At 38.1% G+C, this 72,089-nt stretch overlaps 1 protein-coding gene across 1 annotated transcript; it reads right to left on the bottom strand.

The window, feature by feature from the left end:
- Positions 1–44,444: 44,444 nt before the first annotated feature.
- Positions 44,445–66,315, bottom strand: tmem38b (transmembrane protein 38B). Its single transcript, XM_038294996.1, has 6 exons — positions 65,850–66,315; positions 52,628–52,784; positions 51,153–51,337; positions 50,922–51,009; positions 46,784–46,901; positions 44,445–45,069 (listed from the first exon to the last, which is right to left on the bottom strand). Exons 1-6 carry the CDS (start codon positions 65,971–65,973, stop codon positions 44,776–44,778), a joined length of 966 nt encoding a protein of 321 aa, XP_038150924.1. The 5' UTR covers positions 65,974–66,315; the 3' UTR covers positions 44,445–44,775.
- Positions 66,316–72,089: the final 5,774 nt, after the last annotated feature.

Below are 72,089 nucleotides of genomic sequence, written 5' to 3'. Positions count from 1 at the left end.
ACTGCTCCTGGAATGAAGCACCAACAGACAACTGAGGAATGTGGACAGATGTTTAGCATGATTAAATATAGGCCTACTTTTGCTCAGCAGCATGCTGGGAGCCATCATGGATGATCTAATCTGCATGTGCAGCCAAACAGGTCCACATAGATGGAATCCATTCTTTGTTGCTTTCTTCCTGCGACATTTCTGTGGAATGAAGGTCTGGGCTTTTATGTACCCATCCATCACAACCATTTTCCAGTTCAACAGTAGAGTGTTACTGTGCAGAAGGTCTTTAGCTGCTAAGTTTCAACTTAGCAAAAGCTTTTAAGTACGACTCCTTCTTCTGAAAAAAATTCCAAAAAATGTTACACATATTAAAATGTTTAAACTACATATAAAGTTGTTCAGTTGATACCCTTTTTATATTGCGTTGTTTGTCAATTCTTAGCAAAAAGCAAATTTAGTGGTTCAACAAAAATCTGAATTCTCCAGCAATATAAATAGTTGGGGCTTACATTTAGGAAATAAGGTATTTTAATAATCTTGTTTCAAAACAGCTAATATGTAGCGTCATTTTATTCCTACAGTTTCAAGTTCTTTAAAGAATTATTAAGAGCCATTTCCTGGTGTCCTAGGATTCAATGATTCCTTTAAACATTTAAGAAATACGAATATCACTGGAAGAACGCAATGTGCATATTTTGAAAAGCAAAGAAGTGATCTAAGGGAGGAGGGGCAAGAAGCCTTCAATGTACAGGATGAAACACTAACACCTCAGGATATGTCACCATAGCAACCAACACGTTGGCCTTTGTAGATGACATCTTTGGATCATCAATTAACATTGGACCTTATGCAACAACATTTTCGTATTCTTGTAAATATCTCTTACCTTTTCTCCTAATTTGGGCTCTTACGAAGTTGGCATTTCAGATTCAATAAATGTTCTTCGGTAAATGATCATAAATTATACGTGATGCCATCCACTTGTGCGTAAGTGAGCACGCATCCATGAGACTTGCAAATCTTCATAAATACTGTCTTAAAATTTCACATAAAGCTACTACTTTCAACGCTTGTCAGATTGTGTTCATTCACAAAAACGGCAGATAAAGAAGGGAAACTTTACTAGTTTAAAGACTGAGGTTGTGCTGACTGAGAGCTGAGCAGAATAAAATGGTAAATGACCTGTACTTATCTAGTGCTTTGGTCAAATCAGGAGACTTAACCAAAGCTCTTTACACTACTTTCAGTTATTCCCCCACTCAAGAACACACTCACACACTGATGGTGGCAAACTACATTGTAGCCATAGCTGCCCTGGGGCTCACTGACAGAAGCGAGGCTGCCCTACACTGGTAGCACCAGCCCCTCTGAGCACCATCAGTAGACAATGCAGGTGAAGTGTCTTGCTCAAGGACACAACGACTCTGAAAGCTGGAGCTGGGGCTTGAACCGTCAACCCTTCCATTTCAAGGCAAACTCCTGTCTCCTGCCGCCCCTAAAAGGTCCAGTAAAAGCCACGCAGTGAGGAATAAATCACAACAGTTGTAAATGACGTGGTAGCACTGTTACATAGTTATAAATAAATAAAATAAAAATAACAATAGAGAAGCAGGACAACACAACATTCAGTCAAATCTCCTTTTAATATACCGTCACACTGTACATCTCCAGACCAGATCAAGCATCCCTGCATCTCTGTATTTCTCTCATACAACTCATAAACATAAAAACGATGACAATCTAATTTGACAAATTCAGACACACCCATGCTCAAATGTTCAACATTTCATGTAGTAATAAAGCCAATGCAGTGCTATGAACTGAACTGAATGCATGTCTTACCATCAGAAGAGTTTTAAGCAGGAACATGTTAATGAACCTTTCTGAATATTTATCCATTTCCTGTTCCAGATGTTATTTCACTGGTAGCTTGATCCCACATTGAGCACACTGACTGTTCTTTTTTTTCTTTTTTTTTGGACGAAATAAAAACAAATAAAATCAGTTTCCCTGGATACTGACATGTCAGCTGCAAGTGCAGTGATCGACAGTTCTATCATCAGTTAATCAAAATGTCATTTTCAATTGCAGAGTTGCATAATATATAATGTTTCTGTCTAATAAAAAAGACAATTGCTTCTAAATAACAACAAATATTGTCATTTAGAGAAAAATCAGGATTGTATAACACCTGACTGATTTAGCAAGACTCCTATGTCAAGTCTGGAGCAATAGAAAAATGTGTTTGTCCCTAAGGCAAGATTAGAAACCGAGAAAGATGGTGAATGCGGAATTTCTTTGTACGAACACTTCTTGCACAAGGCCCAGTGATCCAAACACTGCACAGAAGAAGGTAGGGCTAGGATAGTGACTCATTTGATCTTGATGGCCCAGTGAGTGATTTTAATTGCCCAATAAACTTATACATTTGCTACAACTAATAAACCAACTATTTCCTATCATGCTCAAAAGAAGCCATTTGGATGCGAGTTAAAACATAAGAAGATTAATAAGAAATCTGAGTACCATGCTATACTGAGCAAATTTGCTTTGCCAAGGTAGGCTTTGTTGGTGAGAAGCCCCCCTTCATGACCCCAAACTACTTTATTTATCAAGTTGTTACCAAATTTGCATGTGACAGATAATGCAGAACCTGACAGAGACAGAAGAAAGAAAAGCAGTGGAAAGGAAAGAGATCCTTTGGACAGAAACAGATAGAGAAAAAAGACAACAAAACCATACAACCGGCTACTATACCCATGAGCCAGAGCACCATAGACCCTGCCCCCCTAGAAGGGGCCCACTTCCCCCGCACCAAAAGCATTGGGCCAGAAGGGACCCCAACACCTCCGACCACCAGAGGCTATGTTGTGCCCATTGGCCAGCACAGCAGTGGGGAAAGACAGGGCGGCGTCCACCCCAACGCTGCCCAGAGGACAGCAGGCGCAGAGCCAGCCCCCACCTAAGCCACAGTTACTCCAAGTAGTCCTGTGCATGGCAGACCCCTCCATTGTCAGTACTGACCCACTGCCAGGGACCCAGACCCAGGACCAGCAGGGGCACCCAAGAGCCCAGGAGTCCCCCAGGGAGCAGGGGTACAAATAGCTCCCTCCCGCCACTCCACGTCCCTGTTGGAAGTGACTTGAGGACAATTCTGTCCTTAACTGGCAGAAGTCCTCCATGTCTACTAAGGTGGGCTTGCAAAGCCCCAGAGCAGGGTCCCTCAAGCAGTCCCAACCACCTCCCAACCACCTCAGTGGACCCGCTCCCCCGACGCCTCTCAGCACACCAACCCACTCTGCGCCTAGTACTACCTGTGTTGGTAAATGGGTAATAGTGTCTAAAGTGCTCATAAAACAGGTCGGATGAGGGGAACACAGGGAGCAGAAAAGAGGACCACCTAGTGTGATCTGTGTTCTGGAACCTTAGGGGAGAAGGTTAGGGGAATGCAAGCTATGGGGGACATATTACCTACAGTGAAGGCAGTCATGCTATACGGTGCACCTGTCACCCAGAGCCCACCATGAGCCAATGGGGCCCAATAGCCCCTGCCCCCCATAGCCTCAGGGGAGCCCCCATTCCCTGAAGGGCAATGAAACTTTTTCTATGATTGCCTCATGAACATTTCATATTAACTTATTACAATATTATTGTTATTTTTAGACACCTACAAGGGTCTGCTGTTTCTAAGTGAGTAATGGGGGCTCTTCAAGCCAAATTTAGATTTAATGCTTTCTTTAACCTCCATGATTTTCAAACAGACATAATTTCCGACAACTGGATTTCTAAACCTAGTCATTGGAGGGGAACTTTCAGATATCCAGATAGTTACAACAAGCACAAAAGAAGGAAAAAAATAAAACTAAAACATATTACCAAAAATATACATCCAAACACCAATTTTCCATTTGCATTTGATGGCTTTACTTTTAAACTCCTGAAATACCACCTTTCATGGTTTTGGTTCTTTTCAATTCTCTTTTTGAGTTTTAATTGGTTTTATTTCAATTTTGTGCTATTCTAGTTGTTTTTGGTTTTATTCGAGTTCTTCTGTACACCTTGCTGACCCTCTGTTGCTCTCTCGTATCAGTCTCCCTCTCCCAGCTCCCTTCTAGATTCTTCTTCCAACACCTGCTGCTTGTCTGTCAGTTAGTTCTCCCATGTTTCTGTCTCCCTTATATACACCTCCTGTGCTGTCACTGTTTGCTGGTTCTTCATCGTTTCTCTGCCCCTCTTGTGTGTTTTCCCTGACATCCCCTGGATTTTGGCATTTTATAATTTTTCTTTTTGCCTCAGTAGCCACCTTTTTGTTATTAAAGTTATAAGAAACCACCTTATCTTCCATCTCTGCATTTGGGTCCTTCAAACATCCATCCAACCTGACACTACCTTGAAATATCAAGAATAAATTATCAGATGTAATGCATCTCATTCTTTCTAATCATTCTCACACTTGATAACCAGTTGCCCATTACTAATATTCTTCCCATTTTTCATCTCTTCTTTCCTCAGTTGCTTGCAGTAAGTATTGAAATCTGATCAGCAAACACATTTCCTATATGCACAGACCAAACAATACAAGACAGCATGCACTACTTTAATATAAAGTTATTACTCATGTGCCTTAAAATCCATAACTCATATTTATCACTGAATGGTACAACCTTTTGGCATGACTATTGCATCACTCTCGGAAGATCAAAAAAACAGACTGCGAGTGACAAATCCAATACATTTCTCTCTTTTACTATGAGTCAAAGTCTCATCCTGCATGCAGCAGAGACTCATTCCAGCTGATGCAAACTAAGAAATATTATTTCCTCCACAGCCTTGGCAGGACATGGTTCCTCCATCATAACACACCTTTAAATAGGCAGCGGAGGCTATGAATTTTGATTCAACACTCTATAGGAAATAGACTTTAATAGAAGCCAATTATTGGTTTATTTATACTGTATTTTAACCTGGAGAGACACATGGTGGAAAAAAAACAGCAGTTAGAATTTTATTGACAGGAAGACATATAATTTGGCAATAAGGCTATGACAGAAGACGTCTATGCTGAATGACATAGATCTATGTTAGGGGGTAGATGTAGTTTGGAGAGGTCTTACCCCCCTGGAGTCTGACAGTGGTGGTGGAATGGAGGTTGGAGAGTGAGGGGAACCATAGGCTGGCCATTGGAATGGAAGTGGTGAAGGACAGAGGAGGGTTGTAGTTCCACCGGAAACTGTAGGCGGTCTTAGATTTGGAGCTTTAAATGCAGAGTTTTTGAACAAAGATTGGCTGAGCGAAGAGTTGCACCAATAGGTTGGAGCAGGAGGCAAACAAGGAGGAAAGGTAAGAGTCTTACAGTTAAATTACACCATGGCTTTATATACGCTAAGGCAGGCATCCCCAACCTCGGTCCTCAAGGCCCACTATCCTGCAGGTTTTAGAGGTTTCCCTGCTGGGGACATGGAGCCTGAGTGGACAATGTTCTATGCCTGTATTGTCAATGCAACTGCCTGCTTGTTGTGGTGGCAACCCCTGAACCTGGAGTTAGACTACTGGCAGCAAACGATGCTGCCAAGGTGAAAAAGGACTCAAATCAAGCCTGGCCCTGGTCCTAAAAAAGGCTCAAAAGAGTTTGGAGAGACCATGGAGAAAGACTATTGGTCAGCCTAATAGGGATTCTCTTAAACTGTCCAACACTTTCATAAGGGGGAAGTAGTGCTTATTGGTATTACAGCATTCAAACCTTCCTATAGAAACGCTGACCAGGTTTCTGTATGTTTCGCCTTGTATTTATCAAACATTAAATTTTTTTATGGAGTTTTGAGGTTAAAAAGCTCTCCGTGTTATAAACCAAATCTGTCTGGACTCTACACTACCGTTCAAAAGTTTTGGGTCACCCAAACAATTTTGTGTTTTCCTGAAAAGTCACACTTATTCACCACCATACATTGTGAAATTAATAGAAAATAGAGTCAAGACATTGACAAGGTTAGAAATGATGATTTGTATTTGAAATAAGATTTTTTTTACATCAAACTTTGCTTTCGTAAAATAATCCTCAATTTGCAGCAACTACAGCATTGCAGCACTTTGGCATTCTAGCTGTTAATTTGTTGAGGTAATCTGGAGAAATTGCACCCAACGCTTCCAGAAGCAGCTCCCACAAGTTGGATTGGTTGGATGGGCACTTCTTGCGTACCATACGGTCAAGCTGCTCCCACAACAGCTCAATGGGGTTTAAATCTAGTGACTGTGCTGGCCACTCCATTACCGATAGAATACCATCTGCCTGCTTCTGCTCTTAATAGTTCTTGCACAATTTGGAGCTGGTTTAGGGTCATTGTCCTGTTGTTGGATGAAATTGGCTCCAATCAAGTGCTGTCCACTGGGTATGGCATGGCGTTGCAAAATGGAGTGATAGCCTTGCTTATTCAGAATCCCTTTTACCCTGTACAAATCTCCCACCTTACCAGCACCAAAGCAACCCCAGACCATCACATTACCTCCACCATGCTTAACAGATGGCATCAGGCATTCTTCCAGCATCTTTTCATTTTATCTGCGTCTCACGAACATTCTTCTTTGTGATCCAAACACCTCAAACTTGGATTCATCCGTCCACAACACTTTTTTCCAGTCTTCCTCTGTCCAATGTCTGTGTTCTTTTCCCCATCTTAATCTTTTTCTTTTATTGGCCAGTCTCAGATATGGCTTCTTTTTTTTTTGCCACTCTGCCCTGAAGCCCAGAATCCCACAGCCGCCTCTTCACTGTAGATGTTGACACTGGTGTTTTGCGGGTACTATTTAATGAAGATGCCAGTTGGGGACCTGTGAGGCATCTGTTTCTCAAACTAGAGACTCTAATGTACTTATCTTCTTGCTCAGTTGTGCAACACAGCATCCCACTTCTTTTTCTATTCTGGTTAGAGCCTGTTTTTGCTGTCCTCTGAAGGGAGTAGTACACACAGTTGTAGGAAATCTTCAATTTCTTAGCAATTTCTCGCATGGAAAAGCCTTCATTTCTGCGAACAAGTATAGACTGTCAAGTTTCAGGTGAACGTTCTCTGGCCATTTTGAGCGTTTGACCCCACAAATGTGATGCTCCAGAAACTCAATCTGCTCAAAGGAAGGTCAGTTTTGTAGCTTCTGTAATGAGCTAAACTGTTTTCAGATGTGTGAACATGATTGCACAAGGGTTTTATAATAATCAATTAGCCTTCTGAGCCAATGAGCAAACACATTGTACCATTAGAACACTGGAGTGATAGTTGCTGGAAATGGGCCTCTATACACCTATGTAGATATTCCTTCAAAAATAAGGACATCTTAATGTGACCCCAAACTTTGGAATGGTAGTGTATGTCGGTCCCTCCAAAACAACATTAATACCACTGCCAATGAGAAGAAACGTGTTAATTAAACACTGACTCCTTATTCTAACACAGGGTGGTACTCTTGACACATATTCATCCTCCCAAAATACATGGCATCAGACAGTAAATACAAATTTGGTCCAGAAATAATACATTTACTGTACAGTCAGAGAAAGTGCACCAAGCAAAAACTAAAAATACAACTGTTTAAATGGGAACATGTAAAATGTATGATATCATTTGATATGATGCAGCAGTCTGACTATCCAGCAGAGCAGTTTTGTTCCTATAGGATACTACATATTTGTTTAAATATAAGTTAGCTACCAGGCCATTGAGAAACAATGTCCTGTACACAGAAGTAGTAGGATAGAAAACCAACAGGAAAAGCTGAATGGCTGACAGATGCTAAACGGCCACAGAGAGTGTGTTCCAAACTGTACAAAACAATGTACAAAAAAAGCTTGTGACAGGAAGAGAGAAAAAAAAAAACATACACAGAAATGCCATTCTCTTTTATCTGCCTTCTTCAGGATTAGGCTGCTTATTTTCTTCATCACTACAAATGATTTCATCTGAAAAGACACCCTGCAAATAAAAATGCTGGTAGTGTTTGATTAATCTATTGCAGTATTTAGCTGAGTCTTCGCTACAGCTGGTATTAATAGCATCATGACAGGACATGTGGTTATGAGGCTGATGATCATAGACTTTCCACTTTCACACATTTTGCCTACACTTGCCTACCAACACTACCTGCTGCTTGTCTTAGGTCTTCTCTTACCCTTGACCTGCTCTTCCTCTTACCACAAAGATTATTTGTCTTCTCTGATATTCGGGTATTACATAAAGCTAAATCAGTCCTCAAACTCCTACTTTTAGTAAAGCAAATATCATTAAATTGACTTTAAAAGGGGTCATAGAATGATTATTTAGGGTATTTGGTGCTGGTCCTTAAGGTCTCTGAATAGGGTGTGTAACATTGGTTGGGCGGAAAATGGCACATTTGCTGTTCTATGTGCCCTAATGCAAGTCTGGTTATAGCCTCAGAATGAAAAGAAAGGTTTTCTTCCTTTTATGGTATGCTCATGAATATTTAGATGAGCTGTGCACTGATTAGTTGGTTTACAACGAGCGAAGCTGTTGAGCAAAGAGTCATCATAGCAACAAGCACTCACTCACTGAAACATCAAATTGTTGATGTGACCAGATGTCCTCTTTTTTCCCTGTTGGGAGCTGGAGAAGTACCACCTTCCTCCAGCAGAGTCCGCCGTGGATCCTCCTGAGCCGAGCCTCCTGCACAGCTGAGGCTCATTCCATCATCAGAGGATCCACAGTATTTAAGCTGTCTTCAGACCTTGCCTCGACGCCGCAGTGTTTATTCCAGTTGGTTAGCACCTAAGCCTAGTATCTCTGAGAACCTTCGTTGACTTTTGAATCCAGACTGGATTCTAACCTTTGTCTCTGTTTTCCAGGAAACCTGTTTTTCTCCTGTGAAGCTCAGGAAGAGCTTAACCTGCCGAGCCTGCCCTCTGAGCCAAACCCGAAGTCTCTCTCTGGATTTTCCATGCAGCTCTGGACCAAGAGCTGGAAACTCAAAGCCAAGGTCAGCTCTCTCTCAAGAAGTAAGACACTGAAGCAGTTAACGGACTCTGCTGAACAAACTATCTCCGGACCCAACAGTTTCCCTCTCAAGGCTTTAACCAAGAACCCTCAAGGTACAAATCTGAAACTGTCTGAATCAAACTCTTCTGAGCAAACGCTAACTGAACTGTCTCCCACGCAGACTCCAGTGAACCAGTTCCCCAGGCCTGAACCAGAACCAATGATTTATACAGTGCTTGTGACAATAAACATTGTTAAACCTTTTACTTCTGTTTCCGTCTCCGTGGTGTTCTGCATTAACTGGGTCTCACTAGTGAACCCATCATGACATTCCCGGACATGTCCTACTTTTCATACATAAAAAGTAGCCGTACTGCTGCACTTGTGAAAGCAAAATCTGTTGGGCTCTCTTTTTTGTTATGAAGACGATTATTCTTATTGCCACATAAACCAGGAAGGACACCGTTAAAAAAAACAAAAAAAAACAAATCTGGTCACCATAGAAATACTAGCATTGCTATCAACAGCTTAGCCACAAAATAATAACTACAACTTGGGGCTGTGATGGCCTTACGGTCAGAACAGCCTCTCATATCAGTTAAAGAAGATTAGCAAATCCTGTTTTGAACTGTCCAAGATTTTGAAACCTGTCTTCCGTAAAATGCTTAGAGCAAATAAACAGCTGAGCATCAAACTTTGCAGGGATCTTCTGATACACAAAAATAATCCATGCCTGCCCAGTCTTTGGATCCTTGGGAAGACTGTGAATATGTTCCCCTTTCTCTGTGCAGCCTGGAACACTGCATTTACACCTGTGGTTCTGGCTCATTTTCAATAAAGAATCTGACTGCTCTGTAATTCTCGTAGAGGTAAACCCAACTGTAGGCTAAACAACTAAACTGGTGTCTTACATCTGCCTCTATTTGTGTTTTTGGGCCAGTGAACCACTGGGCTAGTCTCTATGTCAATTGTGGTGTGTAAAAAAAGTACAGGCCTGAACCAAATAAGGCAACATCCCCGAATTGACGTCAATTCGGTGCTTCGTTTGAATTCGGCCGTTTTATGGTGGAACTTTAGAATTCTTAGATTTGGAGAGAAAGGAGGTGTCAATGGGGTTTGAACTTCTCTGTACGTCCATTTCACCCACTGAACTATCGTTCTTCATCTATGACAATGTAAAATCGGTTTTGCATTCTATGACCCCTTTAACTTCAGTTTTTCAGAATCAGAATCAAGTTTATTGCCAAGTAGGTTTGCACTTACAAGGAATTTGACTTGGTGTTGTTGGTGCAGACAAAAAACAAAATACGATAGAATATATATATATATATATATATATATATATATATATATATATATATATATATATATATATATATATATATATATATATATATATATATATATATATATATATATATATATATATATATATATATATATATATATATATATACACAGAAGCTATATACAAACAGTAGACTGTGTGTTAATGTAACGCAGAAATCCTGAATGGGGGAGAGAAACATTGTCCAGTGTCACGGGCGGCTCTTGGCCTTGTTGATAAGGCCTGTAGCAGATGGGAAAAAAACTGTTTTTGTGACTTTGATCAGCTGTATTTAGCTAAATTCCCTTCAACATAAAAATCTGATTTATGTCAGTGACAGACCAATCAGCTTTACTGTAATTATTATTATTGTAATAATAGAAGGAACTGTTTTTTATCCTCTGAGACAGTGGTAGGCCGCTTATACTGAGACCGGTTCTACTGGAGGTTTTCTGAGATGCAAAAGGTGTTTTTTTTATTTCCTCTAACCACATGCTTGCTCATTAGAAGGATGGTAGACATGAGTCCATTCAAATGTCATCCAAATTTTGAGCAAACTTTGTCAGAGAAAAGACAATGCAAATTAGACGTGTTTCCATCAGTTGGAGCTAATTTACCAGGCGCTGCAAATCATAATGTCATCATATGTTTAGGTCACCCTTGGCTGTATTAAAAAGGAAGTAGAGGTATCAAACTAGCAGGACCCACAGATCAGTAATGGAGCAAGGTTTTAAAGAATGTGTCGCAGTTGGGCAAGTTTTACTTACTTTATCACGTCAGATAGTATTAGGGATGGTAAATGCCATCTGGAGACATCGGGAGAGAAATGCGATTCTAACGCTGGCATTCAGGATGCTGGGAACAAAAAGAACCAAACAGTCATGTAAGATAAATGTCCACTACTGTATATCAGAACCTGTTCTGACAAATGTGCTTTCATTTCCTCTTGTGCTCGTTCACTTTATTTTTTAAAGAGTCAGAACCCGCTCAAGCAAGCTTAATTTTCTTTTGGCGAAATTTACTTAGTTGATTTGAATTTTGCGGTTTACAACATTTTTTTCTCATTCTATACTTACTGATGATCCAATACAACTGATAGAACTCTATAAAAACTGGAATTAAAATTGATTTGATGGCATTTGACTTAGTGTAGTTTGAAGGAAGGACTTTTGCATCCTAGAGAGGCTTCAAAATTGGTGTTTTAAACCTCAGACTGTCTATTTCCTGTGCAAGACCCTTTACCATAAAATGCTCCGCAAGTGCTTCTCACTTTTCCCTATAAGGAAGGGGTTAAATGTGAAGACAAAATACAATACATTTTAAAGTACAATTAAAATGAAAAAAATCAAAGTGATTATTGCATACTGTATAACTCAGATATAATTGTAACGTGTGTGTAAATCGGTTTATCTGATTGGACTACTTTGTCTAAATATCTGGAACCACAAAAATAAGCCCCATTTCTGGGTTTGAGGCATTGACTTATCTGTTGAGTAAAAGTAACCATTTTAGAATCCTGTTCTCTGTATGCAAATTTTGTGGAAACAACATGAAACGAATCAACGGTATGACCACAACTGACAAGCGTTGTGCTGCAGGCAGACAGTTACTAGGCTTTGCTGTAAATGAAAACAATTTGCAGTTCTTCTTTGCATGATAAAATATCCAAAGTTACCCCTAAAACGGCTGATTAGACCTTTGCAATGTAATAGAGCTTCAGTTGTGTCATGTAAAAACCAATACTGTTAAAAAAATTGCAAAACAGTGAACACTGAAAAGTGTGCACTGTATATTTACATAAAACCAGCAAATAAGCTTATCGTATCAATTTTATTTTTACAACAGCTACATTTCTAAACTTGAAATTCTGCAGCAAAAGTTATCCCCAGTTATTTATTGGATTTTTAATTCCACACAAACAGTGGATCTCCGTTTTTCCTTGACAATTCAATGAGTAACAGTAGGACTAATTGATTGTTTCTTTACAGTAGAAACAGCAATATAAAGAGGTTTCAACAATTGAGACCTTGAGTGTGTTCTGCAAAACGTCACTAAGTTAAACCTATAAATGGAACCTCATGCATGAACCTACAGGACTTACATGTTGAATTAGGAATAAATAGTTTTATACTAATTTGGGAAAATATGAATTAAGGAATATGTGATTGCCATTTTAATATTTTATAGTTCATTATAAAAAGATAATTTCTTATTAAACCATTCAATGATATTGCAAACCCTCTTTAGGCATAAAGATATAAAGCAATAGCTTCTTTAATAATGTGGTTCATTTAAACCTCAACAAAATGCTGCTGAAATACAGCAATAATTCAAAATTTTCTATCAAAGAATCATCAACAAATGATAATCCACTGTTTAGGATCTGGAGTTTCAGCTGTTTCTTTCGTCTTTAGGTTATTGATCCTCTTAAACTATTTCGTGTGGAGGGGGCCCCAACAGTCCACCTCTTTTTGCAGAGTATCAGTCTCCATCACATCTAAGTGAATAAGCTTAACACCGCTGACCTCCCAGAGCTAATGACCCCTGTCATCACGACGGCTCCACAGCAGCCCTTTACACCAGGGGGACAGTATAAACATCCGCTTCGCTTGAGCGGCCCTCAATCACTGCTCCATAATGGCAGTTACCTTGGCACACTCATATCCGTCATCATCAGTTGGCATTAATTTATCATAAGGGAAGAAGCATTAGAATGTGCAGAGGGACAAAGCAGAGCACAGCAGTGACAGGAGCTCCCTCTGGTGTGATGATAAAAAGCAGGCAGTGCATCATGCTGGGATGGACCAAGCAGATTTCTTGCAATTTGTTTAGAATTATAAGATTGTTTTCAGTATTTTCAGTTGACCTTTATTTTACTTTGCATGTTTCTATGTGTTGCCCGTCTGCTGGAGTCTAAACATTAATATACAATTCATGGAAACAGCTCATCACTCTCCCTGCAGATGGTTTTCTCTTGATAAGCAGAAGCTCAAAAGTAAACACTTTTTAGATTTTTAAATTGTTCAGGTAAGCAGTGATTTCTTTAGGGCAGATGGTTGCCCTGGTGTTCAAGCTTGATGGCATAACCTCTTACCCCCCTCCTTTTTTTTTTTTTGCATCTATCACGTTGGCATCATGCAGCTCCTTGGCTGAGGGCAGCTGACAGCCATTCATCCACTCATCAGCGCACACATCATGTCGCAGCTTGTCCTTGGTGTGGAGGGGGGACGGATTAGACCAAGCTTCTGCTGGAGGATTTTCAGATGTTTTCCATCAATGACTTGAAAAGAAAACATAGAGATATTGGTTAGGGATAAAAGCAGGGCTTCTAAGTGTATACAGTGATAATATCTTTGGTTGGTTTATACTGAATCTGAATAGGTTTACACAATACTCTGTTTACTGGAAAAGATGCAGACATTGTGCAGTAAATTAAGAGATTAGCAATAGGTGTATTGATCAATTATATAAAAAAAAAGATTCACTTTTATTATTAGGATTACACAGTTAGCAAAGCTAATCTATGTGTTTATGTTCTTAAAAAGCTCAAAGTGTTCAGTATAGCTACTGTAAAAAACTTTAAATCTTAGCAAGAATTTCTCCTACAGCTGCTGCTTTTCTTTTTTTAATCCTGGTTCCTATCAGAAAAGTCCACTTTAAGTTAACATTCTAAGCTGCTCAGTGCGCATACATACATAGCTGTCTCAATAAAAAGTTTTCAGTGCATTGGAAGAGCTGAACATTACATTAAATCAATTATAAGGCTTTAACATAAATGCAAGACTTTTAAAAACTATGTTCATCTCTATGCATTCAGTAATTCTTGGGCTTCCTCTTTGCAGGACTCACTGCATTAATGCAGCATGGCAGGAAGCTGATCAGCCTGCAGCACTGATGAGGATAAATAGAAGCCCAGGTTGCTTTTAAAGCAGGCTTCAGGTCATCGCTTGATGATCGTCTTTCTTTTTGGGGTTTAGCTCAGCCAATATGCTGGCCAATCAAGCACAGTAACACCGGAGTTATTGAATTAACTTTTGGGACCGTTGATCAGTTCTACTGAAATATGATATTAGCATCTCCATATAGCTTGTTTACAGAGCGGAGCAGGTAGTGCTCTAAAATGTCCTGGTAGATATCTGCACAGTCTGTGGACTGCAGAAAACACAGTATACCAACAGCAGAAGACGACATGACAGACCAAATCATCTGACTGTGGAAACCTCACACTGGACTCCATGGAATGTGGATTTCACACGTCTACACTGCTCACAAAGATTCTGGAAATCTGATTTATGGAATAAATATAAACTTTACTTTCGGATAAAAAGATGACTTTAAACCACTAAGCAATAATGCAATAATTTTCCTCTTTAGGTCTGGTAGAACGTTTATGACCTTGTCTCTGGTTTATGATTGGTTTGATCAATGTGATGTGGCTCCTGATTCTCTCACTCCGGCTCTCTACTCCTTGTGAAGCTACGTTTAACATTTTTTGATTCTGTTTGACAATCCTTGGAACATTGTGCACATCCCTGTTGCTGGGGCACATTTTCCTATCAGACTTTTTTGTTCCACTTCACTTTCTATAAATAGGAAACAACACATTGCGAACAACCTGCTTCATTAATAATGATCCTAAAGGTTTTAGATCCTGGTCTCACAAAATGGAGAAAAAACTTAAAGAAAAACTGTACCAATAAGTAAACAGTTTTTTAATTTTATATGAGAAACGATTCATATTAACACACCAAGAAATAATCCTATTTACTTTGCAGTTGTAGAGATAAAGTGAAGGATCAGTCAAGGAGGAAGGTGATTGTCTGGTCAAGTGTTAATAAGAAAGTCATTAAAATCATAGTAAAAAAAACAGCAACACCTTAATTTTAAAGGAAAGATATATTTAGTTTATTTTTTAGACCTATTTTGGGTTGCAAAGATTAATAGGTTCCAAATGTATAATTCTTTGTGTTGTTCTATCTGAAAGTCTATCTGTCTCAATCACATGGTACGACCACCTGTTTCCCCATCCTATCAAGCCATTTCCTCTGTATGATGGGACACATCCTCTTCCTGTGATGGTACTTGGTCAAATAATGCTGTAATGCTCATGGTTTTCTCCCAATTTATGCTTCCTTCTTTAGATAATCTCTTAAAAAAGCCAAACCATGTATTCAGCCTTAGTGAAATACAGTTAATGTGACCTATGTCCCTTTTTTAAAAGCACTATTATCCCATTAACCCTTGTTGACATTAATAAGCAGCTTTAACTTTATGTACCTCTGATGCAGAGATACTCTTTCTGTCTTTCTGCCTGATCTAATATATTCTGCCCCTTTGGTGGCCTCCAGCCTTTCTCACTCTTTCTCATTGACAATGGAGAGGGAGGAGGTCTCTTGATGCCTCTCTGCTCTTCTGTCCATTCCACCTCCACTCAGCTGCTCTCCCATCCCTTCCAGTCCTCTCTGCAGCCCTCTGGGTGAGGTTGTCCTACAACAGTGTAACTGAGCTCGCTCTTCCACTATCTCTCTCTTTCTGAGAACAAAGAAAGGGCTGACATGAGGCATCTCATGGCGCAGCATGTGTTTTTGATGAAGATGTGATTTTTGAAACCTGAACAATCGGAAATCAAAGCCAACATTTAACACTCATCTCAACTTATTTGTCATTAATTGTGACTTTTTATAATAGACTGATGTCTTAATTGCTACATGACTAAATGCAATCACCACTCACATTATTGGGTACAGCAGTTGAAAGGCTTGGCAGTGTAGACAGTTAATGAATCAGCCACTCCAATGGCAGAAACCCAGAGCAACAGAATGGGGGAAAGAAACTGGATTTAAGGTGCTTTAAACATGCCAGAGGTGCTTTGAATATTTAGGAAACTGCATGACTACTGGGATTTCAGTCTATATAATATCTCTACACTGGAAAAAAACATTTTTCATTAATAAAGTGCATTTGTTCATGAATTTAGGAGGTAAGTGAGACACTTTGCCAATGGAGCAAGACAATTTACATTTAAAATAAGTGCATATTATCTAATTATCTTGTTTTGCTAATTCCATTGGCAGGTCATCTTATTTACCTAGTAATTTAAGACACTTTTACTTATTTCTAGATTGTTTTTGCAGTGTAGTTTAGGGAAATTTGTCAAAAATGTGAAAATATCATTACAATCCAACCAGCAGTGGTGGAGTTATAGAACAGATAGAAAGATTAATGGGCAGAATACTACGATTAAAGTTATTACAACATGTTAAATGTCGGTGAGTCATATATTTTAAGAACTGATCTGAGAATGAAACTAGTCTGGTAGAGACTGGACTGTCTGAGGATACCTTCAGAGCTGTGTCTTACCTTCCAGTGTGTTTGGTGTATGGTTTCTTGTCATCCAGCTGCAATATGGCAGCCAAGAGAACCCCACAGAAGTTATTGGAACAGGGCTGGGAGTCGTCATGCATAATATTGGTGGTCTGAGTTCATAATATTTTGTTATTTTTGATTTTTTTTTTTCTGACCAACATCCTCTCTATAAATACTGTGAATGCTGTTTGGTATAAAGTTACACCAATAAACAGGAACAGATTTTATTTTATTTTTTTCTGTTTGCAGGGTTTGTTCTAGCACAGCTGCTTTACTGCTACACCAAATGAATGGATCTACACTGCTTTGGAATTAGTCAGGTAACATTTATGAGGGTTGTTACAATGTAGAGGGAGCGGTATGCTCGAACTGTTGGGTTAAACGTTTGCATGCATCGCATGAATGCATCAATTATTTCATTTATGGTATTTAATGCATGCTGATACAGCGGTGATAGGATATAGGTAGGAATATGAAGGGAAGCTGCTAAAATCACCAAAATGTTATACAGCAGCATAACCAGACACAAATGCCCATTACCATTTTTTTTGCTGTTGGGATTGTGTGTTTAAGCTGATGCCTTCTCTCCATGATTCTAGTCTGATTGGACATGAAGACATTCCTCCACATTTTCAGATTAACACAGTATGAGCTTTTTAGCCTTTGTCCACTGATCAACCAGGCCAAGCCAAGTAGATCCATCAGAAGGAAGCAGCTCCACAAGATACATGTGGAGTCAGCAGAAGAACCAGTCATCAGTTCCTGCTAGACCCCCTCCCCCCCTCCTCCTCCTCCTCTTCATCCGGTCCTGGACCTTGCTGGCAGCCAAGATGAATGATTCATTCCCCAAGTGAAAAGAGCTGACTCATTCCTGCATCTCAGCTCCATATTTCCAAAGTAGGCAGAAGCTAAATGGATTTACCAATAGTGTTTTCCTCTTCCAACCTTCTTGATTTGCTGCTGAATATGCAGGAGGCAGAGAAAGAGAATGTGCTGCTGCAGTTTTGGCCAAAAGGGGCAGCAGTTAATTATTAGATGAGATGTAATTTTTCACCCAGTGTGGTTTTTATCTAAATTACTTTAACTTATTTATTCATCCAAATTTAAATAAAAGACTGATGTGATCATTTATTAATAATGTCATTTTAAAGACCCTGCTAATTAGCCAGAGATTTGTTTGTTTTGTCCAACTAGATGTTTTGCTAAGAGACTCTGCGCACACATATATTCCCACAGTCAGACTCACAGTGTGACATTCTGGAACTGAAGGACATTTTAGTTCTGCTCTGCTGCATTGGGCTAATGGTCAATATTTTCATCACAGTGAGTCTGAGTGTGTAAGTGTGTGTCCTTCACTTCCTTCTTCAGTGGTTATTATGGACATTTGAAATTCTGTGCCAGCTTCCAGATTGAGCAGGGGGTAGGAGGGGATTACTCATCTGCCTCAGATATTGTGCTCCTTGGTTGTGGCAGGCTTTGCAGCTGACTTAATGAAAGTCGAACGCTTTGTTGTAGCGAATTTCTCTTTTCATCCAAAAGAGGAGGAAGAGGTGGTCCACCGAGGAGGAAGGAAGAAAATAAGGTAGCTACTCTCAACTCCTTTTCCTGGTGAAAAGCAATGACAACTAATACCTGAGGGCACTTCCTTATCTTCAGCCTGTCAACACAGACAGACCACATCATTCAGCAGGAGCTTTTCTCAGTGGGGGAAAAAAGGAACCATCTACCAATGGGAGTAAGCCCTTTTCCTGAAAACTGTGATGCCCAATCTCTGTCTGTGCCTCTATAACCTTTATCATGCAGTGTTTATGGAAGAATGGTTCCTCGAGCTGCAAAATGCTTAGACTTTCTTTCATTTCCGGATTTCAAAGCGAGGCTGAGATGTTCTCGGCTTATAGGAAACAGGATGAGGTGAAGAGGGAGGAAGCGCATTGTGAGACAAAGATGAGATTAAGGGGGTGAGAAGAGAAGACCAGGTAAAGATTGAACACATGTGCTGACCGCACGTAGTGTTATTAATGCATGCACACTAGAACACATCTCCTTGATGTTTCCCTGAGTTTGTGTTAATAGATAAAGATGATCAGATTTTAAATCTCTGCAGCCTGCACAAACACTGGGTGGCACTGCCAAAAGAGAAAATGCTTGGATTTATAACGATAAGAAGAGAATAGAGAGAGTGTGCACTTTTACAAATACTCTGACCCACATATAGAAAACTTTTAGAGAAAGGGCTGACACACTGAACACACTGGCTATCATGTGGTCCCACCTCAAACAGTCTGCACTCACCAACAACTCTGAAAAAGACAGACATTTTGTAAGAGGGAACCAAAGAATGTGAAGCAGAAAGAAGTTAGGGACGGGTTTCATTATTACTTAAAGTTTGGTCGGTTCTTTGGTTCAAACTTGGTATTAAGAGTCATACTTTGAATGCAATCTTTCCAATATTCCTCATGTTATTACTACAAACTTTTACTGTGATTTTATTTGATTAACCAACGCAGAGGAGACAAATCTGTCTTCATCTCTACTGAGTTAATGTTTTGCAAAACCACCTTTACCTGCTTTTCAAGCTGCTACTCTGTTTTGGTTTGTTTCTACAAGCTGTTCATATCTAGAGGCTGTCAATTTTTGTCTTTGCAAAATAGCCCAAGCTCAGTTTGATAATATAAAGAACCTTTGTAGGTCTTCTTAACCATTTTATAATAGCTCTGAAAGGAAAGGATAGGGTGATTATCGCTCTGTTAGGTTATAGTCCACTCTTGTCACAGGGCTTTACAACTTCTGAGTTGTTTTACCCCAGGATTTCCCTTTATTTGTTCCACTAAATTTGAAAAAAATATCTGAGTGCTGTTTGAGAAAAGCAGAATTAAGAAATCAAGGATAAGAGATAAATCCAAGCTTGACTATGTGTGATATGTGCATCGCTTTGTTAACTGTTTCACAAAGGCCAAGCCAGGTTTAGCAGGTGCGGCTGTGTTAAGCCAGGTGTAAGTAATCATGCTAAATGCGTGTCTGAAGCTCTTTTCAAGAGACCATGACGTTGATCACAGATTTATAGATGGACAAACAATAGAGGATGAAATTAAGGACTAAACAACCTTAAATATACATTTCCTGACGATTTCTATTATCTGAACATTTCATATATAAAATAATTACTTAATGTGTTACTTGAAATGTTCTCAAATTAACATTATAATCCATCATAAATTAAAAACTACAAGTGGAAACCATTATGGTAGCATGTGGGTCTGACCACTAATGGATTTTTATTCCTTTTTTTTTTGGTTTGGCATTCAGTCTCTCTTTGGTGTGGTGGACAAAAATGATGTAAGCATTGGACATGTTTAACCGTTGCCTTTTTTTGTAAGACATCTAATAAGAGCTAACATAGCTGACCAATGAAGACCTGGGAGCAGGTGAAGATGAAATAGGAAAACATTTTGCAGACTGGTTGTATCTGTTCTAATGACTTAGAAGTTCTTTGCACTTCTATTTGATAATTTTACTTATTTTAGGTATTTAAAATGGTCTCATTTTGTTTGATGGAGGTGGTGGCCCACCTTCCCCAGAATTCATGAAAAAGTTTACCCTTACCTTAAACAAAGAGAGGCCTGTTTTAGAAGGGATTCGCTGAAGAACAGGTTTGGAAGTCACCAAGCAAGGTCAGGTTGCCTTCAGGCTGCTGAAAAAAATGCAGTCAGCATCATGGATTATCTTAAGCAATGAGATGTGTTCAGGTAATTTAATGCTCATTATAAAATAAAGTAGCTGATAGCATGCTTAGCTATATCTCACTCTTACCTGAACATTGGGATTTTCTGTCAACAATATCACCCTCATTAAAACCGTTATATCTATTCTGGTTGTGCATTCTAGCACACCAATAATCTGTTATTAAAGAGGGAAAAAGTCCACCCTGTTGTTATGTGTAGCCTAATACATTTAACATGCAATCTTTCAGATGATCCTTGATTTTATGAAGATGTGTGTTGGTCCATATCCTTTTAAAGCCAAAAATACAGTTGTGATGATGAAGAGATAGTGGCTTTTTCTCATACTGCATACATGACCATACTACTTGTGAAAAATCTGAGCGAAACACATATCATAAGTGTAACGGTCAAAGCATGGCTCTATTCACAATTTTCAAAATTTTAGCAATAGTACTAAATGCATTTTTGGACATAGCAGCCTATTATAAAGTGAAACATTTGTTGCTGAATACTTACAAACTTTATACATTACAACATGGTGTAAATTAAATAATAAAAAAATAGCTGATTGTACATCCATTTCAATCTAAAGCGAAATAAAATGTGAGATAAGTTGAAAAAGAGATGATCTTATAATCCTTTTAACCCTTAATTTTTTTCTTGATGAATCCTTTTTGTCCTATCTTACCATAGCACTACAGTTTACCTGTCTCTGTTTGTAAAGCACTTTTAGTAATCTTTCTACTGAAATTTTCAATATAATAAACCTACGTTGCCTTTCTTTGTCTTGTTGCGAATTGTTCTGAGCGGATATTTATTATGACTCGAGGTTCATGTTATCTGGTCAACAAATGGTAGTGAAGAGCAGAATAAAAGATAAAAATGTTCACTAATCCCAATGTTGACACTTTTACCAAACAGAATTATGAATTAGGATATACCGTAACAATGGACTCAATATTAGAGCTCAGTATACCTCTATTCAAGTTCTGTCAGAGTTGACATGGGGCTAAAAGAGCAGAAATATAGCACAGACATTCAAAGATGCATTCAAAGAGATAAGGTAGTTAGGATGGAAAAGTACAAGGTAGGAGCTGGGAAGTTTCTTAAAGATTGTGGAGGAACTTCAAATGATTCTCAATTAACATATTCCCATACTGAAATTTGTGGAAACAAGGTACATTTTTACAAAATCTTTACCGTTTTTTTTTGGTTGGCACATCCCGAAAAAATGATGCACAGTAGAAGAACATTGCTGTCCAGGAGTTATAAGAAACAAATACAATGAAGATTTGGAGCAGTGCAAATGAAATGGATAACAGATTTAGAAAGGTTATGCAATACTAAATCCTGCATTCTATTTGTTTTTTTTTTTGTTTTTAAAAATTCTATTGTTTGTGAGTGTGCCACTTCAAATCATGAAAAGTTTACTTACTTAACAAAGAAGGCCTTTTTAGAAGGGATTGCGAGATACAGGTGGAAGTCACCAAGCCAGGTAGGTCAGGGTGAATGCAGTGTTGGATATCTAACCCAATGAGATGTTTCATATATCTTTATGTATATATAAAAGAAAGTATGATAGCATGCTTAGCTATATCTACTCTTACTGAACATTGGGATTTACTTCAAAATATACTATTAAACACTATCTATTCATGGTTGTGCTCAGCCATACCAAAATGTTATTGGGAAATCAGGTTGTTCCAATCACTTCCATGCCAACAGATGATCCTATGATTTCAAGACTAGTGCATGGCCCAGATCTTTTAACAAAAACAGTTGTGATGAGAAGAGATAGGCTTTTTCTCATGATGCTACATGACCATACTACAGGTGGAAATCTGAAGGAATGCCACCGTGTGAACAAAGTACCGGTCGTGCAAATTTTCTAAATATTGCAATAGTACTAATCATTCAGCTGCTATTATAAAATGAAAATTTTTGTGAACGACAGCAAACTTATCCACTAAACATGGTTAAATTAAGTAATACAAAGAATAGCGAGTCATCCATTATGCTAACGCGCAATAGTGTGAAGAGGTGATCCAACTTATTCTGAGAGCCCATTTTTCCACTACAGACCTACATACTTTCAGTGTGGCCTTTAGAAATTTCTACAAGAAAATAGCCAGACGAGCTTCATTGATGTTGTTCCATTGGTCGAGCAGCATATTTATACCACATGCCATACGTCACCAAATGCAATGAAGAGCGTAAGATAACGTGGTTAAACACTCCCACTGGACCTCTATATCAAGACAGTTTGATTGGATATACGTAAATCGCGCTTCTATTGGCAATCTCTATGTCAGGTCTGGGTCTGACTGAGTTGCTGGCGTTAGCCACAGACACTTCCAAGATCATAAAAGGACATAGGAGTTGTGGAAATTAGGTAGGAGTGGAATTTCAAAGATTTGTTCAAGGTTCGCATCTATACATAGTTCCATACCGGGAATTCATGGAGCAGGTTTTTTTTAAAAACCATTCTTTCACCAAAAATGATGCAAAAAACATCTATGCCAGGAGGTGATTGAATTTCAAATTGCATGAATAATGAACACTGATTTCAAAGTAATTATCTGATGGCTGAAAATCTTTTTTTTCAATATATTTAAATAACCAAAAGTCATATGTCAATAATCATAATCTGAAGTATGATATATGAAGTAAGATTTAATATCTACAAATGTTTCATATATCTTTATGTATATATATATATATATATATATATATGTATCTGCTCAGTAGTATTTCAGAACTGATTCCACAACTGAAAACGTAGTTTTGGCAGTATGTTTAACCCTTGACTGAAACCCCAAACCACATCCTGCAAACAACCGCCAAAACCATATCCGTTTGAGTAAAGAAATGTTGCTGTTTATTTCTTGTAACCTTATTTAAAAGCACATTGTAGATGAAAATCTATAGTCACTACACTGTTCTGTGTTAATTTCCAGGTGAAATATGTTATGCCATATGCCATGATCATACTTATTGGACATTGGGAACGAGTGTCCATATTTCATCTTGACATGATGATGTGGAATCAGCTGTGGAGTCTCTGCAAAAAACCCCGTTTCAGTCAAGGCCCCACAGGCAAGTCACATGGAAACCACCAGAGGTGTGAAAACCTACCCCCCTCCCTGCGAGGACAGAGAAAACCAGAGAGCACACATAAATCTCTCTCTTCTGCTACAGCTCTTTTGCCTCCTTTTGCTCCTGGTCTCTTCTGCCCCTGCGCTAAAAGCTGGGGTGCGCCTCGGCTGGATCTCCAACACAGTGGAGATGCGGGCCCCAGGGGAACCAGATCTCCAGAACAATCAAGGATAAGTCAGAACCTTTCAGAACCAAACTGCTCCAAACAACAGGGACAGAACAACAATGTGTCTTTTGATGATGCTAATCATATCGTGTGTTTACTGCTGAGTAAAGACAACGCTAACTCATGCTAAAGAATGGACTGCATGCTAGGCTTTGATTCAGGAATATGTGTTGAGCTGTTGCTAAAGCTTAGACAAGCCTTATTCACTAAGGATTTAAACACTGATATAACATTAGTGTTCATATGTTCCTCAAATGCTCATTACATTTCCATTGCCAAGTATGACCAAGAGTCATTTAGTGGAATCCTGGTGTCTATTCGCTACTAGCTATCTCAAAGAGGGTAAAGAATCATTTAACTAAAGGTTATTGGTTCTTGATTAAGCAAAACATTCAATAAAACATTATTTGGCCAAATAATGTTTTATTCACCTCATGGATTTGCTTTGTGAATTGGTCTGAAAACATTCCAATTTCTTTAAAATTAGTGAAAAGCTAATTTGATCATATCCCAAATTCTTCCAGACAAACTTTGGTTTCAAACACAAGATCCATCTTAAACTGTAATATGGTTTTCAACCGTTTTCCCCTTCCTCTTTGTACATTGCAGTTAGTTTAGTTGAGTTTTACTAGTCTTAGTTGAGAGTGTTAAACTGAAATATGTTTGACTTGGGGCTGAATGATTTTTGTTAATAAACTCATATTTTGAACAGAAGTTGTGTTGAATTTATTCCATGTATGTGCAGAAATAACTGTTTGACCATGATTAGTGCTCGAATTACTGTTTCATCTATTGTTCTAACACACAGTTAGTAGTGTGTTATAAACAGTGTATAACAGCTGAAATAATATCTGATTAAATAAGATATTTTACCACCCCTACAGGGGAGGGCAATAAACATCTTAAAGTATCAGAAACATAAATTCCCAACGGGCTGGGAATAGAAAAGAACATAAAATCACAACAAATATAACATCCCTTCTTATAGGAACACATAAAAGGGTTTCCTATGAGGAAATCGATGATGTGCTGCAGTGTTGATACACCACAATTAAATACACAGAGCACAAAACAGGCCACTGCTGGCAGGTAATGTGAAATGATGAAAAATGAGGGCATGAAACATTTGGTTCTGGCATTGTTCTGGTCTGTGTGAGTACTGGACAAAAAGGTAAGGGAAACTGCTTAATGTCTAATCCTCAACTAAAGTAGTTTATTTTTAAATAATTCTTCCATTCATGCAGATGATAAACATCATTTTAGCATTGGAATAAAACCATCTGATATTTATTGTTAGTTCTGGCCAGCATTAATGTTTCCAAGAAACTGAATTATTAAACTGGAAAAATTATGAACAGTTCAGGAAAGAGAGCATATGTTTTTAATATGAAACATGACAATAAAGAGAAACCCATAAACCTAAAACAGCATTAAAGTCTTTTCGATTTACAAAGTGATGCTTACTCTTCATCCTGCAAATTGCATACCTGGCTAATACCATGTATAGTTTATCACTATAAAAATGTGTAAATACCTTTATCATATTCCAATTATGCATGTCCCAATCTGATATATCAAATATTGGTACAATATTAGCGATATTAAAAATGAATATTGGATTTTATTTGCTGATATTTTCATACAGATAGAAACTCTCTGTCAAAAGTTTCTGTAACTTATTGGTTAATAGTACATGAGTCAGTTGTTTTCGTACCTTTTGCTGTTGACTTTTGTAGTTATATTACTTTATTAAGCCTTTTCAAGCATCTAGACTAAGGGTGATTATTGGCATGGGTACTGCGATACGATACATCACTATATATTGCGATATTTTACTAAGCTATGAAAATGAAATGTACAGTATAGATAAAAAGAAGCAAGTTCTTTAAATGTTCATCAGAAGGTAATAATCAATCAAGTTATTTTTGTATCCATGTTGTTTGGGGTTTGAGTCAGTCCATGTCTTCCACTCTCGACTGCCTCATCTACAGATATGGCGTTGCGCTGCACAGCCAGAAATGCTGCCTGGCGCTATCTGTCAGAGTGGAAGTGCAGAGGTAGCCCATTTTTCCTCATTGTTTTTAGGTTGTTTTTTTATTTTATCATTTATTTGTTTTATTATCCTTATTAGGAATTGAAAAATGTATATTATTTTCGGACAGCCGAGAATAACTATATATCCCCAAATCGATTTTTTCCCACACCCTTAATCGGGTCACCCCTGTTTCAGATAGTGAGTCAGACATTTCATGATCTCCTTCTATTTCACAAACTGTTCTTTCTTTTTTTGATTACAGGTGCTGGTCATAAAATTAGAATATCATGAAAAAGTAGATTGATTTCAGTAATTCCATTTAAAAAGTGAAACTTGTATATTATATTCATACATTACATACAAACTCATATATTTCAGATGTTTATTTTGTTTAATTTTGATGATTACAAATGACAACAAATGAAAATCACAAATTCATCATATCAGAAAATTAGAATATTACTGAAGACCAATTAAAACAAAGGATTTATAGAAATGTTGGCCAACTGAAAAGTATGAACATGAAAAGTATGAGCATGTACAGCACTCAGTATTTAGTTGGGCCTCCTTTGGCCTGTATTACTGCAGCAATGCGGCGTGGCATGGAGTCGATCAGTCTGTGGCACTGCTCAGGTGTTATGATAGCCCAGGTTGCTCTAATAGTGGCTTTTAGCTCTTCTGAATTGTTGGGTCTGGTGTATTGCATCTTCTTCTTCACAATACCCCATAGATTTTCTATGGGGTTAAGGTCAGGAGAGTTTGCTGGCCAATTAAGAACAGGGATACCATGGTCCTTCAACCAGGTACTGGTAGCTTTGGCACTGTGTGCAGGTGCCAAGTCCTGTTGGAAAATGAAATCTGCATCTCCAAAAAGTTGGTCAGCTGCAGGAAGCATGAAGTGCTCTAAAACTTCCAGGTAAGTGGCTGCGTTGACCCTGGACCTCAGAAAACGCAATGGACCAACACCAACAGATGACATGGCACCCCAAACCATCACTGACTGTGGAAACTTTACACTGGACTTCAAGCAACGTGGATGAAGTGCCTCTCTTCTTTTCCTCCAGACTCTGGGACCTTGATTTCCAAAGGAAATGCAAAATTTACTTTCATCAGAGAACATGACTTTGGACCACTCACCAGCAGTCCAGTCCTGTTTCTCTTTAGCCCAGGCAAGACGCTTCTGACGCTGTCTGTGGTTCAAGAGTGGCTTGACACAAGGAATGCGACAGCAGAAACCCATGTCTTTCATACGTCTGTGTGTGGTGGTTCTTGAAGCACTCACTCCAGCTGCAGTCCACTCTTTGTGAATCTCCCCCACATTTTTGAATGGGTTTTGTTTCACAATCCTCTCCAGGGTGCGGTTATCTCTCTTGCTTGTACACTTTTTTCGACCACATCTTTTCCTTCCCTTCGCCTCTCTATTAATGTGCTTGGACACTGAGCTCTGTGAACAGCCAGCCTCTTTAGCGATGACCTTTTGTGTCTTGCCCTCCTTGTGCAAGGTGTCGATGGTCGTCTTTTGGACAACTGTCAAGTCAGCAGTCTTCCCCATGATTGTGTAGCCTATAGAACTAGACTGAAAGACCATTTAAAGGCTTTTGCAGGTGGTTTGAGTTAATTAGCTGATTAGAGTGTGGCACCAGGGGCCATCAATTTTGAACCTTTTCACAATATTCTAATTTTCTGATATGATGAATTTGAGATTTTCATTTGTTGTCATTTGTAATCATCAAAATTAAACAAAATAAACATCTGAAATATATGAGTTTGTATGTAATGTATGAATATAATATACAAGTTTCACTTTTTAAATGGAATTACTGAAATCAATCTACTTTTTCATGATATTCTAATTTTATGACCAGCACCTGTAGATACTATGGACACTTCAATATATTGCATCTACATTATCAACAATTGACCTCTGTGTCAGTTTCCTTCTGATCACAATAGGAGGCTATCAGCTAATTAACAGCACTAAAATTAGTGGGTTTAAAAAACCCGCATTAATCCGCTAACAATCAGCAGTTGGCTCCCTTCCCATTGACAAAAAAGGCGGGTTTGACCCCCTGCTGGAAAGCTGCTTGGCCTCTGTGCCCCTACTGCTATGTATCGGGATGCCATCATGCAGGATTAGCGTTGATGATGTGACCAGCACAACAGAAATCAAAAAAGTAAACAATGGAGAGCAACATGTAAGGAAGCAAGAGCGTAGTCAGTGTGCTTAATTGTTTCCCTTTTTTATCTGTCTGAATCCCTCGCACCAGTGCTGCGCTATGTTGTTTTCGCTTGTTAGATCAGACGTGACTGGCACGATGTTTTGACGTATGTTCGTTGTGTTCTGTGGTATCACGTAAATTAGCCGGTTGTCGTTTGACACGGCTAGACACGTCAATGAGCTGTTCCCACTGCCATTAAAAGATGATTGTTCCCAGGTTTAAAGCTACAGTGTGTAACTTTTAGCGACATCTAGCAGTCAGACTGCAGACTGCAGCAACATGAACATCTCCCCCCCACTGCTTCTCCCCCCCAACAGTAGTTGTGCAAGGTGTCGATGGTCGTCTTTTGGACAACTGTCAAGTCAGCAGTCTTCCCCATGATTGTGTAGCCTATAGAACTAGACTGAAAGACCATTTAAAGGCTTTTGCAGGTGGTTTGAGTTAATTAGCTGATTAGAGTGTGGCACCAGGGGCCATCAATTTTGAACCTTTTCACAATATTCTAATTTTCTGATATGATGAATTTGAGATTTTCATTTGTTGTCATTTGTAATCATCAAAATTAAACAAAATAAACATCTGAAATATATGAGTTTGTATGTAATGTATGAATATAATATACAAGTTTCACTTTTTAAATGGAATTACTGAAATCAATCTACTTTTTCATGATATTCTAATTTTATGACCAGCACCTGTAGTGCAGTGAAAGCATGAAATGTATAAGGAATATTGAAACCCCTTTAATTATTATTCCCTGATTAATACTAAGATTTTTCTATATGTCCTGTCAAGAAAATGTTTTTTAGAAAAGGGTAGAATTTTTTGTCAAGGCTTTGCCAAAGCTTTTATTTGACTTGAAAATACTGCTGTGATGTTACATAATCACCAATGCCCTAAGAAGCGACAAAGCAAATAAATAAAGGATGATGTCAACTGCAGTTTTCTTGCCACTTCTCCATAGGGGGTGAGATTAGTGGAGTGCCCATCTAATAGTTTTCCTTTCAACACATTCTACCACCTGATCTGTACATATCTGCAACTCCTGCAGAGCTACTGTGGTATTTTAGCTTTTGGGAGCCTGAGATTATAGCTCTCCTCGCCAGTTTTTAGATGCTGGATGAAAGCGAGATCAGTGAGATGTCAAAAGCTTAATCTCCAACAGGCTTATTGTTTGTTCTCTAATAAACATTTGAGGCCTTACGAAACAGATGTGTTTCTGTTTAGATTAAATTAAACTGTGGTAGACAACATATAGCTATGAGGTGGCTTCTAATGGCAATTTAGATAATCAGAATAAATAAGGCTGAACACAACTGCAAATTAAAGTTATTTGTAAAATAAATGTCAAAGATGTATCATTCTCCTTCACAATGAACTTCAACCTTTTATTTGTCTATGTCATAAATTCCTAATGGGTTGAAATAAATATATCAGGGTATTAATGCTTTTTCTCTTTATCCATCCTTCCTCCATTTCACTCTAAGCTCTTCCTCATTGCAACATAGACCTTATGGTCTACATCTGATGGCGCGGACGAAGTAATGAGGACCTTCAGTCTCCAGAGTTTTTCAACAGCTCACATCCCCTTGAATTGCGCTCTAACATGATTGGCCGCTGAGTTAATTGTGGAGGTCATTGATGGATGGGGAATTCAAATGTTTCCTTAGAGGCCCCAAAAACTAGATCAGCCACACAGAGAAAGCATTATTAAAAGCGAACTGTTGTGAAGATATAGGAACCAAGTGAGACCATTACTATTGTCCTCTAAAAGATAATGTGATTGTTCAAAATGCAGCAGTTAATGATCCATCTCTTTCATGTCAACCTAGATTAAACATATTTCTGGATAGATTTTATTTTCCAAGTGGTTGAAGTGTAGAGTTTTGGTTTTATTTTTTGTTAAGGAGTTTTTTTTTTTTTTATCTTATAGTTTACTAAAACAAAGTTGAAAAGGCGTAGTGCTTCTGTTCAGATTTCAGGCAGATTTGTGTTGTTTCCCTTTCCATTGAAGAATTTGTTCTCATTTACTAATTAATTTACCATCATACAATTTTAAATTACCCTGCATGTTTGATGAACACATTATTAGAATATTTGCTGAGCAAACATATTCATGACCTGTGGCGACCTTTCCAGAGGGTACCTGCCCTTTGACCACAGATTGCATGAGATAAGCACCAACCCCCTTGAAGCTAGCAGATAAGCAGCGGAAGATGGATGGATGGATGCATTCATATCAGTAACTGTTTCTAAAGACATTTGTTAAAACTGGTGTCTAAATCTAAATTTGATTAATAAAAAATGCTAAATACTCAAAACCTAAACAGTAATATGGAAAGTTAAAGAGAAAGGAGGATAACTGTAAGAATACATGGGAAATGTAAATTCTCCTCAGAGAAGCAGTCCTCCAGTTCCTTTGAGCGCAATCCTTTTTCCCATTCATCCTAATATCTTTTATGAAAATAAGCATCTCGATTCTTAAATTTAACAACATTTTAAAGGTTGCTAATTCGTGCAGATAAAAAAAAAACTGAGTTTGAAGTCATCCTTTGTCTTCTTTGTCACATTCGGACCCCTGCTCTTCTTCCTAGAGAAAGGTGAGTTTCATGGCCGCTCTGAGTTGAAGTAACAGATGGTTGCTGGAGCAAGTCAGGCTTCTCCCCATCTCCCTGTGTTCACAATAACCCCACTGCTGTTCTCATGGTAACACTATCTGCCAAGTCTAAAGGATTGGATTTTCTGCAGGACACATGAGCTCTAAGCTGCAACCATTGGTGGACACTCTCCTCTCCTGCACCTTCATTCTTCTCCTTGTCTGATCTGAATGTATCATTTCCTCCTCCTTGCAGCACTCTTTGTCTCCTTATTCTGGCCCCTCCTGTCCTCAGGTTGTCTGTCAACACTGCTGGTTGAGTCAACAGTTCCCTCTCCAGAGTTGCTATGCGTTTCATAAATCCAAACTGTGACCGAGCTTTATCAGTTCTCATGTGTGAATCCAGCTTGGATCTAATCTCCTTTATCTACTGTGCTGTTGTCCTGCGGGTTGCCTTTGTTGTATCTAGTTCTGTAGGCTGGGCTGATAGTTTTATCACATGACGGATGAATCTGAGCTTTCCCCTTTAAAAGAATCATCAGGCATGTTTACAGCAGTACTCTTAGCATGTTTGGTTTTCACACCGAGCTCTCCAAGTCCCTCTCACCCAAACACACATTAAAAAAGATTTTAAATTTATTAAACAACAAAAATAAAACAAAAAACATGCTTATTTTCTAACTTTTCTGAGCCTCAGATAATTTTTTATTAATTAAATGTAGATTCAGTTAGTCAGTAGGTCTGCTTTTCATGCTTCTCTCAAACAGAATGGATCAGTTAAAGGCTGCCCAGCCTAAATTTAAATAAATATCTGATTTTGAACCATAGTTTGACAAGTTAAAAATCAACTAGTTAAAAATCCCGAAAAACGCATGCTTTTAATTTAGTGCTACATTGACCTTTCGATTTGTGCCTAAGTTTATATCAACATCCTTATATTCAGGCATGCAAACAAAGTGAAAAATTTATTCATATTGGAGGAGGTGTTATTTGTTTGCTTTAAATAACATAGGTCAGGTGATTGACTGACAAAAGATTTTTTTTTCTTAGTTCACTGCTCCCTACACAACCCTTTCCATTATGGACAGAGCTTTGTTTCCCACATAAAACAAAACAAAACTCCTGTGATGGATTTCTTTTTTCAGTGTAACTACTCTTGCTTTGGGAAAAAGGTCACCCACCCACCTCACAGACTCATACAAATGTTCTTATTAATGATATTTGATTTAAACAGACCCAGCATGGAGCAAAAGACAGCCAGCTGTTCTTTGGAGCAACTTAGACCTGGAAACAGTGGCCATCTGTGGCACAGTGATTGAGGAGGGGAGGGGCATTCTGAATTTAAAACATCCCCAAATCAAATGCAAGCCCACACGCTCGCGCCTCTGCCCAACCCTGTTTCATCAAAGGGGAAATTCAAATGGCGAGAGCTAAGAAGGCAAGCCGCCTCTCTGTGTGTCTTGCCATCCAAAAGGTGAGCTCACCCGTCCCTTTTCCCCCCTCTTTCTTCCTCTGACGGCATTGTAAATGGAATGAGTCTGGTTGCATTGCTGTATTACGGTGGGATAAAGTATCAGTCCTGGTAATCTTCTGTGGATTAATGGCTTCTTCTTTATCTGCTGCGGCTGCTCCTCTCAGATGTCTGGCCGTGGCCAGGAGCCTCCTGCTGGAATACTAATGACAGACAGGCAGTTCCAGCTCTCCCTGTCCGCAGCTCCAACCCAGCCCAGGGGATGTGTGTCTGTGTGTTTGTGACAGTGTGACCAGAAAAAAAGGAGAACATATGTGTGAGCTGCACATGCATGTAGATGCAGAAGAGAGGAGACAGAGAAGGGGACTACATGCAGTGTTAGGAGGGTGAGGGTTCTCGCTCCCCAAGACTCTGCAGCCTCTTTGTGGGGTTGCTGCTGTCCTTCTTGTCTTGGCTGACACCTGCTTTGCATACGGGAGGGGCCAGGGGAGGGGGCATGGTGTTGAAACGAGGGTCCCCCAGGACGTGAGAGAAAGATGAGTGATACACATTGGGCCAAAGAAATAGAGAACAGGAAAAAAAAAAAAAAAGAAAAACATGAGGATATCCCAGCATCTGGACCACACAGTGTATCTATTTCAGTGTGAGTTGACACATATTTGGACATTGACTCTTTAGTTGGAAAAAAAGGAAGAAAAGGAAAAAAGATGGCCAAATGTTGGTGTTATCGTCAACTAATTCCCTTCCCGGAGCAAGGTCACATTTACCCCATGCAGTTCCTGAGCTAAGAATATCCAACAGGCCCTTTTATGAAAAGAAAATAACCAACAGTAAATGCCATCTGCTTCCTCAGTGAAAGAAGAAAAGAAAGAGGAGGAGAAAAGAAAAAGGAGGAGGGGTGGTGAGCGACTGAAGCACACCATGTACAAACTGCTGGCCTTGCCTGTGAGAGGAGATATACAGGCAGAACAAAGCAAGGTTGAACGCTCTGGGTCCCTATCCATGGAGAGGAACCAGTAAGAGAGCAAAACCACTACAGCTACAGGAAGAATAAAGACAAAGTGAAGAATACAAGTTGACATCAAGGTTTTCATGACGTTCTCCAAAGTACACCAAGGCAACAAAATTATATTGTTTTCATGTAGTTGCAGAACCGTACATCTTTAACTTAACTTTTTTTCTGCTGAAACCACCACAAGCTACCTTTCAGTATTTCTTTCAGATCAATGCCAACTACTGCACCAGTATGAAGCAGTAGGAAAATGATACAAATTTCATTTCCTCTGATATCCTTGAATGACATCCTGTGCAACCAATGCCAGAGTAAACTGAGTCTAAAGTGTGTGTTAAAACACAGCATGGCTTTTACTCATACATCATTATGAGTGGATCCTCATCTCAGCTGGTCAAATCTGCTCAAATGAAAGATAATAAAAATTTATTATTTACTCCTCATGTTGGGCCTTTGTTGAATATTGGACGTAGAAAGAAAAACAATAAGGTGTTTTATTCAGACCTTTCACCCAAGCTATTTAAGTGTCAAACCAAAAATGCGGAAGAAAGTACAATGCATGAGACCACAACAGAAACACTCTATTCTACATTGGAAATTCTAAATGGTGAAAAAATGAAGCTGGACTTCAGTCTAAACAGACACACTGTGAAACATGTTGGTGGCAGGATCATGATGTGGGAAAACTTAACCTCAACAGGGAGAGTCAGAGAGTCTGGGCTTCAGAAGAAACATGGAACTAAACACTGGAGAAAACTGTCAGACGACTGAAAGATTCACCTTTTAGAACGATCTAAACCCAAAACCCAGAACTAGAATGGAAAGGTTTAGACTACAGCATATTCCTGAATTAAAATGGATTAAAAGTCCAGAGCTAAATCCAAAGGAGTTTTTTTTTGTTTTCGCAAAACTTGAAAACAGAAGTTATTTTCTGCACAGTGTCACTGAGTTCAAAGTTTTTTCAAAGAATTTTCAAGAATTTCAGTCTCTAAGTGTTAATACAGTATAAAACTAACAGATAAATGGCTCTGGAAATTACTGACTCAAAAAAGCCTGGATCAAAGTTACACTGTTCAAATTATTATTACAATTTTTATTTTATCAACACTATTATCCAATATTTTACACTGACTTGCAAAAGTATTCAACCCCCTTGAACGTTTCGACCTTTTGCCAAATTTCATAGCCTGACGTAGTCCTACTCAATTCTAGTCAGAATATGAGTCTGATACTGCTCCATAGAGCTGTGATTATGGGGCGTGTTTCGAACGAACCAGGAAAAAAAATGCCTCTGCACTCAATTGGATAGACCTACAACCAATAAGAGCAACGGAGTGCGTGACGTATGTTAAGCGAGGCATAGTTGTTGTCAACAAAAATCAAAGCGTGCAGTTGCGCGCCTAGAATAAGAAGATGAGCCGTGATCGCGTTTCTCTTTTCCTCTTTTAAAATTAATTTGCTGTCGATATCTTCTAGAACAGACCTAATAGCAGAATCTACTCACCTCAACTCTCCAGCGGCAGCCATTGTTGTTGTCACCCAAGCGCGCTTTGGTCACGTGGTTGATTACGTTACTGTTGATCATCTGTCCATCACCGTATAAAGCCCGCCCTGACAATTTGATTGGATCGCCAGAGGGTGGGCGATCATACTCGCGCTACTATGGAGCAAAGCCAGACCGAACTTCCCGACCTCAAACCTTGTGGGCGGGACTAAGTTCGGAATGGCACCCAGGCTACAAATTTCAGGCTTCAAACATAAATATATGAAATTGTCTTTTTTTTGTGAAGAATCAACAACAAATGGGACACAATCATGAAGCGGAACAACATTTTTTGGATATTTAAAACTTTTTTAACAATACAGAGAGGGAAATTCTCCAGTGTGAGATTAATAAAGTTTAATTATATTTTATTTATTAAGAAACTAAAGAGTGGGACGTGCAAAATTAATTGGCACTTTTACTTTCAGTGCAGCAAACTCTCTCCAGCAATTCAGTGAGCATCTCTAAGTGATCCAATGTTGACTTACCGGTAAATGACTGATAATGATAAATAGAATTCCCCTGTGTATGATCGAAGGTCTGTATAAATGCACCTGCTTTGTAATAGTCTCAGAGGTCTGTTTAAAGCACAGAGAGCATCATGAAGAACAAGTAAAATCCTGCAAATCTACGAAGACCCAGACGTCGCTCAAAACTTTTAACTCAAACACGGTAAAGACTGATCAGAGAATCAGCCAACAGGCCCATGATCACTCTGGATGAACTGCAGAGATCAGCTAAGTCTGTCCAAAGGACAACAATCAGTGGTATACTGCACCTCCACCTCACTGATCTCGAGCTATTTTGCAAGGGAGCATGGGGAAAAATTTCAGTCCCTCAATATGCAAAAATGACAGGGACATACCCAAATTGACTTGCAGCTGTAATCGCAGCAAAAAATGGAAATACAAAATATTAACCCCAGGGAGCTGAACAATTCTGCATACCCAATTTTTCAGTTTTTAATTTGTCAAAAAAGTTTAAAATACAGCATAAATTTCTTTCCCCTCCATGATTGTGTCCCACTTGTTGATTCCTCACAAAAATGTTCTATCTTCTTGTTTGAAGCTTGAAATGTGGCAAAAGGTCCAAAAGTTCAAGTGGGCTGAATACTTTCATTGTATTTTGGTCTGTCATGAAGATTTCCAATAAAACATATTGAATTGAACAGATCCGTTTCCCTTATCTTTACCGTTTCACATTTATATTTTATTTATTTTTATTTCATTCATTTATTCATTAAAAGAAAACAACATAACCAAACCTGTGCAGGCGACAACTGAAATAATTGAATAAATGTTGTACATACGACACTGATTTCTTCTCCCTCAAAACACAGCCATCAAAATCGTAATAAAGAGGTAATAGATTAAAATAACCGCTGAAATTCTATACTAGAAAGACCCAAGGAGCCAGCATGCAATTCACATTACAGTAAATTCTTTTTTTGTTGTTGCTAATCTCCTTGCAGCTGTTCTTTACAAGTTATATCATGAATAGCTAGTTCATCTGCAGTTGCGTTGGAGCGGCATGAAGAGACTTCTCTGTTTGCATGTGTGTGCCTGGGCTTCTGAGAGAAACGTCTGTTAGACAGAGATGTTGGGATGCTCCTTGTTCTCTCTTCCCTTATCCAGTTTGTTTTACTTCTGCTTCTCATTTGCCCTCTACCCATCCTTCTCCCTGACTTCCCTGGGCCTTATCCTGTGTGGTCCCACTCAGCCGCCCTCAATGCTTTCATCTCTCTTTTAGAGATAATGAGTTTGATTGCATCACCCACAAAATAATTTGTTTTAACTTTGACTTTAAAACAATTACTTTGATCCCCAGATCCCAGAAGGAGAAGATGTCAGAGAGAAAATAATTGGTGAACTGTCTGCTGTGGCTGGCTTACTGTATAAAATCCTTTGGCGCATCAGTTTGACATGACATCTACGAGAAGCATGAACTTAGGACAAGATGATACAACTAAAGATACCATCAGTGCATGGTAGGGGGCGAGACAGTACTCAGCTTATATTGCTGCAGAGCAGGTGCACAGCTGCAAGCTAGAGACAGCAGCCTGTTCACCAAAAGTCCGGGAGAAAAGTGGATTCAGATCCATAAATAAGTCGGTCAGAGATAAAAACAACGATTCTGTCACACTGCTTCCTCCTCCCATTTCGTCTTGTGGGGACTGTCAATGAATATCGGGACCAAACACTTTTGACAAAAAACAAACAAGTTTCATGTCTTGTGACCCAATAACACAAAATATGACAAAATTTGTGTCAAAAAAAGACAAATTATTATTTTAGAAAGACTTAGTACAATTCCTCCTGTCCGATTTTGACAAATTTTCCTTCTTTTCATTATTTTTGTCCCAAAAATTTTTCCCCCAATAGCTTTTAAGTGACTGTGACTGACTGACACAAAGCTAACGTCACATCATCATACTGGACTGAGAGATGACACAGTTGTCTTTATATCCAATTTAAATGTGTTACTAATTTTTTAATCTGAAATACTCACACGAAGAGTAAAGACAATTAGAAGAAATTTACTTATACAATTACTTTGTCTTTGGCGCTCAGACCTCGGCAGGAAACATAGCGCTTAATTTTGATAGATATGCATGAACAGGAGCAAAGAATAGGGCTGTTTCCCCCCAAAGCCTGAAACTGGAGGTGGAGTGGAGATAGATGAAGTTGGTCAGTCTGTAGACTGCTGGTTAGGGAGACGGTATGCTGAGCTTTATGGGGAGATCCAGTGGATTGCCTGAGCTGATACTAGAGCTTCATTCAGGGACCTAGAAGATGGAAGTCCAGTTGGATAACACAGGTTGACAGAACCTGTCCATGATGAGCAAGCATGAAGCGACAGTGGAGAGGAAAAACTCCCCGTTGGGAAGAAACCTCTGGTAGAACCAGGCTCAACATGGCTGTCTTCTGCCGGACTGTTTGAGATGAGACAGGGAACGCAGTAAGAGGCTGGGAGCAGACATGGGCAATGTGGAGTCAACAAGTCATCTCCATGTCATGTATTGGTTCTACACAGCCACTGAAGCAGGTGAGTCCAATCTTCACCGTGAATTAACCTGTGCAGATTGGACTCACCTGGTTAATTGGCTTGGTAGAACCAATACAGGACATGGAGATGACTTGTTGACACCACATTGCCCATGTCTGGCTGGGAGGAATGACACTGATGAAGCTTTAGCTACGATGGTGGAGGAGGGGCTGGAGGTGGGTTGAAACGGTGTGATCTGAATGATGTCACAGCGCACCCACCGCCTGCGCACAGAGCAAACGAGTTGCAGATCGGAGGCCTTTTAAGATGAACTTTGGATGCTGATTGGCTTTGGTGGGGGTGTGGTTTAAAGCTGATAGGCTATGTCACAGGTAGACATAGGTGACCAATTAGTTTCTTCAGTTGACCTTCTGCCTAGGCTCCATTTTGATCAACCTTTCAAATGGAGAGAACAATGATTAATTTTAATTACCCATCATGATGAATTATTTAATTTCCCTTAAATTACATCACATACCTGGGTAAGCTGATTACAAATGTGATGCAACAGTCCCCTTTTTAACCTAAGGAGGATGCCAAACAGACATTTAAGACACAAAAGCAGGATTTCAACAAATGTGCGGTTAATTGTCAAATTAATACCCGGGATATGTAAACAGCACCATAACACATCTATTCAAACAGTTTACCAACAAAAGAAAGGTGATTTAGAGGCAAGCAGTCCTTTAAATAAAAGACTCAGAGCTGCCCAAGTTTATATCAGAAGTACTGTAGTTGCTACTGATTTTAAAAATATATACTAACGCTGTAATCTTGTTAAAATGAAAGAAGTCTGAAGCCATCAAAGCTTTTATCATAGGGAGACTTTGAATCCCATAATTCAATGGAATGATTAAGTAGTGTCTTTGTCTTGCAGCTTTTGCATACACACCTCCTGCAACACACCTGAAACAAAAGGCCATATGATCTCTTTTGTATTTTAATCTGACAGAGGCCATCACCATTTATTTGTTTCAGGCGTGTTGAAGAAGGGATGCATGCAAAAGCTGCAGGACAGTGGCACTCGAGGTCCAACATTGCCCACGCCTGTTCTACTTGAAGGTAGATCTAACTATTGTCTGCATATAAATGATTAGACCAAGCCTGGTCAGCCAGACTGACTTCAGTCTGTTAAGGCTCAATACTCTCCAGTCTAAAACAGACAGGACCAATCACAGCGCAGGTGGGAGGCCTATAATGCAACAGCACTTTTCTGTAAAGATCGCAGCTGCAACACAAATATGTTTTATTGATGCTGTTTATTATGTTCCAGAGGAGCTGCTTCTATGCTGTAAAGTGTTTTTCATTTTAAATGTAGAAAAAAAAAGTTTTTACTCACCTCAGGAGTTATCTATTTGTTTCCAAAGTGTTTCTTTTGACTCTGTCCCAACTTTGGAATTGGGCTCAATCTGCTGTTGTACATGTAAGTGTGGAATAACTGTTATTTACAACCTTTACTGCATTGGTGCTCCGGACTGAGGTCAGAAAGGAAATGCACTATTTTCACTTTCACTTTACAAGTATGCATCCTTGTCTTTTTCTCTCCAGATCTAATGGCAACAAACTATATTAAAGTTTTTGATCATAACACTACAAAGTATGAGAAAAAAAAAAGAGTTATAAAAGTTAATATATATTTTTTTTAAAAAAAGGTCAAGGCAACAGGATTAGAGAGCGGAAGCCTAAATGCTGAAGATCAGCGATCAGAATGAAACTTCAGCCTTCGACTCTGGGATCAATATTATATTGAGGTCATTCCTATAGTGTAAGAGGTGGTAATGGAATCTTATAGGGGTATTCTTGATCAATAAGTTGTGTTTTAGTGTCATTGATTACATTTTCAACCAGCTTGTGAACAAAACATTAAACAAAGGCCATCCTAAATGGCTTTAGATGTAACTAAGAATTAGTAGATTTTGGAGTTCAAATAAATCTACTGGGTAATCTCAGAATGAAAGCACATCTATGAAAAACATGTTAAAATCTTAACTTCAAAACCTAACTGGGTTTACTATAGACATTTGGATGTGTATGTGTTAGCTTTATTCTCGTGTAGAGTCTAAAAAATGGTCAAATCTTTATATCTATTTGTGATTTTGCATGCCTAAGTTTATGTGCGTTTACTGACCCTGCTCTCTCTTCCTTTGTCATCTCTTCGATGCACAAAGACACATTTTTAAAATGCAATTTAGCTCATTTCTGATACATAAAAACCTCCTTATTGCGCTGAAAGATGAAAGCAACTAAATATAAACAACAGATTTGTTTTACAGTAAAATGGTGCCAAAAAATCCAAATAAAAACATCTCAAAAGTGACTTTGAGGGTCCATTATGTCCTCCAAAGCTATTATATGTCCTCACAGCAGAGCTAAAACAGATCTTACAGACACACACACACACACTGACAGTCTCCACTGGCTCTGCAGAAAGGGTCTGGGTCCCCTCCTGTCGCCATCCTTTTTTGCCTGCAGCTGCTGGCCAGCCTGTCAGTTCCCAGGCATCAAGTCATCAGAGATGACGCCTCCTCACGCCACCAAGTGGTAATCACCTGTCCTGCATATTTCTGCAACAGAAACCCTGTCATGCACCAAGATTAAAAAAAGGGACTAAAGAATCAGTTTACATTTTTTACATATATTTTCACCCTCTGAATTTTATTGGAATAAAAATGTTCAGTTTGTTATGTCTTCGCTCCTAATTGCAGATATAGAAATATCCACTGGCTTCAACATGAGTTACAGTGTGTATTGTTATGGTAGGGAAAAGTCTTATCAGCCCTTATTCTATAAAAAACATTCAGATCCTTACACCTTGTTTTGTTTTTATCACATTATAACCAAATACAATGTTAGTTTTCCTACAAAGTGTTTTGCTTGTATTACAAAAGTTCAACTGCATTTATATGGAGACTTAAAGGAACAGAAGTGGTACTTAGGTGACCTCTTAAGGCTACTGGTTGTTCTGGTTTTCATCAAAAGGCATTTGATGTCAGGCTGTAGCTTTTCACTTTTAAAAGCATTCATTCTTTTTCCAAAATTAACTACTGTGTGATGATCCAGGATATATAATCTTAAGGAAAGTTAATAAAGCTTTTGGTAGCAAAATGAAAAAAAAGAGAAAAACCTTAACATTTAATAGTATTTTTGAAAAGACAAGCATGCTGATAACTATATGCAAATATCTTTCTTCTGTTATCTTCCCTGTTGATAACAAAATACAAGCGACCCAGGATACAGAGTACCGTCTACTGGATATGCTTTGCATAGCCTCAGATCTCAACCTCAGATTTTAACGTGCTTACCCTACACCTGGACTCTCACTGTTCAGGGGAACTAATAACATTATTTGAATTGCTAAAACAAGGTCACAGAGTTCAGCTTGTTCTCTGTATTATACTTTAGATTGATATGCATCTGTTTGTGTTGAATTGTGTTGAATTATGATGCCTGAATTCACTAACAAAAGTTGTTAAAAGAGTTTGTATTATAGGCTTCAAATTTCTAAATATATTTCAACACTCTGACTAAACTTTGAGTTTGGAGATTTGTAATAAATGTAAAACAAGGAATAAAAACCTGTTTGGTTACTTATTGAAATCAAAATGTTCTGGCCAGTCCAAAAGCAGTAACAAATGAACAGTTTTTATTTTATTTTTTAACCATCTGCCTGCATAATAATAAATTGTAGCAAAAAGAGATTCAAGTGGGAAAAAAAACAGGTTAGAAACCAGTTTATCTGTGCAAGAAAATAGAAAATCTTCAGAGGCTGTTATACCAATGCTTGTTGGAAAAGCTTCCTAATGCAGAGATTCATCATGTGAGTGGAAAAAAAGGAAAGATGTTTACCTAAATATGATAAAAAGTTGACACTCTTGAAGGAATATGATATCCTCAGAAGACCTCAGGTCATAGTGATGACAAAGGAAAAACAAAAATCAAGGAAGATATGGGGACAAACGGTCAAGCTCTCTGTGTCACATTTCTTCTGATGGCTTCCAAACACCAGCCTTCACTTTTTACTAATCTGTTTGTTTATGATTGAGTTCTCTGTTAGTTAGTATTCCATGAAATAGGTAGGTCAATGCACTTTGCTTTGTATTCACCAACAGGCTTCACAAATATAAACTTTTAAAAAGATCTGTGAATATAAATAATTCAGTAGGGATTTTTTTTTTCACCTCCATAAAGATTTAATGAATCTTCAACTTAAGCAAAAAATGATCCATCTTAAGTATATCTAATCTTCTTTGCTTATATAAAATTCTTTAGTAAATAGTTGCTAATTAAGTATGTGACCACTTACACCGTAGTGACCTTTTTAAAAAGATTTTCAGTCAGGTTCTGAAAGGTACTGTTGAAAGTCACTAATGATATGCTCATGGACTTGTATCTGGACGTGTCCCATTAGATCACAGAACTGCTTTTGATACAGTCGATCCTAATATTCTTATGGAAAGGCTTGAAGTTAGAAATAAGCTCTGTGGGAATCAAGAAAAAAGCACTAAACTGTTTTAAAACATATTTATCTAATACATTTCAGTTTATTTATGATATATGATGCTTTCTCCTCAAGCTCCAGGGTTACCCTTGTTTTAGCACAGTGATCATTGCTAAAGCCAGTTCTCCTTACTCTTATATGCTCCTAATTGGTAGAATTGTCATACAGCATGGGATTCATTTCCTATGCTAGGCTGATGATACCTATATTTGTCCACAAATCATCAAGAAACTGATCTGTTACACAGACTATAGGCATGTCTTGAAGACCTAACAACTAAAATGGATCTAAACAAAATACAGAATATTGGATTATTGGACCAGAGTCCAAAAGGAAGAGGCTTTTTGTCACTTCATCTCGATGGCATTAAATTGGTCTCAGATAATAACCTTAAAAAAGCATTGGTGTTATTTTTGATCAGGACTTGTCATACAATTCCCATATCATAAAGGTTTCTAGAAAATTTCTGGAATATTGCTCTTACTTAATTAGTATTATTTAAAGGCTTGACTATTGTAATTCTGTATTATCAGGAAGTCCACAAACTGTAGTTAAAAGCCTTCAGCTGATCCAAAATGCTGCACCCAGAGTTCTGATGAAAATTAAAAAGAGAGATCATATCTCTCCTATCCTGGCTATCTCTTCATTGGCTTCCTGTTAAATCCAGAATATAATTTAAAATCCTCCCTCTCACATATAAAGCCTTAAATGGCCAAGCTCTATCTTATATCAGAGATATGATTGTTCCTTATGTTCTTAACAGAGCACTTTGCTCTCAATCTGCAGGTTTACTAGTGGTTCCTAGAATTTCTAAATGTAGAACGAGAGGCAGATCTTTTAGTTATTAGGCTCCTCTCCTGTGAAACCAACTACCAGTTTTAGTCCGTGAGGCAGACACCCTGTCTACTTTTAAGGCAAGGCTTAAAACTTTCCTTTTGATAAAGCTTATAGTTAGAGTCTCTATGCTTACACTGCTATATTCTTATGCTGCTGGAGGACATATGGACCACTTTACATATTTCTGCTTCATTCTGTCTCAATTCCCAAAATTCAGTGGTATTTATTAGTTCAACTCTTCATGATATTTCTATTAGGATTAAACATAATAGTATTATTCAACAGATCTGTAAACAATGTTTTCCCCTTATATCAAAAACAGCTTTCAGTGCTAATGCGTAAATATAGGTGGTGTCAAGTTCCTGTCAAAACCACCAGTGTTTTACAAAACCAGGAATTTGACGTTATACTACACGACTGGTGCAGAAAAATCTACAAGCAACGCCAACCCAGCCGTTTGAGTTCCTTTACCAGATCATTTAAAAATTAGGCAGCTGTAAATGCATGGAGAGACTGTGATTTAATATTGAAGGAATAAAAGCAACCCAGGACTTCTTGGTGATAACATTTAGGCTCTAAGCTGTCTCTTGACATCATTCTTCCTGTTATAGAAGCAGTGGACATAAATCTATGGCCTTTTAATCAATCGGTTCGACATTAAGGAAGATCAACACATAAAAGTTAATCAGCAAACACTCCCAAATACAACTGACATCTGTGGACATGTTAAAAGCAGGCACCTCACCTCTACCAGTACCTTTTTTTGCCTCTAAATCACCTTTCTTTTTATATTTCCATTCACAGAAAGGAGAGGCAGGAGGGGGTGCGCTCCATCGTTTGAGGTTTAAGCAGACGAGAATTGGGGTGGATTTGGGGGATTTCTCTCCAGCAGCTTTTCAGAGAGGGCGAGGTATCAATCAGGTGCTGATGTTACGATGATGCAACGTTTCAGCCTGCTGAGAAAAAGTTACTTCTGGTGCGCTGTGAGGATTTGTATCAACTTAAGAGCAGTTAAAAGTCGATATAAGTCGCTGACACTCTGCTGTAGTGGTTTGGAGGAAACTGTCTGATGTTGCTTTAATGAGGTGTCTTGTGAAAGTATTAAATAGAAACAACTGTTTTGGGATTAAAAGCAGAAGATAATATCCCAAATGTTTGAGAAAACCTAAGAAATCACAGGAGAGTTTAGCTCATTTAAAAATGTTTATTCTCACGTGCTGAGATTTCATTCCAGCCAGAAAAATACAACTGCTTTTCATTTCTCTATATATTACATTCAACAGTGCTGTTATTTTGTATAAATATAATAAATCATCTGAGCGTGATCAAATATAACTTCTCTTAAAACCCATAACCCCTCTTAGAGTAAAAAAAAAAAAAAGTAGACTTTACATAAAGCAAAATAGAGAAAAGTTCCCAGCAAGTGTACAGCATTGGTCCCAAAACTCTGGAATATTGAAAGATCATTTCCAGAATGACAGTTTGGAAATAAAGAAGCTACAATATGTACTGCAAATGTGCAATCAGCGAAAGGAAAGTATATCATTCACATGCAACAGCATGCATTTCACGGTTCTTTAAGGAGGGGGTAATTAGCCCAGAGTAACACCCAAAAGTTTAATTAATCTCTTATTGAAAACATTTTTTTCTTTCAAAGCTAAAATCCTGAGATATACAGAAGAAACAGTTTGGGGAAGAAAAAAACTGCTTTTAGGCACAACCAAACCTATTACGTCTCAAAAGGAGAAAGTTCAGGTCAACTTTATTCAGAATCGACAAGGATTCAGATAAAAAGGCGCTACAGGGCAAAGGCTGCTTAGTTGATCTTTTTGGAGTCTTCTGCTTCTGACGCTTCTTTGGCTTTAGGCGAGCTCTCTACCCCCCCACCGGGTGAAGAGGAGTGGTTCTGTCCTGATGATCTGTTTTCCTTGGACTCTTTGGTTGTGCCGCAGCAGGCGGTTCTGTTTGTTATGCTGTTATCCGTGCCTGCTTTGTGTAGCTCTCCTGTGAGAGCAGCGTACGGGGAATAGCCAGTAAAGAGTGCCTTGTACAGGGCTGACTCGATGGGGGCGAAGGGTGAGGAGGAGGAGCCTGTCAGCATCATCCGTGTCTGGAGAAGAAAAAAAAAAAGAAGAAATTAGATTCAAAACTTTTCATTTCTATTCTATTGGGCCTAAAAAATACTAAATACGACAATAGGTTTTCCCACAACCTCTGCAGCTTTTATCATTTTGGCCATTTTGTACAAACTAGTCCATTTAAACCCAGCTTAGTTAAGACAAATTAAGAGAAATTAAGTAATGTTTTTTGTCTTTTCATTTATTACAGATGACCAGCCCGTTGGAAATAAGAGCCCTAATCATTGTCAAAGATTAATCCTAAAAAATAAATCAATAATCAAATTAGTGAAACATAGAATTGTAGTATTGAGTATTTTATGATTATTTATCTCCGTATTTCCTCAACAGTACAGCCAATAGAAACAAACTGACCCATAATGTTAGCTTAAAGAGTTGAAAGTAGGCGAGCAACAAATGAAGCTGTAAGCTAACACCACAGCCTTCTGAATTGAGGCATTTTAATGATTTTCTACACATTCCCATTTTTTGAGCTTTTTTATGTACTTTTTAAAATTTTACATCTTTGGATCTTTCTCTTTGTTTCTTTATTCCATTTGCTAATCTCACAGATTTTCCTATTTATATTTATCATAATTATATTATATGATATAACATCATAATAAAAATGCATCAAATACAAGTAGTAATATAATTAAACTTATGATTTATTTTAACCAGACTTCCATTAATTGTTATTCTGGCCTATGTTCAATTTAGGTAACTCTTACAAAATAATAGAAAAAATAAAATATTAATATTATTATACCAAATAACTATTAAGGAAGATTGTTAATTACTGATTGGAAGCTAAGTTAAATGTTCCTAAACCTTAGTAGTTTTTTTTGTTTGTTTTTTTTATTAGGCATACCACATTCAGGTAGAAACTGGATTATCTGTTTGGGGAATAAAATTGTCTAAACTGCTAGAAGCTCACTGTAATACATTTATTTAGCATATATTCCTAAATATTTAAAGCAATAAAAGTTATATGGTTTTAAAAAATGTAAAAAGCAGCTATAACAATACAACTGCATGCAAATAGCTCAACTCTAAAGAGACTGCCAACCTGCCTGCTACACATTAGTGTTGTCTGCAGAACTATTAAGTTATGATTTATTAATGGGTGCTTGTTCAGCAACGTATGATGCCTTCTTAATATGCATATAAAAACACAAAAGAGGATGGTGGTATTTCATTTCTATTAGGGTATGACTGCTTGATATCCACGTCATCAAAAAGTAAACAAACAGCTCTTAAATTTGATGAAACATGCTGCTGGTGATTTGACAGATCAAGCAGTGGGAGTTAGATAGAAAAAAAGTTGAGAGAAGATGTGATAGATTTATCTGTTTTGTGAGTCATGAGCACATTTTCCCAGAGACGAGAAAAGTGGGTGATGCAAGCTGATGAAAATGATGCAAAAGCTCCAGCCCTGCGGGTAATACGCAGCTAATGTGAGTCACCGAAGTGAAAACTTCAAAAAAACAGCAGAGACAGGAAGGTCATTTAAAAGACAAAACATCAAAGATCGAGTTGGAGCTGTGGCAACAAGACATCTGTTAAATCTATGGTTAGCTCAAATTAATAAAAAAAACGAGAACATGGCCGATTAGATGTTATCAGAGACATCTCCCTATTCTGCATGTTACTCGCTGGGTTGGATTTTACTCATGTCGTAGTGTGAAACAGGTGCAGGACACTGACCTTGTTGACGACGATGAAGATGGTGTAGAAGAGCATCAGGTGGTGTTTCTGCAGAGGCAGGTAGTGAGTCTGCTGCAGAGAGAACAGCACTGCTCCCATCAGGGTGACCTTAGTGGGACTGAAATCAACAGAGTATCAGACAGAACGTTCTAATATACAGGAAGAACAAAAAAAAAAAAACATGAAAACTTTCATCATCAGCATGTGCCAATGTTTAAGATATATCTGGAGCCAAATATGATCTGCTCTGAATGTAAACTGCAAAATGCAAAACACTTTGTTTAAGGTTTTTATATAAACAAGCATGTCATTGCAACAAATTAAGATCTAGTAGTGCTGCAACATGAATGATGAGTGAGAATATATTAAACAGAACCATAATAAACATGTGAGCAAAGCAAGAGCATCATGTTAGAAAACTGCACATTTTTATTTCTACTCATTCATTAATTAAAATGATAGATCATAAAAAAACACAAAGTGCTGCACAAAAAAAGAAAGACAGACAAAAAACACTTCCTAAGTAATGTATAGCACATATATGAATTTATATAAACGTGCTGGGTTCTTCCACAAAAAAAACTAGGGAATAATCAGTCTTTACTTTTAAGACTGTTTAATTAATAGACTCAGATAAGTCCAAGCTGTAGAACCCCTGAAGTTGTGTTGTGGTGCTGCAGACTGGCTGCAGGAAGAACCTGTATTTCCTCAAGATCTTGAGATCTGTAGAATTTTAGAGACCAGCTTAACAACTCAATCTTGTTTTTGTCCTAAAACTAACCCTGCCTAATTAAGCTATCTGCAAAAGAAAAGTGAAACCTAAATGGCTAAATTTACTGTTAGTCAACTTAGCAATGGATTGGCCCCTCATCTGCCATACATAATAGTCCATCATGTGTTTCCGATGCAGCAGTTTCTCCTGGCTTGTTATTCTTGTGTTTTACGTTAGTGATATCAGGAAACATATCTATGCATGTTCTGCTGCTAGCATACCTATGGTTATGTTGATTTATGTCAATTTAACTGCACTTAAATCATTTTATTTGCTTCCTTTAATGAATAGGCTGTAAGCAGGAATTCATTTATCATTTATAGAGTTTTCTGAACTGACTTTTCTTTTTGGAGAATATATTAAAGGAATAGTACACCCAAAACATGATTAGCCTTCATTTTCTACTCACCTCCATGCTGAACAACACTCTGGAGTACTTTTTTGATATCTCAAATGCATCTGGAGATCTGGGAGGCTTCTTGCTGTCTGCTGACATTCAAATAATGGAGGTCCATGGCGCCCGAGACAGAAAGGTCCATAAAAGTCCACAAAAACGTGTCAATATTCCTCCATACTGCTCGTCCAATGTAATCCAAGTGTCCTGAGTGGGTAGCATCCAGAATTTACTCGAAACGAAGTCATTTAGAATGTTTTTAGAGCATAAACAGTAGTGTATAGGATTTCCTAATAGCGCCCCCATGCGCGCTCACGATTCTACGGAAGCCGGCAGACCAAACCGGAAGAAAGTGCGCATTCAGCGTCTGGTCTGCCGATAATGCAAGCGTAGAAGAAGAAATGTGCTGTTTACCTGTGCAAAGAAAGAAACAACGAAAGAAAAATGTCTGAGGACTTCAGTGTTGAGGAAGAGCATGAGTTCTTTGCCGAGCTGAATGCGCTGGTTTGGTCTGCCGGCTTCCGTAGAATCGTGAGCGCGCATGGGGGCGCTATTAGGAAATCCTATACACTACTGTTTAGGCTCTAAAACGTTCTAAATGACTTCGTTTCGAGTAAATTCTGGATGCTACCCACTCAGGACACTTGGATTACATTGGACGAGCAGTATGGAGGAATATTGACAAGTTTTTGTGGACTTTTGTGGACCTTTCTGTCTCGGGCGCCATAGACCTCCATTATTTGAATGTCAGCAGACAGCAAGAAGCCTCCCAGATCTCCAGATGCATTTGAGATATCAAAAAAGTACTCCAGAGTTTTGTTCAGCATGGGGGTGAGTAGAAAATGAAGGCTAATCATGTTTTGGGTGTACTATTCCTTTAAGATACTGTACCAAGAAACAATGTTCATTTGGACATATTTCTCTCAACCTCAGCAATGGCTTCTTTAGTGTTAGATCTAGAGTTGCTAATCTGTTTGATTGGGCAACAGGGATCAGCATTTTATTCCCTTGTGGATGGGTTGGCATTGGCTCCTCACTACCTGACAGGTTCAGTGTTCCTTCCAGGGATATTTTAAATCGATGCTGACCACAGCCAAATAGAGAAAACTCACAAAGGCTGCCGTTTTGAAGATGTTTGGACCAATCGCAAAAATCTAACTGATTTAAAACTCACCTCAATGCTTAGACAATGTTTGTGGAATAAATATTTGTTTTTTGATATATCCCAACTATTAACAGGTGCTATGTTGAATAGATTACATTCTGCTATTTACCTGTCAGCTGTCATAATGTTATGACTGATTAGAGTATACGTTAATATATGGGACTCTTGGAGTGAGTGTTTTCAAGCACCCACAGAAAGCTAAGGGAGGAGTTTCCAGGTGTGGACCGACCATCAGGGGAGACAGGACAGTTCCTGGTGGCCTGGCCTAGGTGCTGGCAGATAGGGGGGGACAGTTGCTCTGTTCAGGTCGTGCCTGAATTATTTTCAAATAAATAATGATTGTGCGTTTCACCGAGGTATCAGCCTTGCTGAGTCCTCCATAGACTGAGCAGTAGCAAGTATAGAACCAGCACACCTCCACTGCCTCTCTTCATTATTGCTGTGGACAAGCCTTGCACCATCTAGCTTTGGAGGAGAGAGATGGTGTAAATGAAAGGAGGAGAGAGGAGGAGGATAAAAGGAAGAGAAAATAGCCAACTGATGCTCTAAAAATAATTTAATGGCAGCTAAGTTATTGACTCCATGTTGAAAATGCTAGCTTAGCCCAATCAGCACCATTAGCTTAAAGCAGAGCTTAGATTCACTCTAAGGTGACCAAAACTGACTTGGTTATGAAAGTTATAACAAGATAATTTATTCAATGCTACAAAGGGAATTTTGATTTCATATAGCTACACTTCATAAACTTCCTAATATATTACATGCCTGTTAAAATCCTTGTGCTTTGTTAATTTATATAACCTTTATTTAAGCATTAAGCAGGTAAAAGTCAGACAAGATTAAGAATATATGTATTTGTTGCTATATGAACATTGCCAGAGCTTATAAAGAGTCAGTAATTTATTACTGATGGGAAATTCCATATAGCTTTTTGAATTCTTATTATCTTTTAAACAAAGATGGAAGAGAAAGAGTCAGTAAGGTGAGCAGAACTTGTGTTGCAAGGGTTGATGGGAGCAGGAGCCAAAGCAGGAACCTTTAGGTACAATCAAAGAGCACAACACTTGGACTTCTTATTGTCGTATAGATCTTCATCACCAATACAGATCTGGATTTTTTTTATTTTGCTTTTTGCATTGGTCCCAGGGAAAGGTACGAGTGGAAAAGCAGCATCATGAGATAACAAATGTAGCAAATTGGCAACAAAACTCAGCCCTAATTGAGTTTAAAAAGGATTTAAATGAAAACCAAATGATGTTTAAAATACTAGGAGATACACATCATATAATGGATAATGTTATAAGTTGAAATTGTAACATAGGACAGATGCAGGGTTAAACCCTGGATCAGAACTGTGATGGATAATGAAGTGTGTGGGGGGGCCTGGGGTTTAATTTTTATCCAACACTCTGTGAGATGAAGCTGTGGTTTCTTCTGTGAGCCCAGAGGCAAGAACAGTTTATAGTTCTGTGGAAAGAAGTCAGGCAGGATGTTTTTATAACATCTTGAATCAGAGGAAGCAATGTTTCAGGCTACGCCTTTAGATTAATTTCTACTTCACCTTGGATGATCTTATAACAGTTAACTTCAGAAATATATATTATTTGCAATGCGAATTTAAGCTAGTTAATTTGTTTATGTTAATCGGGTTGCAGTTGACTGTGTGTTTGAAAAAATTCCCACCCTGAATTAGTTTTCCAGGACCGCCCCTCTGAGTGTATTATAGAAAAACATCTTTTTATTTTCCTTTCCAATCAGGAAACCTTCCAGCCCTTCTTGCAATGTAAAAGTTTTCCAGATTACTTACTAGGACATCTTAAGTAGCTCATTGGTTTCCGGCTTCCATACACCACGAACCAGCTGCTCAAAGTTACTTATAAGGCCACCTCCAGCACCTGGAAGGTAGAGGGACGCATTAAATGGAGAAGAACAGGCAGGATAGACTATAGTGATATGATTCTATGATGAGATAAATGCTAACAAATGTCACTAAAAACATGGAATTATTCCTCCTGAATAACTCCAATCATCAACTGACCTCTCGCCCAACCAATAGCGATCATAACCAGCAGACTATCCTTATATTTTTTTTGTGCCAAGGTGACACCTCCAAGGACCTTCCAGGTTCTGGTCACCTCCTTCATTCCTGACAGAACCAACCTGAGGGGCAGCAGTGCCGTGCAGCTGTACACCACATCCATGGGGCAATAGAAGATGAGGTACCTACAGACAAATAAAGCTTGTATAACTTGGCAGAGACATACTTCTGGTCAGAAAGATACATACTGTACATCCATCATGACACTCCATCATGAAACTGTATGTGTGGCTAATTGTCTCTTAATAATCCTCCCACACCAGGTTCCCCCCAAAATAGGAAAAGGAATTAAGGTTCTTTCACAAGTAAAACTACAACCAAATATTTTTGTAGTCATTATTAGGTTTGGAGCATAAACCAGGCTTGATTGTTAGCGTTGTTCACAAAAAAATTAATATAACTATGGTCTGTGCTTTGGCAAACACATTTTAAGACTTACATTTTACAACTGAACTATATTTATATATTTGGTATTTTTCTGTTGAAACACACAACTGTAACCATACTGTTAAAAATTAATTAAATCTGAAAACTGCTGTGAATGAGTTGCAACTGGAACACCCAATATGATCCAACAGGATGGGAACCCAGCCAGAAGGATGCTCACAATGGTAGGCTGTGTATTTTTTGTGGAGGTAAGGGAAAATATCACTTAATATAGATATAGTATATTTCAACATTCATATAAAGCTACAAAAAGGACTTTCAAACACTACAACAAAAGCTTAAAATGAATATAAAATCCAAGAAGTGTGCTTTGGAAAATTCTGACTGTTTTGGCAAACTACAGCCAGTCTTTTATTCAAGTGTGTCTGTGAACTACCTCTATTAACCAACAGAGTGCAGGATGTGTGTGTGTGTGTGTGTGTGGTTTTGTTTTACCTACAATGTGAGAGAAGTATTTTGTAAAATATCCTACATACAGGTACATATGGGGACATTCAACTGGTCCCTATATGGTAAAGTTCTGTTCTTTGAGTTGGGGGTTAGGTTTAGGACTAAGGTGTGAATTCAGTTTAGGTTAGGATTAGGTACATTTTGGTAATAGTTAGGGTTAGGGTAAGGGTCTGGGTTAGGCCATATAAAATGAATATAAGTCAATGAAATGTCCCCATATGTCATGAAAACAAAGCGGGGTGTGTGTGTGTGGGGTGTAACTTTAAAGGAAACCATTAGAGGGCGCCAAAGGATTGGTTTTCAGATTCAGAGAACCTGTTTTATCTGGTCTATTATTTAAGATTTCCCTGATTTAAAAAAGCAAGATAAGTGAAAATTCCTATTTGTGTGTCACCTCTGACTGATCATAACACAGCTTTTGCCTTTTCCCTCTATGCTGAACAACAACAACAACTTTGCACATTTGGACAAATACAGGACTAATATGGCTTCCCTCATCCTTATTTAACTATATTTACCAGATGATTGATGCGAGAAGAACACTGGTGCCGTTGGACAAAGGTGCGACCGGTGGCTCAGCGAGCATGATCCCTGACAGCACTGCCCCCCCGAAGCAGTAGAGCATGGAGCTGAACCAACAGGCCAAGGGGCTGACTCTGGACACGTCCAGAGCTCCTGTGCAAAAAACATGGATATTAGTAGGATTAATGAACTGCATCTAATAGAAAAACAATGGAGCAGCCGCTCATTTACATGTGGGTAAAAGATTGAGAACATCACAGAGATAGGTTTGAATGTTATTTGTTGCACAGAGCAGGTGTGAACTGTCTGTGCCTTAAACGTCTGATCTGTGTAAACATTAATCTGTTTACAGTCCACAGGGAACTGAGAAAGGGAAGGGTTTGTCAAACACACCAACAGAGTCTCTATGCAGTTTAAACTCCAAAGTTCAAAGAAGTGGAATGACCTTTATAGACAATTACATTGTTTAAACACAGTTTCTGTATGATAATAAACAGTATTTCCACCCTGGTTAGATAGAAATTGCAGGTTTTTTCCCTTGCAATTATTCTAAAAGCCTGGGAACTAATCGTCATCATAATACATTTCTGTAATCCTCATGCTCAGTAAGATATGCAGTATTCCTCAACTAGCAACATGTATTTACTGACACATTGACAAAAAAGCTGAAACAATTCGTCGGAATAATTGGGATTAATCGATTATTGAAATAATCGTCGACTAAAATAGTAATCTTTAATCGTTAAATGGAGTATAGAGACTAAAACATGCATTTAGTTGACAAAGCAACACACTTAGAGCAGCATTTACAACAAACATTTTGCAAAAAAATTTCATCTGTCAATATCCTCTATCCAGTAGTCCTTAAGTGAGAAATTTTTAGTTTGACCTGATTTAATTCTGTAAAAAAAATCTTCATGGAACATTTTGCTGTCTGATTATTTATTAATTGAAAATACATTTTTGACAAAAATAATAGTTAGTTGCAGTCCTACTTGAAAAAATAACTTTATTGTATTTCCCTGATTTAAGGCTGATCCATCGCAAAAACAAATGAAGTCCAGAAATCAACACATATAGATTAGGGAACAATTAATCAGCTTAAGATTACTTGTCGATTAATGGTTTATTTTATTAAAATGTATTTAATTAGATTCATTTATAATGTCCACTTAAACAGTTTCGTAGTGTTGCCGTCATACACTACAGGACACTGCTGTCCATGCTTCCATACAGCCTTACTAATATCACCAAGAGTTAGTATTGCCAGGTGAGTCATGCTAGAACAGAAACATGAATGGATCCAGAGTTTGCTATGGGATTATTTACAGTGTCCAATGTCGACAAGGATCCAGAATGCCCTTTATGTGTTTCTGTTTGAATATATAAACATGCAATAAACTCCTTAGGTTATTATTACCTAAACAGCATGCATTTAGTTGTGCTGCATCGACTTCCCTCCTGTGCCTTCTAAGCACAGCAGCATATTGGAGGGACATACCCTGTCTATTACTGATACTTTTACATGTCTGTACATTGGAAATTATACATGTTTCATAAAATATATAATTTTTTTATTCGGTAATCATGTTCCTGCTTTGCTATATCTTTAAATGTGTTTAACTTAATAATGCTTAAGAAAACATATTTTTTTTGTTTATTCACTCAGTATCTAATACAGTTGGCACAATAAAAATATCATTATGTACTAGCTTTGATTTTACTCAGCATATTTTAAAATACATCAAGCCTTTAATGTTATGGAGAGAGCCTCTGGATAAAAGAGAAAATTCATTTTTTTTAAGAAAATTGCTACAATAACATCAGTCAAATTTAGATTAATTTATTAATTGATAAGTTACATTCCTTGTTTAGATTCTACCTTTAGACAGGAAGATCTTTATTTAGGGCTGCCCAGAGTTGCTACAGCTATATGGCTTTATTTGGACTAGAAGGGTAATCTGAGGATTAGAAACTGATTATAGACTCCTGGAGAGGGATCTGGAGGATTTAAAGCAGGGATGTCAAACTGGTTCTAGAAAGGGCCGTGTGGCTGCAGGTTTTCTTTCCAACCAAGCAATACCACACCGGACTCCAGCCATCTCATCAAGTGAGTCCAGTCTTATCATAATGACTTGATGAGTTGAATGAAATCAATGAAGTATATCCCTGGTTTAAAGCTTTGCTGGTCTTCTCTGCACCCTACCTTAGAATCTGCAGCTATTGCTTATTAACTTTTATCTCACATTCTCATACATATTCTAAAAAAAAGTTAAAGAACAATCCAATGGACTTTGTTTCCAAGTTTGAAGATGTCCAGTGGATTGTTTTTTAACTGAGTGAGAATATTCACCAGCATATTCTTATACAGATGTTCATAACTACATATCATGGTACAGCAAACTGAATATGGTTAAGTCTAATAAAAAATCTAAAAAGATAAAGACAAATTCTCGCCATAACTGTTTTTAATTTGGCTAAAATTAAGGGTTTTCAAGCATGAACAGTCTGGGTAGCTTTATACTAAATCAGACTTTGATTAGGCCATTCCAAGCCCTTTGTTTTCCTTTTTTTAAGTCAATTGGGGTGAACTTGTCAACGTTTACTTAGGGGTAACGGGATTATAACCTGGTAGTAGCCAGATTGATATGTGTACACCTGGGTTGAGTTCTAAATTATTAATCTGGGATGGCTGCCGTTCAGTCTGTCTGTGAAAAGGAGGGACGTTTAGTACAATACTTTGAGCTGTTTCTGGGTGACGTGCCAGCTAGTATCTGCCTTCACAACTAGTAGAGTAAGATGATAAATCAAACTTATCCCAAATGCTGTCGGAAGAAACGCACAGACATCTTTCACATCTATAAAAGCGCAAAGTGCTTCTCTTTGCTCCTTTTTTAAACAAGAAAATGTCGTTATTTTAGCTAAAACAGAATCCGTTGCATTATCTACAGGTGAATTCTCCAGCATAGCCATGTGTGTAAGGCCTTTCTGACTGTCCTCATAAGTCCCATCCTAAAAAACACTGTGTCATGTCACTGGTCCGACCCACTAGTCGTTCGGAGATGGACATATTAGCGGGAGTCTTTCAAGATGGATTTGTTGTGATTGTGAAAACTCAGATCTCGTGACACTCCAGCTTGCAGCTCAAGAGCATCTATAATCAAGTGACAAATTGTAGGCCAGTCATACTTCCTCAGAGTTCTCCTTTAGAAAGCATGGTTCCACCCATGGCAACGAGTAACCCAGGCCCAGAACCATCACACCAGCCAAAGATCATCACACTACCACCATCATGTCAGACTGTAGATATCTTGTTCTTTTTCTTAAATGTTTTAGTTTTTAGTGGATGTAACCCAATGCATATAGTGGCCTAGCAGAAGTATTCACACCTCTTGGTATTTTTTGTTTTGTTGTCTCACAATATTGAACTAAAGTGGATAGTTTGCACCATTTCATGTAAAGACCAGTACCACAACTTTGAAGCCCTGTTGAAACCTCTGTTTGTATTAACTGTTCTCCTTCCCTAAAGGCAGTACTTAGTAAAGCCATCCTTTATGTCAAGTACAGCTAAAGTTTGTTTTGGATAAGTCCATGTGAACTCATGCCATTGGTGCAGGCAAAGCTGACCCACTTCATGCAGGATGGTTTTCACTTGTGAACAACAATGATCATGTCGAACCACAGATGGACTGAGGTCTGGACTTTGTCTTTTTTTTATCTTTGCCCTAATACCCCTCCAGAGTAGCCTGAGCAGTATGACTCAGGTCATTGTCCTGCTGGAGGATGAACCTCCATTCAAATCCCGTTTTGCTTAGATAGATAGCTGTTTTTAGCGTTACTTATATTCATCTTCCACTGAACTTAACAGGCAACTTAACAACATCCCCACAGGATGATGCTACCATGTGCTTCCCCGTGGATTGGGTTTTTGGAGTATGCTGGATTTCGGCCAAATATAGTCTCTCCATGGTAGCAGAGAAGATTATTTTCAACTAATCTGATATTTAAAAAAATGCACTTCATAAAACATAATTCAGGATTTACGCCCTTGAGTGACTATATTTTCACACAGGGTCAGTATTGTTCAGGTTATTTTTGTGTTATCCTAAACTTTGTTCGTCTAAGACAATGTTTATACAGAAAAGCTCAATCAAAAACAGACATTTTTCCACCAGTTTATGCATAATTAATGCTAAAAGCTACAATTCAATTATTTTTTCCTTTTTTTTTATGTAAACTGTGGCATAGGTAACTGCCTCACCTAACACATCTCTACCAGTCAAATATGTCATTGACCTACAGGACAAAAAAAAAAAACACAAAGGTGATTTTGAATCTATATTAATCTGACAAAGTTACCAAGTTACTGACCCAACTGCCTTCTAAGCAACACATTTGTTTCATCTACCAGCTCAGTTGATGCTGTGTGATATACATATCTTCTTTTCACCTAAAAGCTATGGATGTGTTGAGGTAAAGAAGTTCCATGTGCTATAAAATAGGTGTAAGTTGAAAAATGTCAGATAAGGAATAATTTTAATACCTGCAGGCTAAGACCAAATCGGCCATTTAAATCTGCTTCTCCTGTGATATCTCTCAAAGCAGACACTACACAGTTAGATTGTTTGGCCTGATGGGAAAACGTGGTGCAGAGTGCAGCAAAGCGTTTACGCTGCAGACATATATAATGCTGTGTCGTCAACTTTAGATGTAGAGCCATTGTAAATATGCTCGCTATGTTAGAGCCTGAGTGAACAGACACAAACAGAAATTCAGGTTTAGTGCTACAACCTCCAGGACCAGTTCTAGACAGAAAAATAAAACAACAGTTTCTATTTTCAGCCGACAGAGCTGAGATTAGAAGGTAGACCTTTACCATATCCTCCCATTAGGACACTCATTTACAAGGCAAATTGGAGTAACCAGGCCAACCCCACTGCTACCGATCATGAAATGCTTTCCCTAGTTTGTTTGACCTTTATCTTGGCAGGAAAGAAATGATATGATTGACATTTGTCTCTTTTCCTCATCCGTTAAGAGCTGAAACCCTCGAATGTTGCCATTGTGCAAACAAGCACATATAATTGCCACCAGGCAGGTTTAGTGTGGGCTTTTCTCTGAAGCCTTCAGAGGCTAGTAGAATTCATAAGTGAATAAACTGCATTATGACGTCCAAGAGAAGCAGCAGACAGGTCAGGGACAATTCTGGAGAGGTTGAAAAGCTCAGTGAAGCTTTTTAATAATGATGCTAGCTTTCAGGATGGAGAATCATTTCACTGCAGCAAATCTGCAAAGATGAGGCTGTCAACCTAAAACAGACAGACCAGACATGGAGGTTCAGTAAAGGGAGGAAACCAAGAAAACAATATTTAGCTTTAGCTTTATACTTAACAAATCTGCAGAGATGGGAAGTAACGAAGTACAAATACTTTGTTACTGTACTCAAGTAGATTTTTCTGATATTTTTACTTTACTTTACTAGTTTTTTTTATGGCGACTTTTTACTTCTACTCCTTACATTTTTACACAAATATCTGTACTTTCTACTCCTTACATTTTAAAAAATTGGCTCATTACTTTAGTTTTGAATCATTTCAATGGAGTTACCGTTATTATTTTTCACGTCATCAATACCAAATTCAATCTAATTGGATGGGAATCTACGTTGCATTTGACGCACCACTACAAGATGAATCAACAGATTCGGCAGTATTCATTCGCGGCGAATCATTGCAGCTTGGTGGCGGTGGCATTAGCATAGTAGTATGGACGACAAGATGATTGAAAATGAACACAACGGAGATCTAGTCGTATTGGCACACATCCATTTAAAATGTAGGCAATGGCATGAAAAAAGTGGTTTCTACTTTTACTTTTATACTTTAAGTAAATTTACTTGAGTAAAGAAGTTTATTCAGTACTTTCACTTTTACCAGAGTATTTTTTAACACAAGTATCTGTAGTTTTACTCAAGTACGGAAAGTGAATACTTTTTCCATCTCTGCAAATCTGCCTTTATGGAGGACTGAGGAAAAAATGGACCATTTAAGTTTGCCACAAACCTCGTCAGACGTGGTAAATACCAAACCTGGTCAGATGAGACTTATGCTGCCTTTATTTAGTATCGTAATTGTGGTAAATACCAAAAACTGACACGACAATTGCACATGAACACCCACTGATAACTTCCACTGGAAATGTGGAATATATTTATGATACCTGAGCTGCCAAGATGAGGTCAACCCTGACCTTTCAACATGGCGGAGAGCAGCGAAATGATTCTGCATGGTGAGCATTGCATTTTTAAACTTCTCTCTCTTTGTTTTTGTAGCCTACATAATGCTGTGACATACATCACATTTTACAATGTTGCCCTTTAAGTCTGTGTTGGTTTTAAAACAACCATTCCTGTTGAATTTTATCAGATGCTAGCTAGTAGTGCGTCGAGGATAAGAGCCAGTAAGGTACTGTATGGACTGTGTTCTGATGTAAACAACTTTCTAATTTCATCTGTAGTGGAGGCCAGTGAGCGCATGATTTACTGGAATCAGGAGATGATCCTAAATGACCCCAGTCATGCCCAAATGGCAGGTCAGGATAATCTGTGGATCCAACATGTTTGTCTTTTCTCTAGCACAACACAAGCAGTTGAACACACTGTGCTGGTCATTTCCACTTTAAAAGTGGAAAGGTTCATCTTTACTAAAACACATGAAGGCAACGTTATAGCTTTCTGGCTTTACATTCAAAATGTGTGGTAGCAAACTAAGAACATTTAACTTTAAACACACAGTCCCAGTGTAAATTATGGCAATGGCAGCAGGCATATGCAGCAGAGATTATTTATTTAGCAGGTTAAAAGAAGTTAGTTAAACAGGTAAAATGGAGAGTAGAAGTAGTTCACCTAGAGGGACAATAACCCTATAGTAGAGCCAGGTTTATGGAGGAATCCTTTAGGTTAACACTCCGTGGCATATTCAAAGCTCAGATCTGAAATCAGTAAACAACTTGTAACATTTATATTCTTAAAGGTATAGTGGAGGATTTTCGCAAATTTTTGAAAACATCCGCCCTCTCCAAAAATTAGTGCAAGAGCATGCATGAGCCCATTTCTCCTCGTGCACGCTCTGTTTAAAAGTTGCTGTTGGCATCGCTCGTACAAGCTTATTTTCCAAAATGAGATTTTGCAATTTTTCCACCGGTAAGTGAAAATGGGGAGGAATACGTAGGACAGCCTTATGTAAACATATCATCAGAATGACTGACAATTAGGAGGAGCACTTATTTTGATGATCCACCTAGAAAAAGAACATCCTCACTACATCTTTAATACAGTTAGACATCACATTTACTGAAAAATGTTTTAACACCATCAATCAATTTTTGTTCACTTTATGTGTTTTTGTGTGCTGGTCTGCAGCAGACAAAGTCTATTAGAAGTTTGAGTTTGTAACAGGACACGATGAAAAAAGTTGTAGGGGTATAAATGTCTAAAATAGAAGAGATACTACTACTTATTATTAAACAGAACATTTTAAACTACACAATCCTTATCTGCACCTAAACCTTGAACAGAGACTTCAGCCTTAACATTGGTCCAGTCTGCTAGCTCTATATCCATTTTCCTTCACTGTCACATGATAAGACTGATACTGTGCTCAGCCTGCCTAAGGTCCTCCTCCTTTTTTCCCGTGGACTGTTTATACAGTCATTACAGGATTTAAAAAATTACCCGTTTTCTATTTCTGGCTTAGAGGCAAAAAACACTGACACACAAATAACCACTGTTCCTCCTCCATGTCTCTTGTCTGCTGCATCCTAAACAACCAACATGTGGCAGTGTGTGAAGTGTTTGAGTTTAAAATAACTCCATAATAACATAAATGACACCTTAAGCTCTTTTTGAGATAGCTTGTGTGTGTTTATGTCTAACACCGCATCCTGTACTGTATAATCGTAAATAGTGACTTTCTCTCCCTGTCTGGAACACAGTTCCCTGGATCTTAAATAAAAGACTAAAAAGGATGAAGAAAGTGATTTAAGTCAGGAAAGAGGACAGACAGGAAGGACTAAATGTTTATACCATTCCATTCCTTTTTTGGAGAAGAACAATAATATAAGCTGGAAAACACATCAAACTTTTCTGGTGTCCTACCTGCTGTTACACTTGATGTCTATTTTTGGACATTTTTACCTTAGAAATCCCAGAAAGCAAACAATATTTCCTCAAAGAATCTCATGTAAGTTGTTTACTTATATTCCTACAGCCTGCATCTCCCAACCACTCTGAGACGGCCTGATGCCAGGAGCTGAGGACAATAGGTTAAAATGTCACAGCAGCTCAGATGCTTTGCAAGGCAAGTTCAGAAATAGATTTCTAGTAGAGGGACCACAACGGGCTGTGTCTATGCTCTTGAACATTTCGGTGTTGAAAGTCAAATGCTGGAGACCACCTGTCACTATAGCCACAACAGAAACAAATCATGGCTCTGGGCCGGACTTTGATCCAAGCTGCTATAGTATGCTGGGACAGATACAAGGTTATTTTAGGGTCATCTAACTAAGACAGTTTGCTTTATTTCTCTCTTTAGCTTTGCCAAACCCTTGAACAAGCTGAAGATGATGTGCGTTAGTGCATACAACTAATCGGACTAATTTATTATTTAAAAAAAATTATCAACCAGTAAGTAAGTAAAACAATTATTCTCTTTGAAAATGCTGTATCCAGAACTCTCCAAGTAGCAGTTTTCGCTTCACCTAATATAAATTCCACCATATTTCTCTTTTAACGCACCTATAGTAGCCCTAATGTGCGCGTATTATAATATCTAAGTGTTAAGATGTCAGCATACCTCCTGACTATGTTATGCCTGAGCATCACCTCAAAGACTTTCTTGACGCACATGGAAATTTCTCTAAGATGTTGAGCTTGAAAAGGGAATCAAAAACATTAGCTTCAAAGCAATATTTATGGCAGGCAGAAACACAGAAGGATTGATGTGGTCCAGGATCCTGTTTGCATGAGAATACATTGCTGAGAATACTTCATATGGCGGATAAAGGACAATGATCTAGGCCTTGGTCTAGTTACAGGATTAAGCACCTGTTAGCCATCTAATCAGTGGGACAGAAGAAATAGCCTCCAAGATTTAGGTTCTTACAACTTGCACTTCTTTAATTTGCTCTTCTCTTTTGCTGAGTTCAAATTCAATGGCTGCATCCTGCAATGGCTAGATTCGTCAGCTGATTATGTCATAGCGCGGCGCCAAAGCCTGTTTGGATTGGAAGACTCCTCGTTATGTGGCAGACAAAAGCAGCCTTCTTTTTGCCCATTTTGAAGAACGGGCTTAAGGTATCCTACGTAGCCTTGGGTATGCCGTGATTCATTGTGAGTCCAAGCAAGCCGCCTGCTCCGTGCTCAGAGGAAAAAGGTCAATTCCGTCAAACAGTGGTGAATATTGTAAGTGCAGTTTATTATATTACAAGTGTGTGAATAGTTCCTTCTGAAATTAATTTAAATTGTTTTTTTAATGGTTATAGTGTCAGATATGTGGCAGGTGATGTTTGTTCCTTTGCAAATGGGGAACCGATAAAACAGTGTGGGAACTATAAATCTGATATTCGTGATAAAGGGGCTGCTGTTGAAGCTCCTTGAAAATGATATTAGCAGCCAGAACAGCAGTGAGAAGTTTGGTATCCATTCTTTGCCTGCTTTGTGTGTCAACTGTAAGTGTTGCTAGGCGACTGAGCGTATAGGCAATGAAAGCTGGAGAAGGCTGGACCTGTTGGAATCCACAGCCAAAACTCTTCCATCCTCTTTATTTTCAGGAACCTCAAAGGACCCAGTCCAGGTACACCGGGTCTTTGGGGGACATAGCCACTGAAATCAAACGCGCCCGTGATCTTTTTCACTCCTGTTCAGCTGTGCGTGAAAGCCAGTGGAGGTATCGCTACCTTCCCTGTTGGTTTGGCAGCCATGCTGTTCTGTTTACATACCATATGGTGCACACACTGTTTAGCCAAGGTCCTGCCCCACGTTAGAGAAAGAAACATCCTGGTTATTCCTAGTTCCTGGTCATTCCCACTAAAAAGCCTGTGTTCGCTTAAATGCACAATCAATTAATCAATTGTTATCAAATTGCATTTTTTTAACTCATAATGCATTGTTAAATTTTTTCATTTTTCAGACTAACAAAAAAAATTCAAGTATAACCAAAAATATTAATAATTCCGTCTTTTTTTTTTTTTTTAGGTGGGATACTCAACGTGTTTCCACCATCCAGCTGTGTTTAGTCTGTTAATAAATCTTGAGTTTTGAACCTGCTTTTAATATTTTCATTTGTTAGCTCCTGTCTAGGCATCAGATTTATAACCATCGCATTGAGGACTGGTTGTTGTAAAGTGAGGACAGGTTTAGGGCTGTGGTGCCAATAGGGTTAGGCTTAGGTATGCATTGGTAACGGTTAGATTTAGGGTTATTTTAGGGCATAGATAGGGTTGAAACTTAAAAATCAATGGAAGTTAATGGGAATGTTGCCAATTATAGCAAGTCAAGAGTATGTGTGTTTGACGTTTGTTTATCCTTAGACTTCTACCTTGTCCCTGAAGGGATATTCAATGTTATTGTGACATCATCATATAATGGCCATACTTCAAAGGGGTGTAATAGTAGATGTAGTATCAGCCTATGACTGAGGAGAACCTTTCTCTGGAGTACGTCAGGTTCAAGTGTCTTAAGATAAAAGATCAAAGCTATTAATAGCACCGAGGTTTTTCTATCCGACGTCTGTTAGCTTCAACACCCTCATATTGTCAACGGATAATTGTCCATCACAGGCCGAACAGCAACAACCATGATTCCAGATTCTACCTGGAATTACTTATCAACCTACGTATGAAGTACAGAACATAATACTAAAACCAGAGACCTTGATCTGAATCCTGTATAAAAACAAGCATCCTTACACTGTGACAAGAATACAAACAGGTAAAGTAAGAACATTTTAGAGCAGGAAGGGAGCTCCCACTGTAAGTTGGGATGTGGTAGCTCATAAACTTAAATATACAAGTGGAAGGCCATGTGGGGACAGCTTGATGTGGCATGCTTCCCGCGTTGACTTCTTGAATATGTTTTCTTTTTCTGTTTGAAATGGCATTCTGTCAAAAGAGCGTTAAAAATTCCAACCAAAAAAAAAACTATAGAGCTGACAAACCAGCAGGGTGGGTTCCAAAACTTGGAGCAGAGCAAGCTTATCTCATATACCCCAGCAGTTAGGAGGTTTGACACGCTCACTAAACCAACCGCTGGGCTACAAAAACAAAACAACAACATGACTTGGTGGAAATAATCCAGAGAAGTGGGTCGACATCACCTTTAAGTGTAAAAGATTACTAAAAATGGCAGCAATGGTGTCTATCTTCACATAATTGTAAAATTTTTATTTTAACCTGATAAAAAACAATAAACTAACAGTTTAAAATATCTCATTACTCTTTCTGTTATTATGATGCACAAATGTAGAAATGGTGGTTGTGTTTACAAATTAAAATCTATTAAATATCACTGCCATCAAGACAAAAATCATCTGAGCTAGAAAGGATCAACTGGATCCAGTGTTTGGGAATCCCTGCATTTAAGCTGTGTGTGCCAATACTATATTAGGATAGCAGCTTTGAGATGACAGACAGATTATAAAAGAAACAACTTTTTATTTGTGTCACATCAAAAGATTCAGATTCTTCTGTTTTCATTCCTCTTTATGAACTAGTTGGAATAAAGTGCATAAAGATTTGGAAGAAGAGTCGACCCAATACCCTGTTAAGTGATGTTAATAACCACAAATATACCAAAGCTCTAATGATAATGTTATATATATCTTAATAACTGAAATATATATACTAATTTTAAAAAGTAGAGGGTCCTAAAAATGTCCAGGATGAGACCCCGTAAAATTAATGTCTTTTTCTCTACAGAAAGTAGACTAGATGCTCAGTGCAAACCAAGACTTCTTTGTTTCACAGCAACAACAGAACATAATTATGAAAGAAGGAACATATTCATATAATCAAAGTTAATCAAATGTTTGAAAATCTCTCATCATGAAAAAAAAAATATATATATGCCCTTTTGGTATCTTGCCATCTGTAGGATATTCAAGAAAATATAAATTTCTGACATTATCAGACATTATCACTAAGGCTACGTTCACACAACACCTGAAATGACCAAAATCTGATTTATTTGGCCCATATGCGACCTGGATCTGATCTTTTCATGGCTGTCTGAACAACACAAATCCGATTCTTTCCAATCCGAACCAGGCCGCTTGGCTATGTGGTCCTGAATCCGATATGAATCTGATCTTTTCAAATGCAACCTGTGTTGCATTCATCAAACCTGAATGGCATTAATACAAAAAAAAGGTCACTATTCTGTGTCTTGCTATGAAGAAGCGGCACAGGAGATCACATAGAAGTCGCATATATTTAAAAAAGTGAACGGCAATGCAAAAAAATCTGATTTCACAAAAAAAACATCGGAATTGAGCATCAAGGCCTGCAGTGTCAATGTGGCCTTAGAGAAGGGCCCCCTGACTAGAGTTTGCCCGGGGCCCCAAAATGGCTAAGTTTGCCACTGCCCCTGAGCTTCAGCTTATAGAAGGCTTCACTTATTTTTAAACCTCACACACATTATCCTAATGTCATTAACAATTAATCGAAATACTCATGCAGATTCTTTTTCTTTTAATTCATCAAATTGAACATTCTGCTAACATACCAGGACCTGTAAAATTAGATATTATTTAATCGCAAAAAAATGTATGTTTAAAATAAAACCAAATATTCCTTAGAGTAATATTGGGCATAAATAGAGCAGGATATTAATAATTTTTGTATTTGTTGGTGGTGGGTTTTTTTGTTTGTTTTTTTAGATTAAAACGAGCATAACAAAGATAAAGACGGGTATTTTATTAATTATCAAACGTAGTTATGTTAAAAACGGCTATTTATATAAAAAAAAAGTTTTTAATCTAGTTTATTTTTAACTGTCACAACCCCCAGTGTTTACAGACCATTTATAGTAACAGTATTGTTGCAGATACAAGTTAAAGGGTTGCCATGGTTGCAACACCTTAACTTTGATCTATGCAATGAGGATGATCTTTGCTTGCAGCCATAAACTCATAAATTCTGCAGCTAGGTGAACTTTCCACTCACCTGGCTGCTCCCTTAGTGCCATTACTGACACGATATAGTGCGCCATATCAAAGTAAGGAAACATGGACAAGTTTGCCAGTCCGTGGGAAAGCTCGTCCAAGTACAACATCCCGAACAGATCCATCTTCCCGTTCCTGGGGCTGGTAGGGAACTATGCTATTTCACTGGTTCGACCCTCGAGTGGAGGAAAGGCACCGGTCCAAATGTGAGCATCAGAGTATAAACACTTCATCCGCGCCCTGTGAGGTCTGACGAAAGCCAGGCGGGCACACAAACAGCTGTGTGTTTGGGGTACGCCTCTGTTGAGCGGCCCACAGCTGGCTAGCTTAGCTTTAGGATCCCCGGTGGTCGCTGGGCAACAGCTCTACGTTGCTACGGAGCGGTCATCAGCTAAGCTGTCATCCCCTCAGACGGAATTCCTGCTTCTTACTCCGCCATGCTAGTGATGTGGTGGGCGGAGTCAGAGAGGATCGTCGTTGGAGGATTACAGCCAATCAGATGTCAGAGGGTGGCTTTGCAAAGTTATGAAACAGGATATGAACCAGAAAAAAAAAACATCAAAGAAGCTTTTAGAGTATATTGGTACCATATTGAGAAAACTCAAGGGTCGCACCATATGCTTTCTATGTTATTAAAATGATTCTATACAACAGATATTTGTGCTAAAATACGGAAGAGGATTAGGGTCACTGATTAAATAAAAAAAAGTTAACTGATTTTGACTTTAATCTAAGAATTCTTTTTTCCTCAGAATTCTGACTTTGATCTCAGAATTCTGACTTTCATCTCAGAATTCTAACTGTAATCTCAGAATCTTGACTTTAATCTTAGAATTCTCACATTTTTATCAGAATTCTGACTATAATCTCTGAATTCTGACTTTAATTGTGGCTTTAATGTCAAAATTCTGACTTTTTTCCTCAGAATTTTGAAGGTAAACTCAGAATTTTGGCTTTAATCTCAGAATTCTCACTTTTTTTTATCAGAATTCTGACTTTTTTTCTTAGAATTTTAACTTTAATGTCAGAATTCTAACTTTTTTCACAGAATTCTGACTTTTTTCCTCAGAATTTTTACTTTTTTCACAGAATTCAGATTTTAATCTCAGAATTCAGACTTTTTTCCCATACAAAACTGAAAAAAAGTTTAACAATGGTTAATTAATAAGATAATTAGATATTAACATAGGATAGCATTTAACATAGGATAACAGGATTTTTTTTCTTATTGTAAACATAATTTTATTTGATCTGCAAAACATTGTATATCCTTAAATCAAAGTAAAAAAAATACACTTGGAACTTCTTATATTAACATTTTTGCTGTGTGTGTTTTCAGTACAGGGGCCAAGACCAGTTCTACAGGGGCACTGGTCCATCTTGGCCCCTTACCAGAAAGACCAATGCATTAGAGTTGAAATGCAAAGCATAACTACACCACATGCTGCTAGATACAGTAAACATTTATTGTATTCTTTACATGTAAACTCCAGTTCAAACTGAAAAAAAATGGGATTCATATTTAACTGTATGAAAGCAAGCATGAAGCAAAACCAAAAATGACTTCAAACAAAAAGTAAAGCCAAGTATAATGAACATGCATACGGTGCAGATGTTGCTTCAACCCTAGTTTATCCATTAGATGCCTCTTTTTATTTCGAGCCAAACCAATCCATTAAAGCAAAAGGGAAGAATATATGGTTTTATTTTGTATATAAATTGCTCACAAATTGTCACTCAACTTTAAGCCAAGTGTAAAACTTCATAAAAATAATAACAAGGCTTCTTAAAATAGGTTTTTTCTTGTTCCACATTGATTCACTTAATTAACCAGTGTAAAAAAAGTGGAACTGAAGAGCTGTCATGTTATATGTGAGGTCTTAATCTCCAATAAATTCTAGAACATGGCCTCTATTTAATTCTAGAACATGACAACTTATGATGGGTCTGTCTGTTAGCACAGATAAGAATGCAGCAATAATGATAACAATGCATGTCCTTATTTCAAAACTCTATAAAACTTTAAGTTTGTCAAGGCATATATAATGATGCAAGAACCCAGGAAATCATTTTATTAACTTTTTGTTTTTCACATTGGTTTTTCATATATAGATAAAAACATCAACCTTACAATAAATAAAGCAGTCCTCTAGATAGTTTAGAGGTATTCTATAATGTGTTTATAATTTACAAAGAAAGCTTGACTGACTGAAACAGAAAACTGCATGTTTGATGGTCAATGCAAGTTAATCGTTAAACATCTAAAATTAATAATAATAAAGGAGATTGCTACTCCGTAACCGGGCATTTAAATTAAAGAAAAGCACTTGGAGAGATACAGTATTCTTGTAAAATATGTAATTCAAGTAAGGAGCCAGTAGAGGGCAGTGGAGCCCCTTTATTATGTCTCCTAATGTTGACATCTTCTTGAAGGTAATCATGCTGGAAGATATTCATCACCAGCTGCTGTCAACGAGGGAGTAATTTCCTTTCTCATGCTCTCTTATTAAAAGCATAAATCAAGAAAGAGAATATTTTGCACAGGAAATTATAAAAGATAATCTGTAATTTATAAGTAGTAGCTCCGAAACTTTGACCCTCTCCAATTTCTGGACTTAATTACTAAAGCTCATGGTCATTTTGGTTCTTTCCTATAAAATTTCCATGTTATTTAATATTGCAATGGAGCTCACACTATCTGTGTTCCCAAATTCTAATTTAGGCTGACGTGGACTAATACAAATATTACTGACATGCAGAGAGGGTGTACCAACATGAACAGGTAATGATGTAATCTCATTTTTAAGGTTATTATGAAGAGTGAAACTCCACCCGAAACCACTCCTGTGTTTGGAAGCAGCACAGCACTGAGATCTGTAACTTCTTGTTAAATTCTTTGTATCTCACTGTATATTGTCTCTGGAATCACTCTATACATGGCATGGGGCATTTTATCCTTGTGGGGACTTTCCATTGACTTCCATTCATATTGCATTCATTTCTTTGAGCTAAATCAAACCCTGAGCCTTACCTCACCTTAATCTTAACTCAATTCACACCTAGTTCTCAAACCAAACCCCAAAACTGAACTTTTCCTGGATTACTGTTCCCAACAAATTAGCATGTTCTTGGAAAACTGTCCTTATTCTGTCTTCACAAGGTTAAAAATAATACCTGGCCAAATAAATACACACATATGTATGTCCTTCACCTTAATAAAATCCAAGAATTCTGATCCATTTTTAACCACTGGATGGATTAACCAGAAAACTGTTCCTTTAATACGGTAGTGCAGTAATCAGTATAAGTTTCAAACTTTAAATAATCTGTCCTTAACATTTCTTCCTGCATTAGTTTTACTTTAATACTTTAAGTATTAAAAAATGCACTTTTAGACTTCTACTTGAGAAATTAATATTAGTACTTTTGACACCTCTGGATTTAATTGTTTTTGGGGAACAAGTTCTTCCAATGATTTATTCAGATTTCTCAGACCAATTTCAAAGACTCAAAAACTATATTTAGAGCTTTTCAGTGAAGGTTGCTTATCTTTTATCACTGCTCCGTGGCTGCAAAGCCTGTCAATCAGTTGTTATCCCCCTTTGTTTCCAGTCTGAATGCTGCCGTCCTTGAGGAAGCCAGACAGGGCTAAGGTTGCTCTCAAAAAGATCTGTTCATGAGCACTTCCTGGAATTGGAACAGCTTGTTTCACATTTGCCAAACAATTGAAGGTCAAAGAAAACTGTTTACTTGGAAATTTAAGAAAATAACTTTGTCCATTCCCTGGAATGCCCCAACAGCTGTTCTAGAGTTTCTTTCAGTCGCTTTGGTGCATTTCTCATATCAATAAGTTAGTTTAACTTTGACAACTTTGTAGTCTTTTGTACATAATTGTTGCAGTTTCTCATTTCTTCCAACACATTTCAAAAGTCTGTGGATTAGTTGTTTTCATACAACTTTCCGATTTTTATAACATTGTTATTAGCTTTTATTATGTCAATCAAACTGAGCAATACTTCTGAATGACATATAGTTATTTCATACGAAACCAATGGTCCTCAATTCATTGTCTGAGCCCTTACATACAACAGTGTTGGACCTTTTGTTAACAGGAGTGGTCAGAATGATAAAAGGTATTAATGGAGACCATCTGAACAAGTATGCTGTTGTTTGGGATGATGTGAGTTTTCACCATACAGATGCTGTCAGATAGTGGTTTGCAGCACACAAGATTATGCTGGTGGAATATTTCAATCCCTACCCACCATTCCTAAATCGACTAGCTGAGTTTTTCTCCTATTGATGTGAGAGGTATATGACTAACATTCACATACATAAAGGGCCCTTCTAGTGAGCTTGGATTCAATGACATACATATGTAGGGTCTCAGGGTGGGCATATATCCAGGGCACTTAAGGTGGATCAGTCTTTCTGGCTTTGCTTCTGATGCTCATGCCCACCTGTGGTTCTTTGAATGCAGTTAAACACTTAGGGTTTAGGGTGGGAGAGGTGGCACATCTACCCTCCGCCCAATTTTAAATACACAGTATTGGTAAATCTGTTGGGCCATCTAGCTCTGGGACATATATTCCCAGAGCAAAACAAACACAAGAAAGCAACAATAAAAAAAAGAGATTGGATGCAGCATCTGTTTATATATCAGCAGAGTCCTACAGATGGTATTTTCGATATCTGAGGAGATACTTTTATGGAGGTCCAGCTCTAACATATTTTAAAAATACCAAAGGCTTCATGGGTTAGTTGGGTTCACCTGACATTGGGTAAGAGTGTGAAACTTTATGGCAACATACCATACCAGATGGCAACTTGCTTGTTCACGCTTGTTGGCAACTGGCATTGCCATACCTAGTGGCTTCAAGCGCCACCACACCTAGTGGTTACTGGCGACAAGATAAAGATCCCTTTATTGTCATAAATTGCTGAGTGTATTAGTTAGGCTTTTATTTTGTAGAGTACCTGTTGTCCTATTTTAAAGGTCTAGAAGAGCCTTGTCTTTAACAAAATCTCAGACTCTGGTGTCATATGGAATCAATTTACAATTGATCACTCTTTTTCCTTTTTATTAGGTCAATAGATGATTTATTACAGTGGAAATGGGAGAGCTTTATTTTGAACTGTGGACTAAGGTGTGCTGTGAACAGGCCTTGGTATTCTAATTTCAAGAAACTGGTTGAATTTGAGTCATAATGTTGAGCCATATGCTGCAAAGAATTAGTGTGTATAATGTAGAGGCTTCTGTAGAGTCCCTAATGCGTTACTTTGATAGTCCACCAGGGTTGAGTATTAAGGAAAGGGGTACACCTAGCATTAATATAGAATCTATTTTTCTCATGGTTAAGTCACACTTTTTCCCTGTTATTAGGTCAATAAATGCTTTATTACAGCAGAAATAGGAGAGCTGCTCCCTGGGTGCTGTACAATGGCGCCCGGGGAGCAGAGTGGCGCTGTACAAAAACGCCCTCTCTGTATTTAACCCATACCTTTGGGAAATGCAGAGGGTTGATTATGGGGAGTGTTTGCCTAGTTGATAGAGCAGTGCGCTTATGCTCTGAGAAGGTTGCAAGTACCCGGTTCCATCCCCACAGCCTGCACTCTGGGCCCCTGAGCAAGACTCTTAACCCCACACTGCTCCTGGGAGTCTCACAATGGCAGCCCACTGCTCCCCGAGGGGATGGGTTACATGCAAATTTCTCCATTGTGAGATTAATAAAGTTCAATTATTATGTTTTGCTTTGAAAACACCATTAAAACAACAGTAAACTAGAGGTAATTCTGACTGAGTTTATCCAGACCTATCGATAACCCATACTCCAGAATACATAGATTACGATTACATAGATTACACTATTACATAGATACTCAATTACATAGAGTAGTTGATTCTCAAATTACTTGATTACTCATATTACTTAAATTACTCAATTATTCAAATTACTTGATAACTCGGATACCAGATTACTCAGATTACTGCGATTACTTGATTACTCGATTACTCAAATTACTTAATTACTCGAATTACAACTAATCCAGTCTGAGTGCATGTAATCTATACGTGTTTCACTTTGTCGCTTAAGTATGAAAAAACAAATGTTTTTTTAATTAATGACAAAAATATACAGAATTACAGACCTAAAAGGAAAAAGAACTAGGTTTTTGTTTTTGTTTGAGCAAAATTAAAAGCATTAAATTCTTACCAACTGCTCAGCACTGTATCATTTTT

The sequence above is a fragment of the Cyprinodon tularosa genome, unplaced genomic scaffold (genome assembly GCF_016077235.1).
Source record: "Cyprinodon tularosa strain WSP-4 unplaced genomic scaffold, ASM1607723v1 ctg349, whole genome shotgun sequence".
Taxonomy (NCBI): Eukaryota; Metazoa; Chordata; class Actinopteri; order Cyprinodontiformes; family Cyprinodontidae; genus Cyprinodon; species Cyprinodon tularosa.
This window is presented reverse-complemented; position numbering and strand designations above follow the sequence as displayed.

Excerpts from the sequence above, each read along its gene's own strand:
- tmem38b (XM_038294996.1), bottom strand. The coding sequence starts at position 65,973 with ATGGATCTGTTCGGGATGTTGTACTTGGACGAGCTTTCCCACGGACTG. Across the intron at positions 51,010-51,152 it reads CGCTATTGGTTGGGCGAGAG|GTGCTGGAGGTGGCCTTATA; the intron begins GTCAGTTGATGA and ends TCTACCTTCCAG. Across the intron at positions 45,070-46,783 it reads TCTTCATCGTCGTCAACAAG|ACACGGATGATGCTGACAGG; the intron begins GTCAGTGTCCTG and ends TTTCTTCTCCAG.